Here is a 70,607-nt window from a genome sequence, read left to right as displayed (position 1 = left end):
GGTCATAAGTAGAGAACTAGTTGGTCAAATTTAAAAAGTGATAGCTCAAATTTTAAGTTAGGATATCTACTTTTTAAATACCAAAATTCCGAGCACTTTGGGACATTTGTTCGGCCTCAAGACGCCGAGAAAGGTCCGAACTTTTTCGTGGGTCACCCGGTACATCTGATTGTCTTTACATCTTAGTAACGTTTTTGTCAAAGTTCTTGAGTAACTGACTTATATACGTTCTCTTACCAGGCTAACCAATTTCCATGGTATGATTGCGTCATTCGAACAATACCCACGTGACTGGAACGTTTGGTTTACATCAGGCGAGCCCGAAATCGCTTCATTGCCGGGTGAATGGGAAAATGCTTGTAATGAGTTACAACGAATGTTGGTTGTCAGATCTTTACGTCCTGATCGCGTCAGTTTCTGTGCAAACTCCTTCATCATCAACAACTTAGGATCTAAGTAAGTAAATCAGTTTCGTATGAATGCAGATGTAGAGTTAAAGAAATCCGACGTAAAAGTATAGATCTTATCGGAGTTTTTGATTTTTCTAAAAAAGTGATGCATTGTGGGATTGTTTCGGGAGTATTACAATAGAATCGAGGAATTCCTAAGAGATTTCTATTGTAATACAATCTCACAGTGCAATCAAAAACTCCGATAAGATCTATTTAGCCACTGCGCCATAAATAATTGTACCACATTCCCAATTATTCGTTGGCGTACGAATTGGTCACACCAACAATTTTGGTCACCTTCTCCAATACCAGTTAGATGATTGTTGCATGCTTCTTGGGTGCTTCTCTAACAACATCACTACATCACAACATCTATAAATTCATTGAATATTCAAAATAACATCATTATTCATTAAAAGGTTTGTGGAGCCACCTGTACTGGATATGCGATCCGTTCTTGAAGATTCGACGACCCGTACACCGCTCATCTTCGTTTTATCTACTGGTGTTGTAAGTGATAACCAACTTTTACTACGAGAATTTTTAATTTTTTCACGCATTTAACCGTACTACTGGAGATCAAATAATACACCTGTGAGGAAACTGGGTTCAAGTCTACTAGGAAAGAATGATGTCAAAATCCCTGAAGTCGTTGCCTTTTTAACATCCTTACTACAGGCATAGAATTTTGTTTAGGAAATTCATTACCAATTCTTATAAAAGCCGACCGCGCAGTTGATATGGTTGATAGGTTTATCAGAGAAAATAAACTACAAACCTTTTACGTGCTAAATTTGTTATTGTAATTTGATATTGATATTTTTATCTTTATAGGATCCAACAAGTGCGTTATTACAACTCGCCGAATCCTGCAACATGAACAACCGTTTCCACGCCCTATCTCTCGGTCAAGGTCAAGCGCCCATTGCCACCCGTATGATTAAAGAGGGCGTACGCGAAGGAAACTGGGTCTTCTTAGCGAATTGTCATTTATCACTTTCATGGATGCCACAACTTGATAAACTCGTGGAACAACTTCAAGTTGAAAAACCTCATCCCGATTTCCGAATCTGGTTAAGTAGTAGCCCGCATCCCGATTTCCCGATTTCTATCTTACAAGCTGGAATCAAAATGACGACAGAGCCTCCTAAGGTATTAATTAATACACAGGTTTTTTTTTTAATTCTTTTGGGTTAAAATGACACACACAGTGTCCACAGGAACGGGGAAAACCTTGAGAACTAGCCATTCAACCATGAACAACTTTAACTTCTTAGGGAAAAACCTTGAACATTTCAAATTTTGTTGATAACAGTCCCTCTTTTGGAAGCCAAGATAAAACACTTTCTGTTTGTTTTTAGGGTCTGAAAGCCAACATGAAACTTTTTGTTTGATTTTTAGAGTTTGAAAACCAAAATGAAACACTTTCTGTTTTGATTTTTAGGGTTTGAAAGCCAACATGAAACACTTTCTGTTTTGTTTTAGGGTTTGAATGCCTAAATGAAGCATTTTTTTTTTAAAGGTTTAAAAGCTAACATGAAAAGTTTTCTGTTTTGTTTTTTAGGGTTTGAAAGCCGATATGAAACGTTTTCTGTTTTGTTTTTAGGGTTTGAAAGCCAACATGAAACTTTTTGTTTGATTTTTAGGGTTTGAAAGCCAAGATAAAACACTTTCTGTTTTGTTTTACGGTTTGAAAGCCTATATGAAACTTTTTGTTTGATTTTTAGGGTTTGAAAGCCAAGATGAAACACTTTCTGTTTTGTTTTAGGGTTTGAAAGCTTACATGAAGCATTTTGTTTTTTGTTTTTAGGGTTTGAAAGCCAAGATGAAGCGTTTTCTGTTTTGTTTTTAGGGTTTGAAAGCCGATATGAAACATTTTCTGTTTTTTTAGGGTTTGAAAGCCAACATGAAGCGTTTGTACCAACTGATCACTGATCAACAATTCTCAAGATGCAAAGAACAAGAGAAATACAAGAAGCTTCTCTTTTCATTATGTTTCTTCCATAGTGTTTTGTTAGAACGTAAAAAGTTTCTACAACTCGGTTGGAATATCCCATACGGTTTCAACGATTCTGATTTTGAGGTAAGTTGGCAAATTAATCACAATGTAGATTAGGATTACTCTGTACCAAAGTGTATCTCACGTTTATCGTTTCGTAGTACTCTCTGTGCGCATTGTTCGTTTAATGAAATAGTTCCCGTACGGAAAACTCTACGGTGAAGTATGATTTATAAATAGTAACATTTTTCTTGTCGTATCCCCTCTCTCACCCGCACTCCATCGGAGCGGTCGGTTTGAAAAAGAATAGACAATGACAACAGACCCTCTAAGGCAATGAATTTTGAAATTAGCCCTAGATATCGGGTCTGTGTACAGACTAAGGTTAGGGTTGGTTAGGATTTAATTTATATCATTATGGAAGAAAATTTCGAATTTCATAAGAAATTTGTCTGTTAACAGACCAGATATTTACGCAAATTTCAAAATTTGTTACCGTTTAGGACGTTACGTTTTACGTGAGGTAGAAAGTCTCCTCTTTGAAAATTCGAATGTTTTCTTGCATAATTTAATTTCTTGGTTCTCCTTATAAATTAAGTTTAAAAGATATCGAAAGAAATTTGAAAAATTATTGAGGTAGTCTTGCATTTAAAGTTGTTTGTCCTTCAAAGCAGAGTAAGATGGAAAATACTTCTATCTTCTCTCTCTCTGTCTAATGATGGATAGGTTTCAGAGAATTTGTTGAGCATTTATCTTGATGAATACGAAGACACGCCTTGGGACGCGCTCAAATATTTGGTAAGAAATGTATTTGATTGAGCATAAATTCTGGTTATGGATCTACCCCCGTATGATATGATTTTTAATCTTAGCGCGTGGTAGACGGTCTCTATTCTTTGAGATCTATTTTTCAAGCAGAAACTTACATCTAAATCTGAAAACTCTGAACTAGTGAACTAAATTGGCGGACACTGTGCAGACACTAGTTTTATTACAATTAAACAAAAACGCTCACGTATCCTTCGTAATAATTTACAATTTTTTCCATCAGATTGCCGGTGTCAATTACGGTGGTCACGTCACGGACGATTGGGATCGACGTCTATTGATGACGTACGTCAATGACGCTTTCAACGATAACGTCTTATCCGAACCGTTCTATCAACTTTCCGCAAACTCCAATTATTATGTTCCAAAGTCTGGTTCCATTGGATCCTATCGGGATTTTATCAGTATGTTACCTAATATTGATAAACCGGACGCTTTCGGACAGAACCCTAATGCAGATATTGCAAGTCAAATTCGTGAAACAAGGTATAGTAAAACTTCCAATTATCGGCACTCTAAAAGGTTGACATTTCACCTGTTTAGTGATTCGATAACATCTCCATTCCCAAACAAACATCTCTGTTTGAGATGCCCATTTTGACAGACACGTTTCCCATAGATATATACACCCCTTCCGGTCTTGGAGCCCTACTTTCATCATCAAGGTTTGCAGCTTGACCACATTGGTTTATGGTTCTTTACATTAACTGTTGAAGTCTTGGAATCACCGTAATTAAAAGAAGTTTGAATCTGATATTAGCCAAAACTGCTTTTTCTTTCACTTCATCACATGTGTGCGATGAACGAGTCACTTAAAATCTCTTTATTTTCTAGATCTTTATTCGACACACTGTTATCACTGCAACCGCAAGTGTCCTCAGCCGGTCAGGGTGAAAGACCAGAAGACAAAGTCATGGACTTGGCTGCAGACGTGTTGAGGAAAGTGCCAGACTTAATCGATTATGATCAAACAGCTAAGATCATGGCTGAAGATCCATGTCCACTTAATGTTGTTCTTCTACAAGAGGTTGGTCGTCTTTTGAACTAAAATACGTAACTTAACTTTATTTATTTCATAGAATTATATTTCACAGGTCTATCGACCTCTACGAAATAATTTAGATTTATAAAATATTGTCTAATCTTCATCTGTCGTCCAGTCGTGAGAAGATATGAACAGAGAAGACTTGGTCTTTGTCCTAGGTTTTCTAACTAGGTGAAGGTTTGTTCTAGGTCTTCCCCTTACATACCAAACAAAGTCACCATATTCTAAATTCATTTTCTTCGCCTTTTAATGAATATCTTTAATAACCTTTTTTTTTCGTTGATTGTGAAGTCGTCTGTAATGCTAAACTTGCTTATTAGATTAAGAACTTAAAAGATGATGGTAGCCATTTTTGACAAAGATAAAGATTTCGAACACGTTCGTTACGTAACGTCGATCATAGATATTCATTATTGTATTATTGTATGCGATATTATTGTAATACCTATACATTCTGGTGTCTCTCTCTAGGACAGAGAAATAAGATGACCTCTTCTCTTCGTAAGCCTAGGTGGTCTGTGTTATTCCAACCGTGACTGACCCCCTTTGTTAGGATATGTCATTTATAATATAGTAGACTCTACGATCGAGTGCATCAGTATATTAGCATATTATTTTACCTAGGGATTTATTATTACTGGAAGATATATAGAGAGAAAACGTATACATTATATTGGCGACGAAGATGGGATAAAACGCTTCAAAAGGCTCAATTTTGGTGTAAACTCGGCACAAGAGGAACTACAACACGCCCTGCGAGAAACAATAAAGGACATTAAAGGGACAATGAACTTAATTGATGACATTATCGTTTTCGGGACAACCCAGGAAGAGCACGATACTGCATTACAGAATCTGTTACAACGTTGCGAAGATAAGGGGCTTACGCTCAACCTATCGAAATGCCTCTTCAGCCAAAAAACTTTAACGTTCTTTGGTTTCGTATTCTCTGACCAAGGAATGCATCCAGACCCAGCTAAGCTTGACGAGATCAAAAACATGCCAATACCAGAGGATGTCAAAGCACTCCAAAGCTTTTTGGGACTTATGAACTACTTTAAACGCTTTATACCACAGTACAGTACGTTAACTCACCCGCTCCGACAACTATTACGTAAACATGCGTCGTGGACCTGGACTGATGAGTGCCAGGAAGCTTTCGAAACACTCAGAGACAGTCTTTCATCTGAATCGTGCGTCGGGTACTACGATCCGAAAAAAGAAACATCCGTCTACACAGATGCCAGCCCATTTGGAATTTCTGCTGTCATAATACAAAACACACCGGGCAAAGAAGATCACAAGCTAATATCGTATTCGTCACGTGCCCTGAACCCTGCAGAACAGCGCTACTCCCAAATCGAAAGAGAATGCCTCGGAATCGTATACGCATGTGAACATAATAAACTGTATTTGTACGGTACACAATATAAAATGTACTGTGACCACAAACCGATCGTTACTTTATTAAACAACCCCAACTCAATAGTACCGCTACGTATTGAGAAAATGACTTTGAGTCTACAAGGATACACATTCGACTTACAACACATCGCAGGCAAAGACAACATTGCAGACTATCCGAGCAGGCACCCTATCGGAAGTCCCATCGAAAACAACAACGAAATCGAACAGTACGTCAACTACGTGGCAGAAAACGCATGCCCGAACGCCATCTCGCTCGAAGACGTTCGCGAAGAAACAAAAAAGGACCCCGCGTTACAGATTGTCGCTGACCTCGTACGAAACAACTCCTGGTACAAACTAGAACAGTTACACAACTATCCAGAAATCAAGAAACAATTGCATAAAGTACTGCCTTACAAAAACATCAAGAATCAACTCACCGCTAACACTGAATCTGATTTGCTACTAAATTTGAACAGAATCGTCATACCGGAAACTCTAGAAAACGTTGTCATGCAGCTAGCCCACATCGGCCATTTAGGCATCACGAAAACCAAAGCACTCTTACGAACCAAAGTCTACTTCCCAAACATTGACGAAAAAATCAAACGACTTATCAAATACTGTGCAGCCTGCCAAGTCCAAGCCAAACCAACCCAGCCGGCAAAGTTATCAGTAACGCCTACGCCAACAGAAGTTTGGGAAACCACCAATCTGGATTACCTTGGGCCACTACCAAACGGAAATTACCTTATCGTTCTTATCGATCAACTGTCAAAGTTCCCAGTTGTCGAACCAATACGCTCAACATCAGCAGACCAACTAATCGACTTCCTACAACGAACTATTTCGACATTTGGAATTCCCAAAACCGTCATTTCCGACAACGGCCCACCATTCAAGTCTTATAAGATTAGACAATTCTTTAAAAGACTCCGAATCAAGCATCAACGTATCACACCTTTATGGCCACAAGCCAACGCCCAGGCAGAAAACTTCATGAAGCCGCTCATGAAGGCCGTCCGATCAGCCTACTTTGAAAGAACCAACTGGAGAAAGCAACTTCAAAACTTTTTATTCACCTACCGAAATACACCTCACTGTACTACAAAGCTTTCACCAGCACAAGTCATGTTCCAAAGAGAAACCAGTTTTACCATACCTTCAATGAAAAAACGACTCGAAGAGAGAGCAATCAACCAACAGGCACGAGATACGCAAGAACAAGCCAAACAGCAACGCAAGACATACTTCGATAACCGAACAAACGCCAAGGATCACAACATCAAAGTTGGAGATACTGTCATTCTAAAACAACGAAAGCAAAATAAACTTTCAACAGCTTATGAACCCAGACAGTACAAAGTTACAGCAACTAACCACAATATGATAACGGCTACAGATTCGTCCGGACAATACACTCGCACAAGAAACGTTTCCCATTTCCGACCAACACCGCCACTACATTTCAAACAAGAAGAGCAGGATCCAGAGGAGATCGCTGAAGAACAAACACCGGACAAAACACCAGCACAACCAGCACGGAGATATCCAATCCGAGATAGAAAGCCCGTCAAGCGATACGACGGACAATTCCCATGAACTGTAACATGGTCGACTGTAAATATTGAAAACTTTCTGAACTTGACATTTAATACCCAAGTCATTATTAAAAGACAGGGAAGATATAATATAGTAGACTCTACGATGGAGTGCATCAGTATATTAGCATATTATTTTACCTAGGGATTTATTATTACTGGAAGATATATAGAGAGAAAACGTATACATTATATCATTTTGGCAATTTTTCACAGTTTAACAAATAGCGAGTATATGTATTCGAGCTAAATCGAAGGATACGGTATAGAGTAAAGTTGACATGTCACCAAGATCATTGTCCACTTTCCTAGACGACAGTAAAAAACCCAATTACCGTCGTCTGTTTAGGTGAGCAAAGGTGATATAGAGCCGTACATCAACTATCGATTTTGTTTTGCGTCGACTTCACTTTACAGTATCCTCCGATACATATAATCGGTAATATTTTGAAAAAACCGTCCCGGTCTTTATCGAAACTTTCTTAACTCGTCTCGTAGATTACACGTTACAACGCATTACTGACGACCATCAAGACATCTCTAACAGAATTACAACGCGGTATCAAAGGTCTTGTGGTGATGTCTACTGAGTTGGAAGAAACATTTCATTGTATCTTTGATGGAAGGGTACCTCCAATATGGGAAAAGGTACACATTTTTTCTTCATGACCAAATTGCTAAGGCTTGAGCCCTTAAATTAGCCGATTTTTCGTAATGTAAAAAGTTTTTACATAATCCGACCAAGACCAACGATAGTCCTTGAACCAATAAGCATAAATATGGTATAATATCAGGGGTGGTCAAAGCATCGGGCATTTTTTTAAAAATGAGCTAGAATGTTATGCAGCCCAGCCCTGATCCGAAAAAAGTTGCTTATAATAACAAAGGCGTTCGTAACAAAAAAAACATCAAAAACTTGCAAAATTGGAACAAAGCGCCAAATTTGGACCAGACATGCCTAATACCCTATGGATTGACATTAGAAGGGCGGCCCAGAAAATTTTAAGGGCCCCCTTATTTTTGGACCCAATTATTGAAAACCTAAGCACAAGGGCCCAATTTTTATGGAAGTTTCAAGCTCATTTTAGGCCAAAACCAATTATAGAATCTGGAAGCTTTCGAAAAACTTTATAGAAGACTTTTAAGCGAGTATGGCCGATTTCTGTACTGAACGGTAGTTATTTGTTGTATAAGTGTCGTTTTATAAGCGATTTATGACCAAAATAAGTAGGAAACCACCACTTCTTCATCAAATAACTACCGTTCATACAGAAATCGACCGTACTCGCTTAACTGTCTTCTATATAGTTTTTCGAGGGTTTTCCGATTCTATAATTGGTTTTGGCCTAAAATGAGTTTGAAACTTCCATAAAAACTGGGCCCTTGGGCTTTAGCCTAGGTTTTAAATAAATGGGTCCAAAAAATAATAAGGGTGACCCTTAAAAAATGTCTGGGCCGCCCTTCTAATATCAATCCATAGGATATTAGGCATGCCTGGTCCAAATTTGGTTCTTTGTTCCAAATTTGCACGATAAATACATTCAGGCCTACTATAGTATAAGGATTTCATACCATGCTTATAAAAAGATGTGGTTGTTGCTTTTAAAGAAAAAGATCAGACCGTTTAAATTTGCCTATTCCAAACATAGTTTTTTATGTTAACGATTTTAGGAAGTCTACCAATGGTTTCCAGGTGTCCACAGGCAGCTCGATTATCAATAAACTGAACCATTAAATAAGCGAATATTTGAATCTTCCGAATCGTTACTTTTTGATGCCGATGAGTTAGTAGTCCACTCATCCAGTGGTCCTTAAGAATCTTTAAGTCACAAGTTTTTCCTACTGTTCCATGGACCTTTAACATCGTGTTTACATGTGTTTAACAAGTATTAGATCTAATTTAATCGGCATTCGTTGAATACATTTTCACAAGAGTTGGCCGGGGTGACTTTTCTCTTGTGTTAGTTGCCAATGATCATTTAGCTGCTGCGATTGGAAAAAATTCTTGTAATACTAGTACGACGGTGGTTAAATTTACCAGATTTATTTGTTCTGTCATCGGTAATTTTTTCATTCGTTCTAGGCTTATCCTTCACTCAAACCGTTGGCATCTTGGACACGTGACTTGGTTCAAAGAGTTGAACATTTTGATAAGTGGGCGACTACTGCCCATCCGCCCGTTATCTTTTGGATGAGTGCTTTCACCTTTCCAACAGGTTTTTTGACAGCCGTTCTACAAACATGTGCAAGACAGAATAATGTAAGTAGCCTCAGTTTTGTTCCCAGACCCCTTAAATCAATTATGGTCATCGTGTGATCTTGTGTCTGTTTTACGGGTCACACAATCAAGTCCAGGGTCCACGCCATGAAATTGAAAGTGGGGGGGGGGCGAATACAGAGTCTAAGGAGGCTCAACCAAAAATCTTTACTTTGCAAAAAAGTGAAGGGCGTGGTCCCCTGACCGCCTGAAGTCGTAATCACAGATCTTCGACATCTGTTTGGCTTTACCACAAGGAAAATAAGACATGCTATACCTCCTATCCCTATCGTAATATATTACGGAAACAACAAATGATTTGTTTTATCTGTTAACCTTTCAGATCTCAGTGGATAGTTTAAGTTGGGAGTTTGTTGTATCTACGGTCGATGATACTCATCTTCAAGCACCCAAGGTTTGTTATCATTTTTCATTATTTTGTGAAGCATATCAGTTCTGTATTGTTTTCATGAACCTTCCAATGGGCTTTTCCAGAAGAAAAAAAAACGTATATCCACGCTTGAGGAGGTCCATTTCCGTTCCAAGGGGGTAAGGTTTGATGTGTGGCGGAATTCTTTAGGGAGATACAAAAATCTGTCAAAAATAATTGGAGTTCCATGGGGGTGGTTTTTTAAATCCTACTTAAATTCGCAATTCCAGAGGGGTTTAAACCTGAAATCGCCTGGAATTCCAGGGGCTTACAGCATTTCCAGCCACAGGGATTTACCCACAGATCTGTAAAGCCCGAAGGGCTAGATTTGCGGCTTTTATCGAAAAGTGAAGCCTAGGTTTGGAAGGATTTCCTACCAAAGTCACGTGACTAAAATATGCAATTTCACCGGTTTGAGAGATGTGAAATAGCGTTTGCTGCCTACTTTTTTTTATCTCGCGCTCCGAAAACAATTAAAATGCTAGATCCATCGGCACGAAATTTAAAAAGTCAAATTTTTGCTTTACTTTTTTTTTGCTGGAGAAAGCTTAAAGTTGCCTATCTAGCCCTTCGGGCTTTACAGATATCTGTGGATTGACCTCCTCAGCAGGGGTATTCGGTTTTTTCTGGAAAAGCCCAATTTACGATAAGTTTCTCCTTTTTCACATTCGAATCTTTACAAACTTGGTTTTCTACGGGTTTTCAATTCGCTATTCTCTTCGCGTGCACTCTTTCAAAGAGACCGAAATTTTATCGTTTTTCATTCAACTTACTCACTGCTTATCATTACCCCCTTTACTACAGCGGTGATCTCAGTTTTCAGGGGAAAATGTTCTTTCTTGTGACAAGTTTTTTGATAGCTCTTTTAGAAAACCAATCACTGACCACTATCCTCAAAAGGGGATTAATATATTTGCACTTTTGAGGACGGCGGAGCGACTGAAGCGATTTTGAACAACCCTCAGTTTCTGACCCGTAAAATTGAGGACTGTTAAAAGCGTTGATTTACCGTCGTTCTCAGTCAATCAGGATATAGATAAATCAGAAGCCAACCGTCTCCGTGGCAGAAAAAACAGGCATATCTACTCCTACTTTGTGTCTTAGGATGGGGTGTATATTCGAGGATTATTCTTGGAAGGAGCTGGATGGGACAAAAGAAATGCTTATCTAATCGAGGCAGAACCAATGCAACTCGTCTGCCCAATCCCAACCATACATTTCAAGCCTGTAGAAAATAAGAAAAAATCTGGGAAAGGTAAGAGATTACAGAGCTTCTTCCGTTCTTGTTGAAATGGATTAATTTTAATGTTAACCAACAATACCAAAAAAATTCCGAGATCTTATGTGTCGCCATCATCAACCTCTCTTTCGTGATTAAACAGCTTTGAAATGTTGTTACGTTTTTCACTTTATAACACTCTTACTAATAATATATACCAGTTAAAAAGATACTTGAAAAAAAATGATTCAATTGTCATTCCAGGAATGTATGCTTGCCCGTGTTACTATTACTCGAATCGCACGGGAGGATCTGGCCGCCCGTCGTTTGTGGTCGCAGTTGATCTGAAATCAGGTGCAGTTACTCCAGATTACTGGGTGAAACGTGGAACAGCATTGTTGATGAGTCTCGATGACTAATCCAAGTTATTATTTCTCAGGTTTATCCCATGGTTTATTTTACTTTTTTTGAGATCTTTCAACAGTTATTTGCTTCTTCTTATTGCAACTTCAATTGCTTTAAAGGTCTGGGGCAAACTTCATCAAAATGAAACAAAAAAGAAGTTGCAATTTAATGGTCTGTGAGAAACAGTAGATGTATTTTTTGAAACATTTTTTGTTTCAGAAACCGATTTGTATATGTTCTCTTTCCGTCATTTGAGGGGTGGGGCCACTAGCAACTTTTTCATCAAAGTGAAACTTTTTGCGTGTTTCAGTTTTCAAATCTTTCTATTTTGATGAAAAATGTTTGTAGTTGCCCTGGACCTTAATTAATAGTTGGTCAAATGCAATAAACCTTTTCTAATCTTTAACATTGCTTCGTTGTATTGTCATTTGTTAACTTTTCACAGTTTTCCACATGTTTTTCCAGTTATTCTTACGTAAGATAATATTTTATTTCGTAGAAAGGTAATATATTTTTGTGTGATTTATTTTTTAATTTATGACTTTATTTTCTGTAATATATATGAAAGATTCTTAATTCGGGATAAGTTTGTACATTTTATTTCCATTTATTTTTTGGTACATATAATTAATTACTTTTGACTTGTAAATATATAAAGGAAAATTCCATCTATTCCATAGTATTGTTTTCTCTTTCATTCTAAATGTATTCTCTATTCTCTACTTTGCATGACTATGTCTTTTAATCCTGATCCCACAAAACAAGCTGTTGAAGTTTACTTTTCAGAGGCTCTTACTGGCTTTTATACGGCATAAGAACTAGTGATTATCAGAATTACCTAGGTCTTTCTTTGGATTCCAAACACTCATTCAGTCATCATTTAGACGGAAAAAAAGGAAAAATCCATGTCCATGATGAAAATGGCCAAAAAATTAAGAATAATGCTAAGAATATCACCATCATAGAATTTTTGCTACTCAAGCTAAGAATGCCATTCTTAGAGCATTTTGAATTATGAATTGTCAATTACCCCCAAGTAAGGCTCACTTTCACAAAAATGCCATTTTATGCTTGAGACGTATGTACTAAATGTTAAATCTAGTCTGAATTAGGATCTTAACCTAAAAATGCGGTAAGAATATTTTAGAATGATTTTCCCAAAAAATATATATGATATATATGAATATCCATGATGAAATGAATTTATACCATTCTTATAAAAAAAAAGCGTGAACTTACTTACAATAGACCTTATCGGAGTTTTTAATTTTTCTAAAAAAGTGATGCATTGTTGGATTGTTTCGAGTGTATTACAATAGAATTCCCTCGAGGAATTACTAAGAGATTTCTATTGTAATACACTCGAAACAATCCCACAATCCATCGCTTTTTCAGAAAAATCAAAAACTCCGATAAGGTCTATTTTTGGAACTTTTCTTAACTTATGTGTTACAGTATGTGGCCCCCAAAACGGCGATCAAATTTGAAATTTCTCTCAAATCTAGAGGAAAAGAGATTTTACAAAAATTTTTGCTGCATGAAAACCTTTAACATCTCTACTTTATTTCCTGGAAGTTCTTTTTCAAAATTTTCAATTTCAACAATATTTTTCAATCGCTTAAAGATAGGTATCTTTTTTCTAATGGCCCCCAAAACGGAGGTTTGAAATTTTAGCGATTTCTCGAGATATCTTTAAGATATGAATACAAAATTTTGACCATAGTTTTGAAATATGATTTAGAGGGTTTTGGGCATAAATTTATTTGATAAAACTTTTACAGTATACCCCTGGTTGTCAAAATGCAGGTTTGGGGCCCCCAAAACGGAGGTGTAGTTAAAATCAAATTATTAAGCCCAGTGGTAATAGGGGGAAAAACTATGAACATATTTGTGTTTTCCCTTAAATTTACGACCCGATGGATGTAAAATTTATGATTTTTATGAAATATTTCAAGATTTTCGATATTGCAAAGTCCAAACTGAAAATTTAGAAATTTTCAAAAATGACAATTTTGATTTAACAACGTCTTAATCAAGTTTTTGAAAACCAATCTCTTTTGAAAATAGTTCCATTCATGTATGGAATAAGCTGTGAAAAGTTTAGAAAAAAAGCTTAACTGAAACTGAAAATATTAAGCCTTAAAGATATTTTTCTCCTATATTTTGCAAAAAATGACAGAATTTGCCGTTTTTGCTGATTCAGCGAAAAATTTTATATATAATGTTAATTTTTTGTTGTAAACTATTAACTCAAGGTGTAGTAGGGGGAAATTTGTTCGTTTTTTTGAGGTCGCTCGATTTTTTTAGTCAAAGCACTTGTTATACATTTTTGGAAAGCTAAGGGGTAGGGAAATCAAAATAACTTGGGTGCCAATTTTCTTTCGGACACTTTGGTGTGATTTTCGGACAAATACGACGGTCTCAGGCAAAAATCATAGTCGAAAAATTAATGAAAATTTTAGCTTGAGAAAACGGAGACCTGTTGTATATTTTTGGAAAGCTCTCAAAAAATTAAGATTAGTGATATATTGCGAGTATAGGTGATTTCTTTACCTAACTCGAGATATTAATCCTTAAAAACAGTGTTTTCGGTGTTTTCAGCCAGAAACAGCAGTTTTGTCCAGTATTTGCGCTTTCGTAAGCTCAATATCTCGAGTTAGGTAAAGAAATCACCTATACTCGCAATATATCACTAATCTTAATTTTTTGAGAGCTTTCCAAAAATATACAACAGGTCTCCGTTTTCTCAAGCTAAAATATTCATTAATTTTTCACCCTATGATTTTTGCCTGAGACCGTCGTATAAGTGCTCTTTATTTTGCATGATATACGCCATTTCGGAGTTCGCGACGCCGATTTAGAGTAGTCTGAATAATTAAGAACGCATTTAAGAACATTTTAGGCTGAAAATTTCTAAAAAAATAAGCACATCCAGGCTCAGCCAAATTATAGGTGTTCTAATAAAAAAAAACGTGTACTTATCTGTCTAACAAACTGTGCGGTAAAAACAGATTAAACTGAAGAGATATTTCCTCTTTTTCTGTAAGAAAAATATTATCTGCAAGAAAATAAAAATGGCCGAGGTGACATGATAAATATGTTTTCTATGATTTCAATCAACGAGTTTAAAAGCGCTTCGTCGTGCAAACGACTTTTCTCATTTGACCGAAATTCAATCCCACGCCACAATCCTTTTCGTCTTAATTCAAAAGTCGTGAAAGTTATCACTTGTTCTTTGTAATTGAGTGTAATTTGCGTGCAAGCGTAAAAAATGCAAAGGCTGATGGGATTGAATTTCAGTCAAACTTAAAAATCAATGTCTATTTTTAGATTCGCGACGGTATACTATTTTGATTAGGTTGTCTGGAAGGTGTGGAAATAACTACAGTTCTTCCTAGGAAAATATTTTCACTTTCTAACAATTATGTTCAGTTTCTTGCAAGTTTCTTAACAAGAAAACGTTTCAATCAAACATCAATTTGTTTGTTTCTGTTATGATTGATTTTCCAATTAGAATTTAAATCCATAATTTTTCTTGCGTTGTCATCTTTTGTAGGTCAATTTACCTAATTCATGTAATAAGTTTAGCAATCTGCACATTTTTTTCAGTACTTTACTTCACTTGAACTAAACCAATTCCGTATTATTTGAAATTATTAAAAAGCTGGTTAAATATGGTTAAGGTGTTTGTGACTTTTTGGTTGTGCTTGAGTATCAATTTAATCACCAGTGAAGCTAGAAGATCTGCTCCCGTTTGCGCCAAATCAAAAGACCTACTTATAGTATTTAATACGAATACTAATATTGGCTATTATAATCCGACCTGGATTGTACAACAACTTGAAGCTTTAGTGACGTCACTATTGAAAGATAAATGCACTGAGGTATGGATCTACCATAATTTACGTAGACAAGCTATACACATCAATGAGGAAAATTGGCGCCATTTTATGTACGGATCAGAATCGGATATGTTGCTGGGTGGGCTAGCTGCTGGTGAAAGTTTAATGAAAATTCATTCCGAATGGTATAATTGCTGTAGAAAAGACAAAATGACCAAAGCTGACATACTTTATATATACTGTTCCCCCAAGTTTTTAAACATGACCGTGAAAGATTATAAATCTGATCATTTTAACCTCATATTTTATTGCTTGTGCAATCCACGTAACTGCTTCAAAGCTAAAAGTCATCTACCAAGACACCATTTTGTCTATAACACCGATCCTTATCTTAACCGATTCAGTCAACATCTTCATGGATTTTTACTTGGTTTATTAAGAAATTCAGATTTTGATTGGTATAAAACATTTGATGAATTCAATATGGGTCTTTTAAATGGTAAAAAATGTCATACCAAACCTTTAATTATTTACTTTTGGCCTGGTAAAGAAATGCGAAGATCCACTGGCATACAGCAATTGAATTTGAGTTGGATGTTTGATTTCTTTCCGACCAAATACCCGAAAACACAATTCATCAAAGTAGTCGAATACGAATCAGGATACGATTTCTTAACAAAGTACATGTTAGACAAACTAATACCCCAATTTTCGGACATTATATCGCAGCCTGAATACTTATTTCAGAAAATACTCATAGAAAGATTAAATACATCAGCCGTTAATATCATACATATCGATATAAAAAGAATGAGATCAATGGAAAATGCCCCAGAACCGTTTCAGTTTGGACATACTATTAAGATAAAGGTTGGCGATGTTCACCGCGGTGTTTTTAAATCCTTCTTGACAACCAAAGATGGTAGCCTCAACCTTTGGGATGAAGACTTGAACAGCCCTGCTTTGTTTAGAATTCTTATTCGCAAAATTAATGATTTTTTATGTCATTTATAAACACTTACTAGAGTTCATTCGGTTAACTCTTCGAGCATCTTCCTACTTTGGGAAGCATGGGTTCGGTCCCCCTTAAAAGCTTTTCGACCAGTTGTAGATATGGATAATATAGATAAATGGAGTTTTGGCCACCTACCTTATTGGTATTATGTAGAGCAGAATGTAAATTTGGTTACCATAAAAGCATTGACCGATTGACTCGTTCGATCAGATTAAAAAATTGTTTCTACTAGGCCATTTTGCCAAACAGAAGAGATTAGTAATGAAAAATGGTACTTGGTATTTGGTACTTTGCAGACCGGTCTATAAAATAAACGTCGACCCCCTGCGGGAACTCATTGGAACTTGACTTTCAACAGTGGTAGATATTGACCATCTAAGACAGTGTAAAAATTTTCAGTTTGGTCACGCGTGTATGGTTGGTATTTTACAGACTGGTCCTAATATTCTCTAATAAAAAAATAAAACTAGCCATAGCTTTCACTAACTGCCACCCGCTAGTACAAATGCTTCTAAAAACTAATTAATGCTAATTAAGGCTTTTCAATGCTTTATAGCAAAAGTTTGGAAATGATTTGGAATAGTTAGAATGAGTCTTCTCAACAGCATTTTCTTTGAGATATCAATGAATAAGCTAACATAAATGAAACATAATCAATAGACCTTTTCGCCTTTCCGTCCGCCATCTTGAATTGTATGCAAAAATACAGGAACGAAAATGCCGTGGTTGGATTTAGTTGGAATGTATGCAAAACATATGCAAGTTTACACAAAGATTAAAAAGACAACAAAGCATCTTATAAATAAATATTATAATCATTAGAACAATAAAAGATGGAATTTCTTGATCCAAAAGGAAATATTTACAGAACAACAAAAGCCTTTTAGGAATATGTTCTTAAAGACATTGCATATTCTGTTTTCATGCCATTAAAAAATTCCACGAAGACGGAGTACACACGTCAAACTTTCAAAACACGCAAACAGAAAGCAGTAATTATGACGTCACACTTTCTCAATGTTTTGATTTGATCATTTGGCGGCTCTATTCCCAGGAGAATAATTTGCCGTCAGCCGAATAAGGATTTTTTTTACCTTCGCGGGTGATTTTTCAGTTTGAGTTTTAGTCTAATGTTATGGTCTTTTAAAGTGCTTGTTCTAAGAGACGAGTGAATATAATTGTTTTTAGTTTTCAAGAGAAGCAAATTTAATCTTTCTTCTACAAGATTACACTTTAATATAATGCCAATTATGCATGTAAGTTTTTATTTAATACTTTCTTTTTGCATATGTTTTGCATACTTTCTAAGGGAATTTTACCACGGCAATTCGGCCACCATAATTTTTGCATACAATTCAATATGGCGGATGGAAAGGCGAAAAGGTCTATTACAGATACTAAACCAGTCAAAAGACATGCAATTATATTTATTTCAACCAATTTGAAATATAAATGAAACATAGTAGAACCAAACAGCATAAGAAATGCTATGAGCCAGAAACATAACGAGCAGGAACCAAAAATAGACAGGTAACAACGTACTTAGGAGTTTTTCCAACGGTTTAACAAAGGATATCGTGATCCAAAATTGTTTACATTAAATGGATTTACCAGTAATCTAGAAGCTGTAACAGCGTCGTGTAAAGGATGGAAGATGATGTAACGTGGTAATAGTATCAGTAACGAGGCAATATTGATGAGCAGGAAGCAGGTATTAACAGGAAATAGCGTACATTCAGGACTTTTTCCAACGGCATGATAAGGGATCTCATGGACAAAATTGTCTACATTAAAAAGATATGCCAGTTATCTTGCAGTTGTAACACAACAATATTGTGTAGAAGGATGGAAAATCATGACGTAACCTGGTAATAGTAGCAGTAACGAGGTAATATTGCGTTGTCAAGGTAAACAAATCCACATTCATAAAATAAGCTTAAATGGAAAATAAGAAACATGAAATTAGATTCTATGAAATGAGTGTACTGAAATTTCCTCAAAATAGTAAAAATGTTCTTTCAATTTCCGATAATAATTTCCCAAATAGTGCCTGGTAAGTGTCAACAAGAACAAACGCTAAACATAAAACTGCATAATAGATCTATAAAAGCACACTTAATGAAAAAAAAATGTACTTACTGTCAAAGTACTATAATACAGGATCTTTATGTATTCATGTCGGGAGTAGAGTATGCTGAATGATGATTGTTGAATTATTTAGTTACAGCGAAATTTTGTTGCCAATTCAATTTCCAACAATAATCACTTTTGTCCCATATTCATTCATTGTTCTACTACTATCATTTTAATCATTGTTCATTATTGTTCTGTGGTGTAAAAATTAAACATCAATTCGTTCACATTATTGTAATCACTTAGAACTTGGAAGTAATAAATGTAAATTCAAATCAATAAAATAAAATTTGTACAAAATCATAAAGTATCTCAAAGTCACAAATAATGCGTCTTGACTGCAGGAGAGACTACTTGTTTTTAAATTCTTCCAGAAATTTCCACGCATCTTCTTCCTTTAACTTCTTCCTTTTCCTGAATGTTAACCAATCGGACAAATTTTATCTAAATAGCACTGTAAAATTGCCGCGGCGCTTGACGTGAAAAATAAAAGCCGTCCTGGAAAAAAACAAACAATACCGAACATTCACGGAAAAGACTAACTACGGATAGGCTTGCGCGACAACAACAACAAAACAAAAATCCGAGATTCCAGTCCAACAATCCTTGCGCCTGAAGCTATGAGTGCCTCCTCACTCGCTGACGCTCGTTGCGGGGGCAATAATAATAAAGCTAATATTCTCACTTTCTGCAAAACCATTTTTCTGATTTTGCTGAAATTTTGGCTGCGAGCTTGTATTGTCAATACTTAAAACCGAAATTAAACATTAGTCAAGAGAATACTACGTATAAAATTTATCAAAAAGTTCTGCGCCATCTTAAATTGGGTGAAATAGACCAATCCTAGTTAAGGCCCGGGCTCCTCTTGTGTACGCTGTGATTGCACTTCTCAAGCAAAATCTTCTATGTTGTTGGTCAAAAGAAAAATAAAGGAACGCCATTGAGATTTGGGGATCATGTAAAAGATTTCTTTTGAAAGAAACTCATTTCAATTACACTTGGAGGTTTCTGGGGAATTCATAAAAAGTAAACTGCATACTGATACAGTCTGCTAGACATTAATATGGTAATATATACTCTGAAGACCAATAATAGAAATTTTATCGCGCATGTGTCAATCTAATCACTGTAGAGGTTGAAATATTCTCAACCTCTGATACTCAGGGTAGTAAAAATCATTTTCGTACCTTTTTATCCCAAGCAGCAAATTTCTTTTCGTTTTTTTTTCTTCACATTTTTGCACAAATTTTGACAAACTAAGTAAGTCGTTGAAAATATAAGCGAATTTAATTATCTTTCCAACGATATCGAACTTTTAATTTATACGGCTACTGGTTAGAAAGTTATGCCCAAAAATTGGCAATAAAATTGGCCTTGCTTTGACACAGACTTTATAAGCCGTTTAGTGTCTGAAGCCTTTCTCTGCAGTGTTTAATTTTCGCTAGCGATTTTGACCTGTCGTAAATTTTTTTCAGGGGGTTATGTTTTATTTTGTTTTAACAGCTTTCTATCAGTTTCACGAAAATTTCTAAACCAGCTCACCCTGTAGGAATAGCTTAGAAAAGAACAATAAGAAGATTGAAATCAATATCATTCCTCTCAGCGCAGCGTTTGAGTGATTCTTACATTTTCACAAATATGAATCATTTAATTTTTGCTGGGTTAAAACAAATTTTCGCAGAATTATTCCATGCTCACTCATCCCATTAATATTTGATCGGTAGCGAGGTCACTTTCGTTTACACCGTCCACATTCCTCCCTTGCGACACGAAAATACTGCGATCGATTAGGGTCACCCTAGGTGACACCTCGCCGTTTGTATTTACAGGCTAAATGAGATGGAGGGGATGGAAAACAAAGGAAAATAAACGAGGAGAACAAACTGGAAAATAGAGGGCTTATTGAATTTTTGAGATGGTAATATGTTTTAATTCAATGTAAAATGTATGTTTATAAAAATGGCCAAGATATTTTTAAATATATAAATAATTACCATAAATTAGCAAAATTATCATATTACAATTAAATTACATGACTGGGAGAACGTTGTATGGTCTGCAGTTTGGTTGGCGTGGGTTGCTTCTTGGTGTCTGGAATAGAAAGTGACAAAATATTAATTATTCTATGAATTTATTAGAAACTTTCAACTAAAATATTTTTCTCAAAAAATTATTTATCTCATCACAACGCTTTGAAAGCTTACATACCTCATCGGCCATTTTAATCGCTCAAAATATAATGCCGATAAGGGCTAGTGTAGATGTAACGTGTATAATGTATCGTGTATTTTAGTACACGTTTTTTATAAGAACATCCAAAGTTTTTGAAGCCTTTGGATGTTCTTAACTTTTCGAGTTTTAAGCCTAAAAATATTCTTAACATGTTCTTATTTTCGCCATTTTTTGAGTATTTTTATCCATTTTTTTAAGAAATCACGTTTTTTAGAGCCCACGAAGCCTAAAAATGTGTTCTTTAACATCTTCTTAACATTTTGGCCATCGAAGACTTATAGTATATAGTTTGTTCTGATAAAAAAGTGTACTAATTGTATGTTTTTGAATAGCGCTTCGTCGTGCAAACGTCACGATTATTACTTCTCTGCTCTCATTTGACCGAAATTCAATCCCACAATCCTTTTTTGTTTTAATTCAAAAGTCGTGAAAGTTATTACTTTTTCTTTGTAATTGAGTGTAATTTGCGCAAAGGTTGACGGGATTGAATTTCGGTCAAACAGAAAAATCAATGTCTATTTTTAGATTCCGATTACGATATGCTATTGATTTCGTCTCACATCTTTTCTATAAACCTTCTTTCGTTTCTAGAAGAAAGAATATTTGAAATCAAACTAATGCTCACCAAGATTCGAGCCATGTTTGGGAATTCACGTTCACAAAGCCCACGGTCAACTGATTGACCACACGTAACACGGGGGTCACATTCCACGTTAACGGGGACGTCCGACATGTTATCATCAACGGTGCCAATTGAGCCATCAAGACCATAACAAAAATCTCCACGTTTTGTTCCTATTAAAACAAATGAAGCAATTGAATTAATTATTAGGACCTTAAAATTGATTTTGTGACCAGAATTCTCATTACATAAGCAATATGTTTCATTTTTTTGTCATTTGAGGTAGTTTGACGTTTTGGATTTTACCCGAAATTCCATTCATTGAATCCCTGGATATCAAGATATCAAATATTAATATTTGAGATTAACCCTTTTGAACTTTCGCTGTAAATTTCAGAAACCTTATTTTCTTCTAAACTAAATCCCGTTTTTTTTCGGGTAAAAATTGGAGGTAATTTTCTTTTCCTGTCAATATTAGATAACTTAAAAGCGCATCACGTTTGTGTTGTTTTCAATAAACTCTTGCTATAATGTTGAATACAGTGGATTCTCTTTAACCCGAACCTCTATAACTCGAATGTTTCTTTAACTCGAACAAATTCTATTGTCCTTTCAGTTAACAATGCCTTATAAACCTTACTCCATATTTCGACAAAAATTCGTGTAACCCATGGGTGTATAAGTTTAAGAGACTCCGCTGTATCTTAGGTTTTTTTCTGTCCTTAAAAATGTTTTTTCTCACCATCAGAGACTCTTGATCTTGCTGGGCCACCAGCTCTTAAACAAGTATTTGTTACAGGCACTTTGCTAGATTTGCATCTGAAGCTTGGGTTTCCACCTTTGATTCTTAACTTGCCACAACTGTTGTATGGTTGGACTGCATTGCCGACCAACAATGAGACTTGAAGTGAATAATCTCCTTCTGGTAAGTTGGTTGGAATTCCAATAGTGGTGTCGTATCGTTCAACATCTCCAGTTTCTTATAGTGAAAAGAGATCAATATAGTTTTGTATTGTGTTCATGGTTGTCTGATTATACCATTGATATCTTATATAAAACACTAGACAGAGCTACTTTGTATTTGGTGAAAGAAACTACCGGCACCGAACTATGGTCTATTTATCAAAGATAGCGGATAATTTTGATTCAAATAGGGACGGAGTAGCTCAATCTAGTGTTTTATTAAGATATCTGTGGGTTATACAACAACAAGCGCCTTTTACTGGTGAGAAGCTTATAAGCAACACCGGTTGCATTTATTGATGGCCCCGAGGCTAAGTTTCCAAATATCTTAGAATATCTTCAAGGTACATTAAATTCAGTTGTACCCGTTGCAAGAAGTGCTCAGAAGTGTCACCCAAAGTAGGTAAGTATGCGACCGCAGTCGGAGGCGACCCGGAGGCTCTTCTTTCGATAGCTATCTCCCCGAAGGTAGAGGAAGGCACCACTCTTTCTCCCTGGATTGCTCCATTTACCCTTGATCTTTCTCTTAATCGCTGAGCATCAAACAGAGAGATATCGAGTACCATTTTGGGAATCTTTGGTATGACCCGGCTGGGGGTTGAACCCACAACCCTGCGTATCGTAGGTGGATGCTTTACCATTGCACTACGGTCGCAGTAGTTACCTGAAGTTGGTGAAATTTTATACAGTACGTTAGTTTTTAAATCCTAAAAAAATAAAAGATATCGTTTTCTTGACCGCTCCTTGATATAATCAAATTTACATTCTTACTTGCTTGGTATTCACAACCTGGTCTTCCATTACATGGATGTTTGCAATCACCATATTGATATTTGCCTGGTCTTTCGTCATGTCCATAACAAGCAAATTTCATTACGTTATCTTTGTAGGCTTGTGCATTTCCTTTCTGACCCCATTGTACTAAAGAGATTCTTGCGTAACCACCACCGTGGTTGTTGGATACCCATCCGACTTTCAAACGATCACCAGCTTCAACTTCTGTCACCGGAGCTGTTAAGAAGGAGAGAATGTAAGTAAAATTATGCTTATAGAGGTTTATTTTGGTTACTTCGTTCGCTATTACTCCTTCTTTTGGGTATGGGGACCCTCAGGGGAAAGGTTGTAGAAAGTCTAGCTGTGTTAGATATAGATAAAGGGACACCCCGTCATAAATTTTGAATCCTCACTTGAACTCGCCACTTATTCGGCAAAAAACTGTTAAAAAATAGCGAGTTTATGTATCGGATGATATCACGGGCGACGGTAAGTGACATCGACGCAAAACACTCTCTCTATATCGCCTTTGCTCACCTAAACAGACGAAGGAATTTTGGTGTTTTTACCGTCGTCGATTAGAGTAAACGGCGATTTTGGTGACATGTCAACTTTGCTTTATACCGTGTGCTTCGATTTAGTCTGAATCGCAGACATCTATAGATATACTTTTTTTGCTAGAGGATGAGCAGAAGCCTAGCTTCGATTTATCTCGAATACACGAACTCGCTAATTAGAGAGAAGCGGAGGGTATCTAATGGTGTAAGTCTTTTCTAATAGTTACTTACTGCTTCCCCAGCCTTCACATTGCGCTCCTTGGATACCTCCACGACCTGTTGCAGGGTTGATGGACCTACAAAACGAAATTTAAATTATTATACTGATATAGAAGGCATGGACTCAGAAAACGAATTCAAACTTCATACAGAAGACCATTGTGATAACTCGGAAAAAGTAGACTTCAGCGGGCTCAATATATCATACTTCTCTCATATCTTTTGCCCGATTTTAAGCCTTTGGGTGTTCTGAGCTGAGATTTAAGTTAAAAATGTTCTTATTTTCACCCTCAGTATTTTTGTGCAGTTTCCTAAAAAATTGGTAAGTGTTAGAGTTTTTGAAGCCTTAAAAATGTTCCTAACTTGTTCTTAATATATTTGTCATTAAAGCCTTATGTTCTTATATATGTTATTCTTATATAAGTGTTAAACTTCTAGTCTATGGGTCTATAAAATAATGAGGGTTTATGAAAAAATGAGGATCTATAAAAGTGAACTATATCTTACGGTGGACAAGTCATCCAAGAATGAGCCAAGATTGTTGGTAAAAGTGCTAACACCACAACCAAGGATACCATCTTGAAAATTACAAATATAATTCTTCTTTAAATTTTCAAATATCAATTGAAATATCAAGACCAGTAGAGATTATAGCTGAAGCACCAGTAGATTTGCTAAGTGAGGATTGTAAAGCACGCTTTTAGATCCAAGTTTACAAGAATTTGTAAACTGCGATTCTGAAGATTTCATCAATTTCATGAGCCTTTTATACAAATTTTTTTTCCGGTAGGTCCTCCAGAAAGGTGGTCTCATCAACCTCTACAACAGAGGGCCATTGGAGTATTGTGGTTGACAAATTAGGATTCTATTGGTTCTCCACCGTAGCGGTATCTATTCTTCTTGGGACTATCGGATAAACGTGCCAGAACTTTCTTATATGTCGACAAAAACAAGACACACGCTTTTGATGACGTTATTTGGAAATGAAGACAATAGAATACCATCATCATGTGGTTAATACTTCAATAGTCTGTTTTGATTAATTACTCTCCCTGTGTCATTAATGATGTAGGTAGGTTTTATACAGGATGCATATTGGCTCTGATTTCTTTTTGCAATTATCAGAACCTCTTTATAACGTACAAACAACGTCCATTTCGATCTCTTTCCCTATGTTTTATCGGCTGTTTGATGCTTACTGATAGTGCCAGATAGTATTCTCTAGCGTCCATTAGTAATGTAAATTAAGCATGTGCCATGGGGCGATGTTGCATCCTTTTGTCGTCCATGATAAATTACTTCTTTTCGCACATGACTCCTGCTTCTCTATCGAGCAAGATTTAAGATAGAAAGTTGTCTTATTAGTACCGTAGTTGAACTCAAACTGAATGTAGTAAACAGATTTTTTAACTTTTAATCTGGATATTATTTTTAAGAATAGGTAGTTTATGACTGCAGTCAAGGTTGACCCAAAGGCTTTTTTTCCCTATAACTGCTCACCTGAAGGCAGGGAGAGTGCTAATTTCTATTAATTCCTCAATTCTTCACATCACAGTTCATCTTTTTAGTGATGCCTAGCACGTTAAAGGGTTAAGGTACCATTTTCTTGGTCTCGATAACACCCGTTGAATCAACCAGTCTTTCTTACTACAGATTAATCATAACCAAGAGATTTGCTTGTTCATTCAGCAAAGTACACACGCCCTATTGTATTTCTAACTGTAATTCTCACCCTTCAAGAGGGTGGGCATAAGGCTTGTTTCCTAGATATCTTGGTAGACCGTCAGAGTATCTTTATGAAAAGTAGACCTTGGTAGACCAAAGTCTATCGTCTCGTCTCGTCTCCGCAAGTCTTGTCGTCGGCAATTTATTTAATCCAAAAATATAGCGCATTATTTTACTTTAGCTTCAAGCGTTTTTTTATTTTATTTATAAACATCTCTTTCATCACCGTATAAAGATGGTATAAATAAAATGACATATAAATGTTTTGTCTATCCTATATACATTTAAAAATATTTTCTTTTTAAAAAAATAAAAATTTACTGTTTTAAAATGGAAAAAAATATTTTTATATTCCGGCCGTGACAAAAGGTTGGACTCGAAGACTGCAAGAAACCGCAATACGGTAATACCTCGATCAGCCTCGATAGGGAATCACCATCAAAGGGAGTAGGGGCTAGGCGAGATTAGAGGCTGGGGTTTCCTGTCATGAAATCCACTGGACTTAAAAATAGAAAATGAAAATTATAGAAAATAGCTTTATTTAAGATAACTTTACTTGGGATATATGGTGCATTTAAGCCCATTCTTTTCTGGGAAACAATAGAATGATTAAACTTTTTCTATCGAAGACATATGCGGAACGAGAACGAGATTACTTCTTCAAGCGCCAATGCTTAATTGTTTGATGATGTTCCGACTTTCCGGCTTCGGTCAAACACTTAGCAAAAGGATTAACGTAATTTCTTGTAACAAAATCAGACAAATTTATTATCATCATCATTTTCATTTAAGGAAACGGTTTTTCTTGAAACTGTGATGATACTGACTGACTAGACTGACTCATCTAGCACAAATCCAGAGGTCTTCATTCAAATATTCCAAGATTCGAGATATAGAAACAGGGCTATTGAACTAAACTTTTTATTTTTGATTTGAAATATATTTATTTCAACCAATCAAATGATTTGTTATAAATAAAATTATAATTTATTCTTTAATATATACTGTAGGATATACTGTTAAATTTCACAATGGTTTTGGAAAATTTTTTAAATATATTTGATGAAAATCACCTAACAAAATTCGTTATATCTTATATATTCAATAAATTCAAATAGAACATAAATGTTCACAGTCGCTTGAACTTTTGGAGAGTGAAGGAAGGTTATCTTTGCTCCATGGAGTTCGACTGCCCCGGAGGCACAAGAGAACTGAACTCAAAAGAGCAAAGACCACCTTTCTTCTAACCCAAGTTGTTGTGACTGACAAAGGTTCATCTCGTTTTTCGGATAAAAGTTCACTGAGTCTTTTATAGAAGCACTTAGTCTCTCTTCCCATGCCGCCCATAGCGGTAAAAACAATAGGAGTGAATGAGCCGTGCTCAATTTGTAAAATTCTCGAATTGTATACGCGCTTCTTTTCTTTCTCGTTCGAGTCACATGCTTTGGAAATAGTGGAATTCGAGAACCGTTTGGCAATTGGGTTGAAAAACTTTTTATTTCCGTTTAAAAAGAGTATCATTTGAAACCGATGCTTCATTTTGGTCATATAAATCAATTTTAAGGTGTTTACCTACTTTTGAATGCAATCTCCCTGGGATCTCTCCCAAAAATATACAAATCTTATAAAATGGACATCACATGAAAAATTGGAGCAAAAATATAAATATAATGGAGAAACTCCTCGGGCAAAATTATCTTTAGACGTCACAGCAAGGTAATTTAAACGACATTGAAGTATTCTAGCAACCTAGACGACTAATTCAGACATAGTAGAAATAAAGCAAAAGGTAATGGAGGGAACAAATTTTAGTATACAAAAACTAAATCCCATAACAATAATCGTATTATCATATAACGCCTATACTACTGTATTACACGCATTATAAACGACTTCAGTCGACATAAGAAGTGTGAAATTCTTTAACCATATTCTTACTTAGCAACCACATATAAAAAGTTTAGTTTTTACATCTTCTAATTTCATTTCTGTTCAAAACTTATTTGTTGCTCAAACTGCAGATTTTTTAAACATTTTACATTACCGAGGCCCCTAAGCGGTTTTCGTGATGGCGTGAAAGGGACTTTTTTCTAGCGTGATTACGTGATTTGGAATCTTTTTTTCGTGATTGCGTGTTCAGAGGTCAAAATGTGATCATGATTTGAAAGATTTTTGAGCCGTGAAGCGTGATTTGGACTTTTTCAAAGGGATGTGTGATTATCCAAGTTTTTTGCTAATTTTCGTGATCGTGATTGAATACAAAAAATTGCGTGATATCGTGATAAGAATTACCACTGGATGAGGGGGGGGGCTTAACAGTGTGACGACTTCATGATTTGTCGGTGAAATACACCTTTAGTCTTAGCACTATATAGAAAACTGGGTTCGAGTTTACGAGGAAAAAAACGACTTCAAACTTTTCATATCTTTCAGCCATTATAAACTCGATTCAATATCCGTTTTGGTACAAGAAGCAGTGGCGGATCTCAGGGTGTGCAAAATTTATAACAGAAATCTCAGGTAAGTTATGGCATGTCTCAAAAACTGAAAATTACCATAATTTTTAGATCGCATTAGTCGACAGAAAATGACCAAACAAATGACTTAACTCGAAAGGTACTATGATGTAGTTTCTAACCTGATGTGTAACCTAATTGTTTTTTCGCTGATTTTCGCGATAAACCGCAAAAACTGATTATTACGTCATAATCGATGACGTCACTAAAACTAAAAATTGAATTTCTCAAGAATGGTTTATCCAATTGTCTTCAAACTTTCACCACAAAGATGTATTTTACTAAAGTCGATCATTTGAAAAAAAAATTCTTTCGAAATTTTGATGACGTCAGCAGAAATTAGTAAAAAACGAAAAATCCTATTTTCTGCTGACGTCATCAAAATTTTGAAAAATTATATTGTTCAAATAATCGACGTTAGTAAGATACATCTTTGCTAAAAGTTTGAAGACAATTGGATAAACCATTCTTGAGAAATTCAATTTTTAGTTTTAGTGACGTCATCGATTATTACGTAATAATCAGTTTTTGCGGTTTTTCGCGAAAATCAGCGAAAGAACAATTAGGTTACACATTAGGTTAGAAACTACATCATAGTACCCTTCATTTTCAGTCATTTGTTTGGTCATTTTCTGTCGACTAATGCGATCTAAAAATTATGGTAATTTTAAGACATGCCATAACTTTTCATTTTCTTATACCATAGTCGTTTTATGTAATAGTTATCGGACAGTTGCGAGTACAATATGAGAAATATTTTACGAGTTCCAAGATTTTTCCGTAAAATATTTTCTGAACCTTTAGGCGAGGAAAATATACGGAAAATCCGAAACAAGTGAAATATTTACATATTGTACGTAGACTGGAGTCGTTTATAATGCGTGTAATACAGAGGTATAAGCGTTATATAATAACACGATTATTGTTACGGGATTTAGACTAGATTTGTCCCTCCATTACTTTTTGCTTTACTTCTACTATAAATGTCTTGCTAGACTATATTGTACGAGAAAATGTCTGATAACTGGTTTATCGGTGACCCATTAAAATGCACTTTTTGTGTTCAAAAGAAGCGCAGGACACTTTTGTAACAAATTGACGTTAGATTGCTTCTACCGCTACAATGCAACAACATCTTTTCGTAAAAACATGTAAAATACAAGTTATATTGTACTCTTTTTAACCAATCAGATTGCTGATATTTTTTGAATCGCCGATAAGACTATCCCTAAACGGAGTATGGATAAAAGAAACGCTCTCCGTGTTATATATTTTTTAAGTCCTTCAGATCCGCCACTGAGAAGGGTTGATTAGGTTTGGACAAAAAAAATACAGTCTTATTTCTTATTTTTCCCAAGTTATCTCATTTTGTTTTCAGAATGACGAGTTGATCAAGATGTCAAGATATTTCCTCGTTATCGCATTGTTGGTTTGTTGTTGTTTTGTCAAGTTTCATTGTAAACCATTGGAAAGCGTAGATGAAGGTAAGATTTTCTGAAGTGTATAAAAATATTCTAAAGTCTTCTTAAAGATGGCCATTTTAAAGAGTGAGTACATCTCATTGAGTTTGAAGCCCTGAATGGGCTAGAGATGAAACTGGATGGGAAATGAAGCCACTTATTTCCTAGTCTACACAATAGACAGATCCAGGCTTTTAGGCCTTACTCTTGGTCTATAGGCACTGCTATAGGCGGCCGCTAGTGACCCCCACCGGGAATTGCTTATTAATATGTTTAAACATAATAGACAACATTCACAAAAGATGTTTATCAATAGAGATTTTAAATAAAAGAATGTTTAAAACACAGCTGATTGGCTTAGGTTTCCAAACTCTCTATTGTTTCATTAAAACCTCAGTGCGCATGCGATTTATCTGGAGAATTTCAATATTCAAAACAAGAGGAGTGCTCATAGCCCGAAGAGTAGGAGTTTTACGCTCGAAACGAAGGAAGATATGACGTAGCCTACTTATTTCCCATCTAAAACGCGTGATCTGCGTAATTTTCACACAATCGCCATATACAAAGTAAAATTCATCGAAAGATTTCAAGATTCAATTTGTCATTCTAAAAGCGGCGGAAATCTTAAGGCTTCACTTTTTCTTTCTCTGGGAAGTTTGAGTACTCTCTAATCTTTCTGTCTTTAAACTCAATGGAAGACCACAAGTTTAAAATGTGTTTTCTGACTAATGTAACCAACAAAACTATGGCATGTTATACATTTTCTGTTAGACGAACTATTCCTGAATCTGAAAATTCAAAAATTGTATTGAAAAAAAATTGATGAAGAAGAAAATGAAGACTTTTGCGAGGAAGAGTATTTCAACTTTGAAGAGCTTAGTTTCGGCGAAGAAAAAACATTTTGAAAATTTTTTCGCATTAGATGGTCTATCTTTTACCGAACAATAAAAAATTTTGCGGAAAATTTTTGTAAATGCTTCTTTGTCTCGAAATCTTCAAAATAGTGGTTTTTCATCAATTTTTCATCTGCATTTTGCTTAAAAAAACAGTCATAACTTTTGACACATCTTTTTAGAAAAATTTTCCGCAAAATTTAAAATAGTTCTATTCTTTGCGGACAGTATAAAGAAACTGTGAAAAAAAAAATTAATTACCCATTAAAACTAAGCACTTTTTGTAAAAGAGGGTGATGGATGCAACATATTATTAACATCTTTTTAAAGTTCATAAGGTCATTTTTGCAATTAAATTCTTAATTACTCTTAAGGGATTCGATTAAAAAGCAATTTATAAAGGCAATTCTTTGTTAAAAGTCTTAAGGAACCTGAAATATAACTTTTATGTTCAAATACCAAAATCAATTTTTGGACTATGGTATGGTTTTAGCCGAAATTTCACAGATAGAACTTTCGCGAATTCATATAAGATTTAACTTTTTTGGTAACAAAAACTCATAATACACGCAAAAATATAGCAAACAGTGCAAAACTGAGTAGGAAAGTTTATTTTTCGCGAAAAAAAACTTTTGCGTTTTTCAGGTAGAAAAGTTTCTTCGGGATTCTGAAAGTTTTGCCATCCTCGTTCCTGTCCGGGGGACCGGAAATTAGCGGGTGCTAGGCATAGGTGCCATTAAGTCCAGAGGGCTGAGAGTTTTATACTGAAACACTCAGAATATCCTTGGTGTTTGCCACTAGTTTTATTGCTTAGATTCAAAATTAATGGCAAACACCCGGTTTTGTTTGCCGTTTTTAGGCCCTTCCATATAAATCATTACGACATGAAGATCACGACAGGCCCGGCGGAACAACCGTAAAAGTGAGAGGCTGAAGGCTCTAAATGAGATAAAATTCGCTAGGAATTCGAGAAAAAAAATTTCCTTTGCTCAAAAGTGGAGAGGCTCAAGTCTCACCAGTCTCCCCTGCTTTTGCCGGGTCTGACGAATTCTCATATTTTCTCTAAAAACACATTATAGTGAACGATGCAGAGGAAAATTCTATCGATGACGGAATGCATGATTTCAATGCAATGACAAAAAAGATGGATCAGTTGAGAAAGAGGAGAGAAGCAGAAGCAACGTTTTGGGAGAATGAAATCAAACAAATGAATCGTTGGTACCAGATGTGATTCTTGGAATTTCAAAAAAATATATTTTTAATTTTAACCGAAAATTTAACCAAGTTTGTGCCAAGTGATACAACCCCTTCTCACAGACCCACTGGGAACCCTTTCCACTGGAAAAATTAGCCAAAATATCGTCCCCGGCGGAAAACTTTACTCTAGTTTTTGTCTCCGCTGAAAATAATCAGATAAAACAATCCTCACTGTAAAATATTAGTTTGTCCATCCAAAACAATAGAATTCAAATCCGCAGTCATGAGCAAAATATCAATCCCCATCGAGTTTTGGTCCGCTATTTTTACCCCCACTGGCTGAAAAAATCTCACCAAGTCTGTAAGAAAGGGGTGTAGTGACCGTATGTTTGATTATTTCCAAAAAAAGCCGGTGGAGAGATATGTGTTCTTATCTTCTAGGTGACCACGTGTTACGACCTTCAATTTTTTTATACAAAATGATGTGTTCTGATTTCTAGGAAACCTTTATCGCACTATTTGTCTACCTAAACTTATTACTACTTTACGGTTGGATGTGTTTTAAAATCTAGGAAAAACATTTTGCCAAGATATACTTGTAAATATGCTTGTAAGATATTTGAAAAACATGAAACATATGCTCTGAAAATTTCTAGGGTTACCTAGACAACAAGAACACGCTAGATGATCATGATTATACCCCTTTCTCGTCAGAACACAGAACACATCGTTATTTTTAGCTAATTAATTTTCGAAGCTCTGATCAGAACAGATCAAAATTTCTAGCTGAAACATACTACTAAGGACACGTCGAAAAAAAGGTCACCTTGTCGGTAGACTAGTAAACTAGTTGGTTATTACTTATAACCTTATGATAAAACTGTCAATCAAATAATGTAAACACTAATTAAATATTCAGCGCGCGTGAGAGAAAAGGAAAATAACCGACTAGAAGCCACTTCCAACGTAGACGATGCTATCGTCCGTATAATATGTTATTATGATATAACATAGTTTGTATATTATAAAACGTAATATGTTTCGCGGCGGATAGAGTCTGTGTTTACGGACGATATCAATTTGGCGCTTTTCTTGATTTTATCTTTGCCCTTACCGACCTTGGAGAAGGGTCGGTGATTTTTGCGGAAAATCCCTGCAGATTTAAAGACGAACTTGGTAGAGAAAACCAAAACAACACGGGAAGGATGCAAGTAAGGAGTGAACTTTATCCAAAAAATGGTTGTTTTCTTTTAGCAAGATGGTTCTGGGTCTGGTGATAAAGAATGTTCTTGTATGATAATTTGGAGGCTGAAGACCTTACATAAACGCATTTGCTGTTTCTTTAGCTTTTTTGACAATATTAGTTAGAAGGGATTGTTATTTCCTCAAGGCCCGCAAACAAATTCTAACTTTTATTTTTTGGAAATTTTATTCAACTTGATGCCTGACACCTGAAGCTTGAAGATGCTTGAAGTAGCATCTAAAGGTAAGGTTTACATTCACTGGATTTTGTAGTTTCTTTTATGGTAGCAGGTATCAGTGTCAGTTGAGACTGAAATATTGACTTTTTCCAGTTCTGTCAAGTAATGATTTTGTGTACGTCAAAAATCTCTGTAAAGTTTCTTCTAGAAAGCCTAAATTTTAACAGATTTTACTTCCTGTTTATTTTTTTGTTGGGCTTGATTGAGTTTGATGTTTAGCTATCTTTTTATATTTTTTGATAGTCAATTTTTCAGATTGGCACTTGAGTGAAAGTAGTCCCCTCTTCACGTTTGTTCCTTTTTTAGATGAAACTCGTCTTAGACTATAGCATAGTCTACTTCCAACGCCTTTTTTTCTTCACCTAAAATTGTAAGGAGAGACATACAGATTTCTGTATGTCTGACCCGTGCGGGATTGCATTTATTTTTCTTTCTGTTTATTGCGTTTTTAGAAATGCTCATTTATTTATATGTTCCCATGTTATGTTACTATGAAATATCATTTGGTCAAAAAAGTTGGATGGATTCTCAAAAAACGTATTTTTCCTAAAGTGAAGATTAGAATATCAGAAGCCTTCTACACTTACTCTTGTGTGCTTAATTGTAGGGTAGGGGTGGAATAAGCAGGGTTGGGTACTCCAGATAAAAGTCAACAAAATTACGGGTTATCATTAAGTGTTACGGGTTATAATTAAGTGTTATTGACCTGGTTTTGCTAAAAATTCCTAGGAAAATGAAGGTTTTTTGCCAATTTTGGCACTTCGTAGCATAAAAGGTCATGAAATAGGGGGGGGGTCATTATAAAGTGATATGGGGTGATTTTTTTCCAAAAATTGCTAAATGAACCCGTAAAATTCCTTTGGATATTTCCTTGGAAAAGATTCTAGGAGATTAACTACTAAAGTCTCAAAAGTATGCGGACACATTTTTTTTGACAATTTCTTAGCTATCACTTAACGACCTTAACATAAACGACCAAGATGACCAAAAAACAACGAATATGACCTACTTTTTATAGTAGAGTCCTGGAGCAGAGTATTACATCAAAATGTGCTTTGCTCTGCTCTGCTCTGCTCTTCCAGATACATGTTAAAAACGAATTTTATTTTTCTATTTTCTCCTATAAATATTATATTATATTACCTAAATTATGATTCCTAAAGTCTATTCACTATAAGTGTGCACAAGAGGTCAGACGAACAGACTTTAATTATAAATTACCCTATAAAATAAATAATACTAAAAATCCTTAAAAGATACAATGTACAAAATATCACAAGTCGCTTTCTCATCAACCAAATAACCGGCATTGTCTGATACGAACTTTGCCATCCGCAATAAAATCTTCGTAAAAGTATCGTAAATTATTGAAGAATTGTCGTAATCTTGCAAATTCGTTAAAACATTCTGAATATTCCTTTTCATTTTTCATTTCAATGAATTGTAGTTTGATTTTCAGTTTAAAAGCTTGTTGTTCAGTCAATGCAATATCAAGCCCATTAATTTTGGCAGCATCCTTGAATAACTAAAAAAATGAAGGAAATAACGATTTTTAGGACCATAAATATACAATTTCTAAAGTATAACTTTCCAAATACTCGGTTGTTTATCCTTTACACCCCTACCCCTGTGTCTCAGACCCGTTGGGAACCCCAATCCACTGGAAAATTTAACAAAAATTTCTTCCCTGGTGGGAAAATACTCTTGAATTTTAGTCCCACTGGACTGTTTAAAAATTGCACTCCAAATCCATCCCCCATTGGATTTTTTAACCTTGAAACAATAGAATTTCTATCCCCATTGGGATTTCAATAGGAGTTTTTATCCACAATGAGGTAAAAAATTCCACTGGGGCTGTGAGACAGGGGTGTTCCTTTGTAATTAATGGCTTGGAATAGGCTGGCTGTCCTTTGAGACTTAGTTACACGGTTTAGGCTAAAAAGGATGCATTTTAATGATATGTGCTCAAAATCAAATTGAGGAAAAAACCATTTTTTAGAATGAGTAATAAAGTACCAACCTCAAGTTGTTTCTCAATATTGCTGGTCTGGTTTTTCAATCTCTTCTGGATTTCATTTTGAATTTCTCTCAGCTTTTCTATTTTTCCATCTTCCGTGGGTAGAGTATTCAAGAGTGGAAATCCGTTCTGTAATTCTTTATTGAAAACTTCCAGTACTATCTTATTGAAGTTTAATCGTAGGTAATGTTTCTAAAAGAAAAATAATTATTAGTTCATGCTTGTCTCATACACCCCTGTGTCACAGATCCACTGGGACCCCAGTAAAAATTTCGTACCCGATAGGAAAATACCCTGGAATTTTAGCCCCACTGGGAAATTGACTTATATTTTATCCCCACTTGGAATTAAATGTTTAAAAATCCGAAACCATTCCAACTGGATTTTTTAACTTTTAAACAATAGAATTTTTATCCCCATCGGGATTTCAATAGGGATTCTTATCCCCCATTGAGGAAAAATGTTCCGAATCAGAAAAAAGCTTAAAACCGAAATGCCAAAAAGGATAGCAGGATGTTTGGCAGTTATTACGATCACCGATTTCCTGTGTTTAACGAAAGTAACAAACTCAGCATATTATTTTTTTCAGTTTTTTTTCTCCCTCAGTGAAGAAAAAGCAAGGGAAAGCTCCCTCCGGAAATTGTTTTTATACTGCACGCTACACGAGAGCGGAAATTGGGTGATTATCATTTTGCTGATAGGAAAGATATCCATCAATATTGCTGTTAAAGTATTTTTATATCCACGTGGCCTAGATAATATTCCTTATTATAAACTATGTTTTCATTTTTTTTGACTAGCCCGGGGTCCAATTAAAGCTTTTTGATAGACTGAATGGCGGTGAACTCAGCCTCATCAAAAATCACCAAAAAGCAAAGTTCAGCCAGCAGTAGTCTATCGTCTGACTGGATACACCATTTTTTAACAGATTTCTTATATGAATTTGGCAATCATTTTCGTATTCTTGAAAAAGATTATTCCGATGTAATTTAAAACACCCTTTTGGAAGAGCAAATATCTTCTAAAGGAGTGTACTTTAATTTACAATCTACTTTTCGGCTATACTTTATTAATTCAGTCTAAACTTTTGTAAGATTGTCAAAGTAACGATACAACGACGCTAGTTAACGGCACTAAAAAGCCTGTTTACGAGGATAAAAACTTACCCCGATCAATTTAGCGGGTGGTTTTTCGGTGAAAATGTCTTCTTCAGTTGGTATTTCGATCGTCTTTAAACATGCCATTCGTTTATCGATCTTCTTGCCATCACCAAGAATTGCCTGTAGAGAAAAAAGCGACGAGCTGGAGTTTTTATAAGATACTTCACTAATTGGTCATTTGAAGTAATATAGATGACGCGTTCTTTAGAAAATGTAATAAAATTGTATTTATTACATCTTAACGACCAACCAAATCACATAAGAGCTTGTAAAAACTCCACAATCAGGGACAAAATATTTGGCACAAAAGGGAAATTCACCGGGGTGTTTTGAAACCACAATCGATTTGTAAGTGCTCTAAAGTAGGTTCGAAGGGTAGATTTTTAACTCTGAGTCCGAAAGGATTTTACCAACATTTATTAGAAAAACCAAAAAGTAGAGCAAGTGGCTCTGGGTACAAGATTGATTGATAGCTCCAACACAGAGGGACCACTTTAAAAAAAAAAAAAGGTTTATAGTTTGATGGGTAATATGCTAGAATTGCTTATTTATGTGAAAGTGTATGTAGTATGTAGAAGCTTGTTGGATTATGAGAATCTTGCACTGAGTTAAAAGAAGAAAAGCTATAAAGCATAAAAAATAACTCTCTCTGCCTTGTCTCCAACGGTAAAAGATATAAATAGAAAAAGTTTAGAAAGAGAGAAGGAGCCATGTTTCTAGACTAATTAGATAGATATATATTACTTATGATGCCGCATGATTACATCAAATTAGTTATAATGGGTCAATCTAAGATGGTCCTAAATTGTACAGCGTGGAACTTTTGAAACAAGTAATTAGTTTTTAGTATTTTAACCATGTTATAATTTAAACCAAGCCTCTTTTTTAGAGAAGCTAACATCAGGAATCGCTTACAGCAGTAAAAGCATGCGCTACCCTTGCCGACTAACAGGACAAACCCCTCACAATGGTTTTTGGAGTCTAAATCACAGACCTCTAGATTTACTTCCTATATAAGAAATCTTTTCACTAGAGGATGAGCAGAAGTCTATGGTTTTTTAGAAGTCACAAATCTAGATGAGGGTAAGAATCGAAAAAAAAGACCCTGTTAGATATGAAATTCTATCAAAAAGGGATGGACCCCTGTCATATAGTTTTCAACAAATGCTCCCTGATGAAAAGTAGTAAAAGGTACCGAAAAGTCAGTCCTTCAGATATACTTTTGAAAGCTGAGTGAATTTGCGACCTTTTAGAGATTTTTCCAAATATTTAAAAAGGTCAATGGCAAGTCAACGGACTCCATTTACCCGAACCCACCATGCTTCGGTATCAATTCACTTATTTGAAGTTTATTCTTTTTTACGATATAACAAGGGGCTCGCCTTTATGCTGATGAAGCAGAATTGACAAAGCAATTTGTGTTCGCTTGGCACGGGAGGAAGAGTTCTTCTTTTTTTAAAACACCGTGTAAGCAAATTGTAGGTATGATGCGTTAAATGATTTCCTTTAAGTGAATCGATTGATTTTGTAGAAAATCTAACAAGAAGTTACCACGGCATTTGAAGACTACTAAATGGTATTTCACTTACCACTTCTAAAGCTTTGCTTGATAAAATATCTCTTGTTCTTTGGTACTCGGTATTCAATTTACGTAATACCTTTACTAACTTGAAACGACTTTCGCATGTATTGACCATAACTGAAGAAAGAAAATAAACGAAAATATCATAGTGCTTGTCTTAGTATACGAGGGGGGCCATGCGACTTTATCATTTGTCCAGCCTTTTGGTAATACGGAAAAAGGCACGGAAAAGATGGCAGCAGAGGGCGTTGAATCATACAAAAAAAAGTGAGAAAGCCTTCGAGGGTAGATAGCTATCGAAAGAGGAGCCTTCGGGTTATTGGGTCGCACAATATACCAACCCAATTTTAAAATATCTTAAGTCTGAATCGCAGACCTCTACAAAACCCCAGGTAGTATAGGTCTGCTAAATAAATATATGTCAGATTGACGATACATGAGGGAAGGGTGCATCCGTCATTTTGGTAAGGCGGAGTTGACTTTGTTAGGCTACACAAGACCGAAGTAACATTACATTGCTACCCTCTCGTCAAAAACATCAAATGTCTTCTCCTGTCACAAAGAATACACGACCTATTATTCCTACTTCAGAGAAACAATTCAAAACCAAACTCACCAGCCAAAACCAAAATACATTCTATCAACTTCATCACGACTTCTCTATCCTCGCTCGACCAGTTCAAATTTCGACTAATTTCTCTATGTTTAAAATCAGCAATTCTTGGGTGCTATTTATACTAGTCTGGCGAAACTACTTCTCTTTCCTCGTGGTATCGACCTCTCTACTAGTATGTTACGTATGTCCTTTCTAGGAAATCTATTATATCTCAGCTATTAGCTATCAAAGCTATCAGCAAAGTCAGAGAAAAAAATCAGAAACATTCCAATCAAATTAAACTACCTTGTCGTAATTATTAGAAAAAATGTTAGCAATCTTTTAATGTTCTTATAATAGCTTGCATAGATTGCTTTGGATTGCTTTACTTCCTACTTGTATATCTCAGCGGTATACGGAGCTGTTTTGGATCAATTTTAAAAGGACTGAGCGTTGAGCTCTGATATCATTTCAAGATTACATCATACTTTAAAGTCTAGCTGAAAACGATTTTTTTTCCATTTCAATAACTGGGGACTGTCACTAGGACTTTTCGAGAGAAAATCCACTCAGGAAGATGCAATAAACAAGTGTTCTTTGTACTGACTAAAAGTTATCGGGATAAAACTCAGATGTTAATTGGCCCCAATTCACATCAACTAAACCTTTTGTTACTGCTTACAGAATTCTCAACTATCATTGAATAGTTGAAACAGGGTGTATCTTTTCTGAGCCAGAAAGAAGAATTTTGATTTAAAGCCCGAGAATATTGTAACCTTAAATTCCGACGGGGACGTGTCACTGCAGTTTAAAAAGACGACCCTGTCGGATATAAATGTTTGGTAAATACAAGGTCCTGTATATTAGAACAAAAAATCGAAAAGAATTTCCCTGAAAATTGTAAAAACATTCAAAAGTTGACCTTGTTAGATACATCTTGAAAGTTAGTAAATTTGGGACCCTTAGAGCCTAAACAAGGGACCGTGACCAGCGGTACGAAACTGTACCCAATTTTGCCTAAGTGCCCCCCCCCCCGGGACATTCAGTGCATGTTCAACTATCAGCTATTTTTCAGAAAACGAAACGAAAGTTTATTCCCATTTGTAAGTTTATAAGGTTTTAGTATTTCAGAATCAGGGCTAACAATGCAAAAAATCAAAAATCATTCATAAATCTTAGAAAAAGTGCTAAATGCTTTTAGAACCTCTGATTTTATGAGGGTTTAATCTCGTTAATTTCAAAACTTCACGAATTTTATCACTGAAAAATCAGTTTTTGATGTAGAAATGGAGATATTCAATGGAGATGTTCTTGCCTGCACCCAACTATCAATTCTTGTTCTCTACAAGAGTTAAAATCAGTAAAGGAGATTTGACTGTCACAGGCTAAATCATTATTCAATGTTTCACCGCAAGCTTACAAAAGCTTTTAAATATTATTTCTCGGTATCTTTAAGTCGACAATTACCGCATAATATGCCTATGTAGCATTTACGTAGAGAAAAAAGAAATCAAAACCAATTATTTGGGTTCTATCATAGCATTGAAAAATTCCTTAGTAGTATGCCATTGATGACGCCAACCAAGTAATTTATTTTCGTCAAATACCAAGAAAAACTTTTGATTACGCATAGAAACGCAACAGTCGTTCAGTATGTTACAGATGTCTCTCTGTAAAATGCTTCGTTATGACAATTTACACTGTATTTAACAAAGATTAAATCGCTTATAAAAAAGACAATTGTGATAGGCAGGCACAGAGGCCTCAATAAAAAAAACCTTTTTTTTCTTCGAAGGTAATGTTTTAAAATGTGCCTACTGTCAGTCTACTGCTAATTCTAATATATTTTTAATGCTAAATTCATAAGAAGGAGCCCCACCATTGGAAAAAAATATGAAAGTGTCCTGAATCATACATAGTTTTCCAGGAAGGGCTTGATGACCGACGTTCGCGTGCTGCTTAAGCTAGAACACTAGAACCTGCTAAAAAGCTTTAGCAAAAAATAGGACCATGTACAGTAATACGAAGTTACAATCTGACAGATAAAATTTGGACCCTGCCAGGTGGTCTCAACATTGATTTCAAAACTCCGAAAGAGCTAGTTCCGAAACTCCTGGATGGGAAATGAAGCCACTTATTTCCCAACCAGAATACGTGACTCGTGTGTTTTCAAACCAATTTTTTAAATGCAGGACAAACTTAAGGCTTCTTTTTTTTCCTTGCTTGAAAATGGCTGAAGATTTCCCTTCCCACACAACGTTATTTCAACGTTCACCTAACGTTATATGGACGTTGTGAACGTTATATAAACGTCGAAAAAACGTTGTGTGCCAGCTGGGCTAGCCCTTTTCAGAGCTTCAAACTTAACGGGTCTTCACTTCCTAGCCTTAAAAATGAATCATGACTCGAGACGAGTTAACTATGAGATCTGTCTAGTCCTGGAGCAGAGGTGAGTAACTTTTGAGTGCGGATACTTTACTTTGTTGACAATTTCTCAGCTATCACTTAACGACCTTAACATAAACAACCAAGATGACCAAAAAACAACGAATATGACCTACTTTTTACAGTAGAGTCCTGGAGCAGAGAAGAGATGAGAGATTGGTTGCTATACTATACACTTACACGTTTTTTATAAGTGTTCTTAACTTTTTTGAGTTTTATGTCTAAAAATGTTCTTAACATGTTCTTATTTTCCCCATTTTTGTGTATTTTTGTCCACGATTTCCTAAGAAATCGTGTGTTTTAGAGTTCACAAAGGCTTAAAATGTTCTTTACTTGTTCTTAACATTTTGGCCATCGAAGCCTTGTGTTCTTATATAGTTTGTTCTTATAAAAAAAATGTGTATGAGGCCTGTCTAGTCCTGGAGCAGATGAGTAACTCTCATAAAAATGATTGATCTTGGTTACTGGGTGGTTACTATACTATGCTATTAATTAATACAGCTCTGGTATAGATAGCTTCCTATTTCAATCCAAAACTGACTTAAATAGGATTAATCTAAAAACACAGATATTACACACAACATCCCACTTTTTATAAACAAAACTCATAAAATCATTTTAGTATACGAAGGAATTTTAATGAGGCATGGACAGGTCTGATAAAAAAAATTTGTAAAAAAAGGAGGAAATCAACGAACTCTAGGGAGAAGAAATACATAACAAATTTGCTTAAATAGTCAAAAATTCTTGATGCAATAGTAATTGAGGGGACATCAAGTTCGTGTATTTTGATTTGTTGATTGCCTACGCTACGGTAAATTCAATAAATTTGACGGCCCTAAAATAGTTTGAAGGATTTTCTAAACCAGTCGTTGCTGAGCTATTAAAATCTAATTTGGTCTCATTTATTGATGAAATTTCTAGGGACAACTTTCTGAGAAATCAATGCGATGATACTTCCTAGTTTAGGATGATAAGACATCCCAGAGCACTGTTTAACCGCAGGTTTATAAAGCCCAAAGGACTAGTTGACGTGCTTTGGTTTAAAAGGGTACCGTGGTTTGAAAGAAAGTCCTACCTAGGTCACGTGACATCACAATAGAATTTCAGCGCTTGACCAATTAGAAGTTTCGCGGATTATCGAAAACAATATCAACAATATTTTTTGCGATATTCACTTTTTTTTGCTCGGAAAGGTTAAAGCACTCTATTTAGCCCTTCGGGGGCTTTACAGAAGTATGTCTGTTTGAAAGAATTGCGAGTATAAGATTTCTAAAATTGCTTTTATTCTTTGGCAGTAAAAAAATACTGAAATACATAGCAGCATCTTACGGTAGTAGGAGACAAGAATGTAAGCCTTGTGACCAAAATTAGAGGAGAAGTCTCCAATCCATCACTGTCTACCAGAAGGTCCCTACAGGCGGCACATTTTCTCCCTTGATTGCCCAACTGGCCTTGATCTTTCTCTTTAGACACCCCTGTGTCACAGACCCGCTGGGACCTCAGCCCCACTAGAAAATCTGGCAAAAATTTCATCCCCGGTAGGAGAATACCCTGGAATTTAAGCCGCACTGGGAAATTGACTTATATTTCATCCACACTCGAAATTAAATGTTTAAAAATTGCACTCCAAAACCATCCCACTGGATTTTTTATCCTTTGAACAATAAATTTTCTATTCCCATTGAAATTTCAATAGGAATTTTTATCCCCCGCTGAGGAAAAAAGTTCCACCGGTGCTGTGAGACAGGGGTGTCTTTAGTTGCTGAGCATTAAGCAGAGAGATATCGAGTACCATTTTGGTAATCTTTGGTAAGACCCAGCCATATATTGAATCAACGACGTTACCTACCGTAGCCAAATGCTCTCTACCTTTAAACTACGACCACTGAAGATTATTCTTCATACCCCAAACATCTCTGGGAGCAAAGCTGAGAAAATAAGATGATAAAACTAGACAAAAAGTACAAGTATAAAAATATGTATTATATATTACAATTTTACAATACTATTTACAATTATAAATATGACAACGATTTAATTCGAATCGAACCCCAAGTATAAAAATATGTATTATGTATTACGATTTTTACAATACTATTTACAATTATAAATATGACAACGATTTAATTCGAATCGAACCCAAGTATAAAAATATGTATTATATATTACAATTTTACAATACTATTTACAATTATAAATATGACAACGATTTAATTCGAATCGAACCCCAAGTATAAAAATATGTATTAAATATTACATTTTTACAATACTATTTACAATTATAAATATGACAACGATTTAATTCGAATCGAACCCCGAGTATAAAAATATGTATTAAATATTACATTTTTACAATACTATTTACAATTATAAATATGACAACGATTTAATTCGAATCGAACCCCAAGTATAAAAATATGTATTAAATATTACATTTTTACAATACTATTTACAATTATAAATATGACAACGATTTAATTCAAATAAGCTTTCTCCAGCAAAAAAAAGTGAATCAAAAATTTGACTTTTTAAATTTAGGGCCGATGGATAGGATGTAGCATTTTAATTAGATTCGGCGGCAAACGCTATTTCGCATTTCTCAAACCAGTGAAATTGCTTGTTGTCACGTGATTTCTTTGGTAGAAAATCCTACCAAAACTTGCTCCACTTTTCGATAAAGGCCGTGGATCTAGCCCTTCGGGCTTTACAGATCTGTGATTAAACTGTCAGCGTCTCAAACCAAGGATTGGCCGTTCCAATAATCCGTTCAGTTCATAGATAGCTGATCATGGACCCCATGCACTCAATTGAAAGATTGTCTTGAAGCCCAAGAGTACTTGATTTTCCTCGTATAGTAACATTAATTCCAAAATTTACTCAACCAAATCTTTTGAGACGTTTGATTCCTTTCTTGTTATGTGAAATAAAGACATTGAAAAACGTGACCAACTCTTGCAGTAAAATACGATACCTCGTTTCGTCGCTTGTACCAACGTTTAGATACTTTTGAAGCAAGTCTTTTTTGAATGAAATTTTAAAGTCATTCAGATTCCTATTCATGCTCTTTTCAAACTTTTTGGAGAACGATAGAGTGCGTTTCCGCCGATAGACCTGCAAAAAATAATGGTATTAAAACTTGAAGATATAACTTATTTTTATTCTCTAAATACTCGTTGTAAATACATATTTACAGTTTTACATTATAGATAAGAAATGCCTCGTTGAAAAAAGGTAATTATGAGTGGACAGTTCTAAAGCTTCTTTTGAAAAGATCAAGAATGATATGAAAATGAATATTTTTATTTTTTATTGGGCCAAAAATATTCATGCGTTAACTTTCAGCTTCGTTGATTTATCGCTTAATTACAAACCATTATATCTATTTTACACTTGAAATTACAAGTCCTTGAATTGGGCTTAATTTACCCGTTCTGGTTTTGGTTATTTTAGACATAGCTATTGACGGCGGATTTTAAATTATCATATTTACTTCCGATAAAAAAGCCATCCAAAAGAGGAAGTCCTACGTTGCTTTCAAAATCCTTTTTATCATGCATCATTTTTTTGCGAAAAAACTCAACTCGTTGTTTTAATCATTTGGCTCATAAAAATGAACATAAAAAGGTGTTGTGGGAGTTAACATACCTCTGCCATCTTTGTGACGTTGCCGATTTGATTTCGAAGCATCACATAGAACAACCCCCGTGTTTCGTTTCGAAAGGAGGGATTGAAGCCACCTGCTAGCTTGCTTTGAAAGATTTCCAAAGCTTTCTTGACAAATTTCATCCAAAAATAATGCTGATGAGTTACTTTCCACGCACTGAAGTCTTTCGGGAAATATTTTTGCTTAATTTCCACGTCCGTCTCCTATAGAAAGAAGATGAAAATAAATATTTTTAGAAAGTTCTCAGACTAGTACACTCAACCATTAATCAAATTTATCAGTGGTTACTGTAGGGTACTACCATTGATTTGTAAAGCCCGAAGGGCTAGATGTCGTGCTCTAAGCCATTGCAGGCAAAAAAAAGTGAATATCGGAAAAAATATTGTTTTCAAAAACCCGAGAAAAGTACGCAGTTCAGCAAAAGCACGTCATGTAGCCCTTCGGGCTTTATAAATATATGGTACTACAGTTTGGGCAGCCTCCAATACATAATCTTATCTCGTATATATGAGGGGCAATATATCACTGTCATCTCCTGCGTTTCATCACCACCGCCATCTCCTTTTTTACGGGTTTCAATATCCAAAGATTTGAAGATGTAGAGCACTTCATATTAAGATTAAGCATTTTTCGCACTTATAGACAATAAAAAAAGGTGTAAAAGAGGATTGGATCGAGCTCAGGGGGATAATTAGATTATAAAGTGGCACGCACCTGGCCGCGCGACTACGGTCAAGAAGGTGCATTCAAAAATTGATTGATTGTGATTAATGCACTTACCAGCTTTTCCAGTGCTTCATAAGCCAATGTTTTGCCTGATTGATATTCAAGCGCCAAAGTGCGTAGTTTCTTTGCTAGACCACCGTTGCATGTTCGTGCTAAAAGAGAAAAGAAAATTGCTGAAGTCTTTTGGAGGAATTGTGGCTATGAATGACTATCTTGTCATCTTGTTTTAAATTCGAAATAAAGCAAAATAGTTCCCTTAAGTTGAAAGTTTTACAGACTTGAATTGTGACTAATAACCGAAGATCGAACTAGAGAGTGAGCTAGAGTAATCAGCCATAACAAAACGTATCAAAATAATGCTTGGCTAAAGTGTGGTTCGAATATTCAGTGGAATTCACTATGTTTATTTCAACAAAAAGTAACCTACTATGTACTGCGAATAAAGTTAAGGAGACCAATAAGAATAACTTCATCTTGTTCTTGTTCATGTCTGAATATATCTTCCCTAAATGACTTTTGAGTCGCCATTTTTCCTTTGTGGCTTAAATACACTTCTAGAATCAAAGGGAATTTTACACTTCTACCTTGACGGTTGACACTGGTTGATAGTTGGGCACTTTTAGAAAAACATGAAATTTTTTCCTTATTACAATAGAGCTTGCAATCTTTCAACTATCAGGCTTCTATCAGATTGATAGTGTACAGTAATGACATGGTTAATCAGTTCTAATTGTTCATTACAATAATTTAACAAAGGATAATGGTCGATTTCGGTATGCGATTCAATAGGGGAAGTTTAAAGTGTACGAGGCATTTTACATTACAGTAAAGCTTCACAATGTTTTGTACAGTAAGATCATTATCATACGGTCATTTTAATGAGATTAAAATGACGTCACTGCTTGATGATATTGCTAGAAGCATATTTCTTTCTCGAAATCAATATAAAAGGGACGCTTTGAATAGACACTGCGAAAAGCTTTGCAATGACATTCAAGGAACGGTTGATTTCCCATTGAACAGGAGAGTTCTCCAAAAACAAAAATTTCTTATAAAGCATTTTTACAAAAGTGATACGTCATTTTTGAGAAGTCGAAAGTAATTTTGTGAAACATTCTCAAAATATAACGTTTAAAGGTAAAGGCACCTCACATAACGAACTACTTAAAGTCTATCTCACAAGTATGTAGACACAGTAGCGTGGTGGATCAGCCAAAACTGAGGAGGCGATTATCAAAAACTGGGATTTTGACGCCCCTTATTAAAAGTAAAGTATGTTCATAAGAATTACACGAGCGGAGCAAGCACAAAAGTTTGGCTGAAAACTTCCAATTGAAAGATGTAATTTCCCAGCATAAATATGACTTAATCCGCAGTCCTTTTATCCAACAAAGACACAGATTTGATATCAGTAAGGTTCAAATATTCCAAAAAGTCTGATGTCATAATTTTTGAAACAACATAAATTTTGATTTTCATCGTCATTTTTCTTTTTCATTTTTCAAGAAAGAATTTTTTTTAATTTATTAGATTATTCTGGTGTGGTGTGGTAGCTAAAGATTTAAAGAAAACTTTTCAAAAATTGATAAGCGGGGGGACGTTTATTCGGGACCTTGGAGTAGTGATCCACGGTATCTGATAACTATAATTTTTAAACTTTGAAACATTTCTAAAATTTAAAAGTACTTTATCAAACTGGTACATGTCATAATTTCTAAATTTCTATCCTGATGTTTCAAGTTTTCGAAATTTATTATTGTTCTCAAAAATATCTTTCCAACAGCATAAAGCGCATATGTGTGTCGATGAAATGTAGGATGTGAGAAAAAATTTAGACATAAAGAATTTGATTTTCAAATATTTTTTTATGACTAGGAAAATATAATAAAAGCAAAATTAATGTCCTTTATACAACTCTTTTCACATTGGTACATGGACTATATCATACTCGTCAAGATCTTCATCAACTATATCATCCATGATATCGGTATCCAATTCCTCTAGCTCCTCCTTTGTAAAAGTACGTTTCAACTGGCTCCGTAGCGGCACCATTAGCACAATGAAGAACGGGAAGGTAGGGGCCAATAGACTGCTTTTGACAACAAGAACAATAATCAAACACACGATTTGTATAAGTGTGAAGAAGTGAATTTTTCTTGTTTTGACTTTACGAATGTATCTACGGTCCGGGTGGTTACTGGATGCCACGAAAAGAAGTTTTACGCGTTCTACAAATCGTAGATGGGAAAGTGCGGTTATTCCAAGGTATAGAAAAACACCGTATAACACGGCGATTGGGATCAAACGTAGGATAGGAGCAAGAAGTACGGAAAAACCAATTAAAATATGGATAAGAATGTTAGTGACACGTTGCTCTATGACGCTCTCGACTTGCGGTCGCGTACCGGGCGGTGTATGTGGGTTCCATATTGTCAATGAATTAAGATGAGATATCGAGTGTACTGGACATGCACACATCCAAGGAAGACCAAATAAAGAGCAGAATGTGGCTAATAAACCGACAATCAACAAGTCTAGATTATAACCTGAACCTTTCTTCAGTTTGTATTCTTTTCGATCAACTATAGTGCCTGTTAGTTCAGTTTCCATGAAAAGAATGATTGTGACCAGCAGAGCAGGCACGCTTGCACCTACGATTTGCAACGGTGATAACATCTTGTCTTTATCCATAAACTCGATCATCCAGTTCCGTTGTGAAGGTGATGTAGGTGTTAATCCGTCTGGGATATCGAGTTTAGGTGTAAATTGATCATCCAATAACCAATCAGCGGCGACGAATGTCAGCACAGCCAGCGCAATACCGAAATCTGAGACAAGACGTCTTAGTTTAGCTGGGAAGAATATACTATGACGTAATCTTCTGATGTAATAACAGAGCAAGAAGGTGCCCATCATGAGTATAGTGATCAGGAATGGCATGGCAACCTCAAATCGTTTATCGATACCATTTTGGATAATTGTATTGTTCCCTACCACGATATTTGATGAGTTGCCATGAGTTGTGTTGTACAAAGTCCCATTCTCTATTGTTGTGTTCAAAAATGTTTGATTGATAATAGAAGTAGGTGTCAAGGTTAGATTAGGGAAGTAGTATGTGGAAAAGTTTAACCAGATATAGCGAACAGATTCGTAGATAAAGACAGTAGAGATAAGCGCTGTTACAACTTCTTCGGTAAAGAGAGTAAATTTACGGACCAGATATGAAAGATCGAGTGCCACTATTAACGTACAGAAAATAGTGATCCAAAATCCAATCCAAACACGATATGGTAGAAATTCAATCTGAAGGCTTTGACACAGATTGTAGATTTTCTCTTCCATCACTAGAAGAGGTCCGGTAGCACCAAGAATGATAAGCGGTTGACCGGAGAAAAGACCGAAGATAACACCACTGACTGATGTTGCGGCGATCATTTCTGAAACACCCAATAATCCGTTAGTTTCTTTAGACATTAACGCTGCAAATGTGATAGCAGGTGCCATGAAAGAGAAATAGATCAATACGACTGTTATAAGACATCTCGCATTGAACGCGTCCGTGAAATCACTTCTAACATGCGGTAGTTTCCGTTTCACATCTTGCACCAAACAACCGAATATTCGCCCAGTACGGACTAACGGATCGGAATCGCGAACCGGTTTCCCGATTTCGGTGTCAGCGACTGTTGCACACATAGTTGTCGTACGGCGTCGTAATACGGCTTTTGTGTCTCGGTTTTTGTTTGCTTCAACCCATTTGTTAACGGATTGGTTGATGACTTGTGGTGTCCATTCTCCGTGATGTAGTAAACTACTGTTTAAGAGGAACGCCTCTATACCTGATATAATGTCACTTGGTAACTATAAATATATTGAAAATATAAACTGCGTGTAACTTCTAAAATATATACTCTAACTTCTAACTATATAATAAGAAATCTTCTTCCAGTAATCAGCCTACTGGATCTTATTATTACATGTCTCTACAGTTGCAGACAAAACTGCTAGTTAGCTTCGATTGTTATTCTTAAAAATAACTTTAAAACTACTGTTTAGTTTCGATTGGATCTTCAGGAAATAACTCTACTTTTACTTACATATAGGAGATGTTAGAAAATCAGATTTTTCTCGTCTGAAAAGGGCTACAGAATAGCATTCGGTCTGATTCGTTAAATCAAAGTAAAAGGAAAAGGAAAATAAATCATTTAAAAAACCACTCACCTGGCACTCATTGACCAGACTCCAAAAACTTTCATCCGACAGTAAAATACCAATAGTACGTCCAACTTGGAATGCTTCTTCTCGACTTTCCTCAGGTGCTAACAAAAGAAAGAGCGCTTGTACTGGCAGTGAAATTTCATTCAAATTACCAAGTTTACGAGCTTCCTCTAAGCGAACGAAAATCAAAAGTGGCTGTTCAATGTATGGGACGTTAGCAACTAAAATTGTTGATGCTGTTGCGTTAGGACTCATGTAACGTTGCACAGAATCCGCTGATTCTCTACGGCTGTGTGTCAAATCATCCAAAGAGTCTTCTAAAAAACTAACCATTCCAACATGTCTATAGAAAAATAAAATAAAAAGGATCACCGTTAACTATGAAAACTTGGATCACGAGGGACAGGATGTAGTAATCCAATGGAAAGGGTGGTGCCATACGCTTCCTTGAGGAAGATCGAAAGGGAAGAAAAGAACTGATTTACCCTATCTTTCGCAAAAATCATTAACTTTTTTGACAATTTCTCAACACGTATTAATGTTATATTATAAATAAGCTATACACCGTTGGAAAGGAGACGTGAAATATAAAAGCAGCAAATATAGAAAACAGAAAAATGAAGTGACTGCTTTAGTTGAAATTTTCGTCACCGACGAATTTCCGTCATTTTCTTCATCGTTGGAAAGATACTTCTAAGAAGAATGGTCTAAAAGATGCTCGCATACTTTTGAGACAGAATTTAATTTATATAGGATGGCTTCAGAGTGTCAATTTATACACTGATAAAAATCATGGTAAAAAATAAGTTTTTGGCGATTTTAGCTCTTTCACCTAAATTAGAAGAGAGAAGAGGAGAGGAAGAATTGATTCCCTTGAGGTAAATAGTGTTTTTACTCACTTATCATCGACAAGGACATTGACTATATTGTGATTAGCAGTGAAGGATCTGATAATTCGTGGCATTCTTTCTTGGTGACAATGCAAATGATTTTCTTGTTGTTTTTGCTGGTGAGATCTGGAGTGAAAGAAAAGTGGAAAAGGTTAGATAAGGAAGAAGTCTTGGTAGTGAACTATTTTTGGATACTCTTAGGTTCCAAATAAACGCCCCCCCCCCCCCGCTTGTTAATTTTTCGAAAATTTTCCAACCCCCCGGACCTTATTAGGACCCCCCCCGTTTATTAATCTCTAAGAATATTTTCAGCTGTCAAAGAGAAGGCCCCTTATTTTGCTATAAATAGCCTGATTTTAGCCTATTTTTACCTTATTTTTGGGTTTCAGAAGTACAATTTCCGACTCCCCCCGGCAATTAGGCCCCCCCCCCGTTTATTAAAATCTAGAAAATTTTCCAACCCCCCCCCCCCCCCCCCCGTTTTATTTGGAACCTAAAAGTACGTTGTGATCCTCTAGACCAGTGGTCAAAACTAGGTTTTTCGAGACGGAAAGTGGATTTTACACAGCAAATCAGTACATTCTTGAAATGTTGGTTAATGATGACTTAGGAGACGTAAAAGCCTCTTCATTTACTTATCGGCCAAAACTTAGTTGGCCCTAAGTAACTAAATTTTGGCTTGGTGACTAAAATTAGGGCCGACTAAAAATTTGGGCCAAATTAAAAGTTTATAATTAAGCGTTCCTTAACCAACCTTTTTAAATACCACATCATTACGTCCCCTACAATTCATTATTTCGTCCGCTACTATTCATTATATATTAGTCGGCCTTTAGTGACTAAATTTTGACGAGGTGACTAAAATTAGGGCCGACTAATAATTAAGACCGACTAAAATTAAGGCCGACTAAGTTTTGGCCGATAAGGTACTTCGATGAGACGGAAATCTGACTGAACCGGAAAAATTTTTAACACTGTGCTAGACATACCGTAGTCAGTCCGTATAAAAAACTCCGGTATGGAAGCTTTTTGTTTCTTTCTATTATTTCGAGCTTGAACTTGCGTTGAGAAATTCGTTTGTTTTTCTCACTTTTTGATCATGTGAAACTTTTGAACCAATCCCAAGAGAAATATTTGGTAGCGTGATGAAAAACTGAGCAAATCGATTTTTATAATCGTTATTAACAAAGAGAAAAGTTAACAAGTTACAACAATATAGACTTCCAGACCAGGTTTTTTTATACGGATTATAGACATACCTGTTTTTATGATGATGTCTTGCCAATAAAGTGGCTTTCAAGACAGCGGAAAACTCTGTACCAATCATCTTATTGGTGACAAGATTTTGACAGATCAGAGTAGCAATATCATCAAGATTTTTTACATTAATATCAAGTATGAAATGTGTATTATTAGTGAGGAGTTCTTTGAATCGATGTATGTGATGGTAGGCGGTGGAAGGGAGGTAGGGCTTGCTCCAACGCCCTGAACCCACCTCGATATCCTCCTCTAACTTGATCCATCTGTTGAAAAAGACAAAGAAAAGGAAGGATTAGAACGTAGTTGAAAGAGACCCTTGGCAATGCCATTCATGATATACATGACGTAATGTTTTAAACGGAAACACCCAGGGCAAGCGTTTGCCACTAATTTTATTGTTTAAATTCAAAATTAGTAACAAACACTAGATCTTTATGGGTGCTTCCGTATAAAATATTACGTCATGAATATCATGGATTCTTAGTTCCAACCAAAGCGGACGCTAAAGTTTTTTTCATCCCTCTTTCGTAATCTGTGAAATTTATTCAAACATCACACGCTTTTTTGTAAGAATTTACTTTATAAGGATATTCATGATGAAATTGGCCAAAAAATTTAAAATAAGCTACAAATATCACCATCATGGAATTTGAACACTGAACCTTAAAATGAAACATTTTTAAAGCATTTGATCTGTAAATTGACAATTTTCCCCAGCAATGCTAGAAAGTTTCACCAAAATGATAACTTCTTGATTGCATGCTACTTCGATTTTAACCTAAGAATATCGTAAGAATATTTCAGGAAGATCCATGATGAAATGAAAAAATACAATTCTTATAAAAAAGCGTGAAAATCAAAGGAAAAAGAAAATTGCCAAAAAGTTTGAACCCTCGAAAATAAATTAAATTTTAGATATTGCAGGTTTTTTTAAGAAAACAAACTATATAAGAACGTAAATTTAGCTTCGGTGACCAAAATGGCTTGAAAATTTTTGGATGTTCTTATAAAAAACGCGCACCTGGCTTGCTCTTTCCACTCATACCCTTCTTCAGTTAATTTTAAACATTCCAATTCCACAAAATGAGTGACCTCATGGGTGGTTGTAGAATCACTCATAATAAACTTGCTTTGTTTTGGCTGTTGTGTTAGGTCACCATGTCGTTTCTTCGTTGTTGATATCCAAAAAATATTCTCAAGAAAGATGTAGATTTATATTGAAGTTAGTCTAAAAAAATTATGATTAGTGAAAATATTATCTAACGTCAAATATATTTTTTTACGTCAAAATGTTTCGCTGCGTCAAAAAAGGAACTTTCCTTAAGACTTATACCCTTTCCGGACGCACGGGCCACTGGGTGGCCCATGAATCGTGTTCCTATATGACGCACGGGCCACCGGGTGGCCCATAGCTTTGTAAAATATTTTAACAGTTTTCGCGCCAAAATACAATAACATGGTTTTGAATAATGATTTTGAGATAAATTTCCCGTAACCTGCAAAAAACCGCTTTTCGATATCTTGTTTACAACTAGAATTATGAATTTTTAATGTTTGTTGTAAATTTACTCAGGCTAAATCTGTAAGGGAAAAATTGCTGAAAAATTTGGACAAAAAATCACTTTACTCAGATTCTTGGAAAGCTTATGACATGAAATTTTTTTTACCCGGTCAGTAATTCAATTCCCTAATTCATATTTAAAGTTCAAGGCGTAAAACAAATGCCTTTTACTCTATTTCTTTATTCAAAGTCAAAAATTTTACCTTCCCGAAAAAAAATCTTCCGATTTTTCGGTCACGTGACAAGGTGTCAGCCATATTTCAAATTTTTCTTTTGGTATTTCGAAACCCCTATTACATGTGAAAAAAATGAGGTATTACTTATCGTGATATCTTTTATCAATCACTTTCTATTGCAATCTTAGTGAAGCCAGTCAAAAATCAAATTTTTGTTTGCGTCATATAGCCGTGAAATCATGCGTCCGGAAAGGGTTAAGACTTATATACGATCACTTGGTTTTTTTCTACGAACAAAAAATTACTTATATTGAAAAAGACTCAGATGTAAGTGACAATTTTATGAAGGAGAAAAACTACAGTTGACGCTCTATTATTCAACGCCCTACTATTCTCAACACCCTACTATTCCAAACGCTTCATTATTACATAATATTGAAAGTCACTGTCATGCATTGATACACGAAAGTAAAAATAGTTTTCAGTGGTAAAAGATACTTCTATAATAATTTTGAAATACATTTTATGTTGATTGTATATTATCTAAATAATATAATACGTTCAAAATATTGTTTGAAAAAAAGCTAGCGAAAAATTAGCTTGTACGAAAGAAGGTTGCGCCTGAAATTACGGTGAAGAAGGGAGCAGTCTCTTTTACAGTATACCTTAAAGGGAAGAAATTTTCGCGGAATTTAATTTCGCGGTTCACAGCTCAAAATTTGGACGTTTCGCAGAATTCAATTTCGCGGTTGATAGGATTTTTTGTTTAAAATATGGCCTATTTTGCCCCAAAAAGACCAATTTTATAGGTGATTTTTAAAATCATTAGAATTTTCGTGTTTCGCGAAATCAAATACCACGAAAATTTGTTCCCTCAAGGTACACTCAAAATATGCTAAAATCATTTCTCAATCGTAGATACAAAGGTCCTATTGTACAAGCAAACTTTTTGATACCGTATTAGACAGAATATATACATAATGGAAAAACTATAATACATGTAAAAACCTTGCTTTTGAACTTTTAGCCTTTTTATTTCTAGTTTTGTAGAAAATGGCACCTTCAACACTTCAAAATATTTAAACAAATGAGAAAATGAATTATGGAAGGCTTAGAGTGGGACCATAGATTTATAAAGCTAGATGTCGTGCTTTAAAGCCATCGCAGACAAAAAAAAGTGAATATCAGAAAAAATATTGTTGCTATTGTTTTCGAAAACCCGCGAAGCTTCTGATTGGTCAAGCGCTGAAATTCTATTGTAATGTCACGTGACCTAGGTAGGATTTCCTACCTAACCACGGCACACTTATTAGCAAAAGTACACCATCTAGCCATTCGGCCTTATAAATCTATGAGTGGGACATGACATAAAATAATGATAAGAACACGAAAATAAAATCTCACAAAGTCAATTTTCAATTCTTAAATATCCATACGATCATTATTATCACCTCCTATTACCATGTTTCTAAAATAATTCATATTCTTTGTGGCCTCGTTTTGGTGTCCACTCGAGACTGGTAATTTATCTGTTTGTTTAGCCGTCTTTTTATTTGTAGACGAGGTTTTTTTCGTTGTCTTTCGTTTCACTCCAGACGATGCTGGATCGTTGCTTGTCGTCGGTGGCGAAGCGTATTGACTCTGCTGAGGTATGTAAGGCCATGGGCTGGTGTTGCCGTGGCTTGGCACTTGCTGGCCGGGATGCGGCGCTGGAGAGCCGTATGGATTCGAAGATGTATTAGGAGGCCCACCGTAAAAATGACGTGAGTTAAAGCCAGGAAAATTTCCAGGCCCATGTCCCTGGCCATAATTTACGGCGTGTGGTTTAGGGTTATGGACCGTCGGTCGCTGTGCTTGTTGATGTTGTGAATAATATTGAGGGTGATACATAGGATAGGGTTGGCGTGGTTGCTGTAAGTGTGGCGCTGAATGGCCGTGTTGGTTGTTAGGGGCGCCAGGACCGTGATGTTGGTTCATCCATGATTGTAAATGTTGATTGACGAATTTTTGGTCGTTGTTTGAAGCTTGCGATAAAGCAGTGTTTGCCTTTTGTTGATCAGACTCGTATGGTCGGAAACCCGTGGTTGATGATGTCGGATTTGGTTGATTTGAAGAGCTGTTTAGCTTCTGTTGATGCTGCATTCCGTGCGGGTTTGGGTTTTGAGGGTATTGAGGAGCTCCAACCGTATGGGCGTTAGGGCGGGGAGAATTTGTTCCTTTGGAGGATCCGTTAGAACGCTCGTCCATTAGATAGGGGTTCGCCATTTGATGTTGTTTCATAAAGGCTGACTGCTGTTGAGTTTGGTGAGACGGGCTTCCAAGCTGTTGATTTGGGTGCATGGCTCTAGGAGAGTTCATGGGAGATGGGCTTCCAAGCTGTGGCTGCATGGCTCTAGGAGAGTTCATGGGAGATTGGTTACCGAGCTGTTGTTGCATTCTCGGGGAGCTGACAGGTGACTGGCTTCCCAGCTGTTGGTTTAGAGCTTGCATTGTATTTGGAGAATTGATTGGAGATTGGTTTCCTAGCTGTTGATTCATAGCATGTACAGGGTGGACAGCTCTTGGAGAGTTCATAGGAGACTGGTTTCCAAGTTGTTGGTTAATCAAAGTCAAAGGATGGGGTGATCTTTGATAGTTCATTATATTATTCATGGTATGTCCTGTAGGAGAGGAAGGCACACCATTCGTTGGCACAGAGGTTCTAACGGCTTGTGTAGGATGTCTTATCATAGGATTCAGGATTCCCTGAGTGTTAAACTTCTGTTGCGTAGGGATAACAGGTGATAAGGGATTCGAATGTGTCTGTTGTTGTTCTTTAAATAAATCTAATTTACTCTCAATAACCGGCGAGGGCTGTTCATCCGATGCTGCTTTTAATTCAGTGTCTGTTTTGTCTTGATTTGTCCTTAAGAATTCTAATGTTGGATTGATGTTTGAGTTGTTAATATCATTCGCTTTCAGTTCGATATTGTTGGGAAGCTTATTAATAGCACTTTCTGCTTCTTTCTTGTCAGAAGGGGCGTCCGTCGATACACCGTTTGAATCTGTTTTGTCATTATTAGTATCAACATCATTTATGGCATCTTCAGGATTCGTTTGTTTGTTTTTGTTCATATTTATTTCGGAAGTTTCAATCTTTTCGCCATCATTATCAGATTTTTCGGATTCGTTTTCGGATTTATCGAAATTCTTCGATTCATCTTCGTCATCCGACTCGATGACATTTTTCTTTCGTTTTCTTAAGTTCAAATTTGACATTTCTTCATTTCCACTGTTACTAGCATCAGAATCCGACTTTTCTTTATCGTCGTCGCCTGAATCTTCCGCGCCGTCACTATTCTTATACTCGTCGTCATCTTCCGCCATTCGTTTACCGCCGACTTCTTTGTCTCCGTCCGCATCAGAGCCGTAAATATCGTCATCTAACGTGTCTTTATATGTTACTTGAGGCCCCTTACGTAATATACGTGTCGAACGTCGTGGCGCGTCATCTTCCGAATCACCACGGTCGCTAAAATCGTCATCACCGTCATCATCGGTATCGTCGTCATCGTAACGTCCACGACGACGTCTCTTACGACGTCGACTGCGACTAGCAGATGAATATTTACCGGCGTCGCGCTTGGAACGACGTAAATATTTATTCCGATGACGTTCCTCTTCTTCGTCGAAATCGTCAGGAACGAGAAAATCGTCGACGTCGGAACGTCCGGAATCGGCACCCGAATAATCCGGATCTTGATCGTCGGATCCTCCATAATCTTCAGCTTCGATATTGAAACGTTTACGACGAACGCGCCCCGATGATGATGTGGTTGTCGTAGTCCTGCGAAATGAAATGCGGATGCACATTTTAAATTCGTGAAATAATATTTATTTTCTTATTTTATTGTTTTAAACGTGTAGTCTCTTGACAATTAACACTAAATACAATTAATTACTTGATAATTACTTGCTGCTTTATCTACTTTTGATTCCCATGGGAATTGGAAAAATCTAAACATTTGGCAACTATAAAGGTTTTAAGTTTTTAATGAGTTTGGCAGAACAACAATCTTTTTGTAAAAAGATTTCTTGAACTTTCTTGCAAAAAATTATTGGAAAAGAAAATATTTTATCTGCTAAATATTTAAAATTTTCTTTTCTCAAGTAATAAAATTTTCTAATAAAATCTCTTTAAACTACAAAATTTATTATCGTATCAAACGGCAATACAAAAATTGAGGAATAAACTTTTTTTGGTAAGAGCAATGTAAGTAAACTGAACTACGAGTTACGCATGCGTAATTTGTGATGATCTAACTTCATCTCATTCTAAAAAGAAAGCAATAACGTTTACAATTTACAGAAAGGTTAGAGGCAAGGCAAAGGTAATTCGCGAGAGAAAAAATTTTATCTTGATAAAATTGATCGCCGAGGCTTTAGAACTAAAAAGACACACTGTAAAACAAAACATACCAACTTAAGTCTGTCTCAATATAATCTGAAGCGGAGAAAAAATGGCTATAACTTTAGTCCAGTCTATCAAAAAAACTATAACTGACCCCAGATTTTTGTCTCTGCTGCAGATCATAGAGCCTAACGAACTAATCTTTTTAGCAGATACACTTTTCATTCAACAACTGGCAAATAGTAATTCGAATCTTTTCCTTTACGCGAAATTAACTACACTCGTCCGGTAACGACTTAAAATAATTAAAAAACTTAAATCTAAAACAAACAAAAAATGAAGGCTATACCTTGAAAGACCATTTGAGCGTCTTGACGGCCGGTCGTTTTCTTCTTCAGAACTCCTCAATGCATCCTCAACAGTTCGATCGTATTCCGAAAATCTGTAGTCCACCTTCGTGCGGCCCGCCCGCCGCCCTGTCTGTGGCTCATTTGAATTCTAAAAGTGCAAGGTCCGAAATAAATTTTTCCTGTATTTTCTTCAAATTTGTGAATTTCGACGCTGTTTTTAGTTAACTTTTTCAGTCCCAGGATCCCTACAGGTCCAATCTTTGACTGGCTATAAATTGGAAATTAAAAGGCTCTTGTTGGAAACCATGATAGAGACAGAAAAAGCATATAATATGCTTTTACATTTACATTTCAGATTAAAAAGTGTCCCGAGGATAAAAAACTACTCACCGATTCAATAATATTTGATTGTCTGATACCATAAAATTGCATTCTAAAAGAAATCGAAGAAAAGTTACTCCCTTACTTTCATTTTCTAAGCAGGGTCTTTCAGAGTCAGTTAGTGTTACCCCAAAACTAGAATCAAAATTTTCCATCCCGAGCCTGGCTCCAGAGTCCCCCAGGTTGTATAAAAAGGCCATTCAACATAAAGAATCGGTTCCTGTCTCATGATGATGTAGATAATCATTTTCCTCTCTCTTATTCCCAATGACTCCAAAAAAATTTCCACCAACAAATTGGTCTTTGCTCCAAAATCTATCCCTCTTAATCTAGGTGGAGGGCAAAGACTTGAGTCGCTTATAGGGCATGTGACAGGGTGTTATAATTGTTTTACGTGACGATTACTTTTTGCTTTATTTCACGCTAGAATTTGGAGAACTATATCAGGCAACATGACTCTTTGAAATAAACCAGTTTAAAAAAATAGAAAAGCTTCGCCTTAGGCTATGAAACATGACGTGAAGAAAATCAGTAGTGATAGTAGAGGGCATTTTATAAAATCGCTCGATTGTTTTGTTAGAAGCACTTGTTATACATTTTTTGAAAGCTAAGGGGTAGGGGAATCGAAATTACGATGTTTCCAATTTTTTTTCTCGGACACTTTGGTGTGATTTTCGGACAAATATGACGGTCTCAGGCAAAAATCATAGGGTTAAAAATTAATGAAAATTTTAGCTTGAGAAAACGGAGACCTGTTGTATATTTTTGGAAAGCTCTCAAAAAATTAGGATTAGAGATATATTGCAAGTATAGGTGATTTATGTACCTAACTCGAGATATTAACCCTTGAAAACCGTGTTTTTCAGCCAGAAACAGCTGTTTTGTCCAGTTTTTGCGCTTTTTGAAGCTCAATATCTCGAGTTAGGTACTGAAATCACCTATACTTGCAATATATCTCAAATCTTAATTTTTTGAGAGCTTTCCAAAAATATACAATAGGTCTCCGTTTTCTCAAGCTAAAATTTTCATTAATTTTTAACCCTATGATTTTTGCCTGAGACCGTCATATTTGTCCGAAAATCACACCAAAGTGTCCGAAAAAAAAATTGGAAACATCGTAATTTCGATTCCCCTACCCCTTAGCTTTCCAAAAATGTATAACAAATGCTTCTAACAAAACAATCGAGCGATTTCAAAAAATCGAACAAAATTCCCCCTACTATGATAACTAGTAAAATATGTGCAACACTCTCTAATTCGATTTTAAAGAATTTTCTAACAATTGGAGAAAGATTTGAATTACAGAGAGTACTTTGCACGACTTTCCAGCTGGGGGAACTAATATTATTAGTTCGAATTGTAGAAAAATTTGAAAATTAGAGATTCGAATTAGACAGTTGGCCATAGTTCTATGTAAGGCTAGGCTTGGCCTGGTTACCTTCTTGACTTTCTTTCTTTGGCTTGGACCTTTTTGCGTATAGCAGCCATTCGTTCGGCCAATTTCTGAGCTAACGTCACATGCATACAATGAGGCCCATACCAGTCTCCTTCCGGAATAGTGGTAACGGGCGGCACTAAACACGTGGCGTGGTATCCAGCATCGCACGTATCGCAGAGTAAAACCTGTTGAAAAAACAAACATGGAAATGACGCACATACGTAAGTGTGAATTCAGGGAGATTTTAACACAGAAGGGAAGATTGTCACTAACTTATAACCCTTTAGATTATCTCTCATGGAGAGTAATTGCAAATCGTAAAGAGCTAAGTATATAGAAAATTGTGGGTTACGGTAATTTCCTTATTTAGTACAAAAATATTATAGCCACATCAAAATTTTTTTAAGGTTTGACGAATCTTCGACCTGGTCATCTTGCTTATTACCAAGGGATTTGAGGAACCCACCCCGAAGGAGTGCAAAAGTTAGACGCATAAGGAAATCCAAATAAGTACTAGTTATCGCATGACTTCGAGTGCAATACGAGAAATATTTTACGAGTTCCGAGATTTTTCCGTAATATTTTTCCGAGCCTTTAGGCGAGGAAAAATATCGGTAAAATCTCGGAACGAGTAAAATATCGAGTATTGCACGAGAAGTCATGTGATAACTAATTTATTGTCGACTCAAAAAAATTGTCCTGATATAAATTTCTTTTTGTTTTTGTTTTAAAACTTACTTCCGCCTTGATTCTTTCTTCTGTGTAGTTTCGAATGTTTTTATTCGAAAATCTAATTCGAACGTTGGATTCGAACAATAAAACATTCGATATGTTCCCGCCGCCAATATTCACACAAAAACAAAACAGAGGAGCATTTTCGATCATTTTACGATCGAGAAGTTTTGTTTTGAAGAGTTGCAGATTTTTCAGAGATGTATTTGAAAGTTTCTAGATTGATAATTCAAAATGCAGATGGTGTACAGTATTGTTTCGATAGAGAAGAAACCCTTCATCATTGGATAAATCAGATCGATAACATTCAGTCTTTTTCTATGTTTTTGTTTCGATGCATGGAAAAGAATAGCAGAGGAAAGGAGTTCCATGATGCAGCATGATGGAAATGTATGCTTGTAATAATGGTTAAAGAACGACATTTTTTTCAAGAGCAAAACAATTTGGATACTTTTTTGATTATCGTCAAGCTTTATTGTTTCGAATTTTAGAAGGAAGATGTATAAATGATTGTTGAGTTTACAATTCAAGGACGTACCTCGTCGAGAAGGAGAATTAGGAGAGAACTTTTTCAAATATCACCACTTCCCTTGCTATGTTATGAGAAATCTTATTGGCAAACATTCAAGAATCTCAAGTTTTTTGTATGCATTGATAAAAAACTGTTTGGTTACATACGGACGAATTTTATGCCAAAAGCTGAAAATATTTGGGTCGTGTCAAGTAGTTTTACAATTTCTTAGTTTATCAGATTTGATTTTAGTGTCTTTTATGAAAGAACTGCAAAGTAAAAGTTAATCTGAACATATTTTTGTTGCGTTTTTCCCTTTGATTCCCAAGCCAGTTTCTCCGAAAGTCAGTTCTTTTCGGCTTTTTTGTTTTGATTTTTCTCCCGCCGCTTACCCAGTCCCCCAAAAGTCAACGCGGTCATATTTCCAGACTAAAGAAATATGAAATATCGCAAATATCTCGATGCTCTCGACCAATCAAAACGCTGATATTTTTTTGGGTCGGCAATAAGGGCATAAACAAACCTGGTCATCTTGTTTATTGCGAAGACATTTGACACAACCATCGTCTTCCTCTTCTTCACTTTCACTGGAAGAAATTTCCACTGGTGCAACTTCTATGGAAGATCAGATACACAATCGATGAATTAAAGGTTTCGTTTTTAAATAAGAGCGATATCGTTTGTTTATTCATCAATTTTAATTTACAAGCTTTTTCACATTGAATTGACACGTATGTGGAGCAAGATTGGTCAGAGAGAGAGGAAAACGGCTCTAGGGCTGACTAGGGAGACACGAAATGTAAAATTAAAACCTTTAACGATGAAACTTTCGAATCTCAATCAAGCCTCTGTAATTTATAGTCTGGCAGGTTTTATATCATCTTGATAAAGGTAAAAAATCTTCCAGTCAAAAAGTTTTATGCTAATAAGTAATCATTATCATTAACATTAAACCTTTAAGTGCCAATGCCGGGTATATCGGACATGGGCTATATAGGAGGGCGAAGCAAAACTTAGAAAAAAGGACCGTGGCACTTAAAGGGTTAAAGCTACTGACCTTTTGCACGTCGGCCACGCCCTTTGCCTTTCTTCTTTTTGGCAGCTAGCTCAGCAGCCGCTTTCCTTTTCTCCTCTCTTTCTTGGCGTCTTTTCTCTTTCTCCTTTTCCTTCTCTTCTCGAACGACTTTTGAACGTTCCTCAACTGTATCCTTTGGATTGACTTCTGTCCTACTCTTCAGATCAGCAATGTAAACCTCAAGTTCTTCGAAAGTCCTGTAAAAAGTTCAAAATAAATTAAATGTAGAAGGACTTTGGACACAGTTTTTCAATCCCTGCCAAGCAAAATTTTTGATCGGAGTATTTTTGAAAGGAACTTTTTAAAAGTGGCACACTAATGGTAGCACTACTCAATGTTGGTGAAGAAAATTTAGGCGGAAAACTTCATTGAATTACAAATTGACCCACATCGAGTAGTGCTACAATTAGGATACCACTTTCCAGTCAAACATGGTGGATATGGCGGGTTTTGCTTTGTTTTTGATAGGCTGGCGAATGATGAATTAACTCTAGCAAATCATAGATTCTAGGGTAGTGAATTCTTAGCAAGCTTCATGTATTGATTGGTGTGAATAAGTACTTGAGGCGAAGAACCAAATAATTAGAATTTATATTTCGCTATTCGTTGTTACTAAATAAGACCACCAATAAGGAGTATATTCCAAACCTTGCACGGACGTCCCACTCTTCAATATTTTCGTTGGTCGCACCCGACGCATAAACAATGAAATTACAATCTTGATCCTAAAATTACGTGAAAAAGAAAGAATGTTTTGATGAAAATAGCTCCAGGTTCATTGAAAATATTCCGTACTAGCTCAGAACGTTGTAATTTTATTACCACAACTGATTCTCCCTAATTCGATCTTCAAGGGATTAAAAATTTTCTTCGAATTAGAAGAAGATTTGAATTATAGAAAGTATTTTATATACTAATTTCTGACTGAGAGGGCCAATATTTTAGTTCGAATTATAAACAGATTCGAATAGTAGAGGTTCGAATTAGAGAGACTTGACTATAGTACAAATAATAAATAATAAAAATAACAATTCTAATGTGAAAAGCAGTCCTGAATCTCGCTATATGTACAAAGTTAAATGTTCCCAACTGATATCAACTTTTAAAGGTTTGCGAAACAAACTAATCGTTGGTACCTCTTGAAACCAGATATGGTAACCTTCTTGCTCCACACCGAAGGGTTCCAAACGTAATGCACTTGCATTATCTCCTTTAAATGTCTCTTGAAGTGTTGAGCGGAATTTTGAGTTCTCTTCGAACTGGATCTCGCATAAACTCTATTGAACAAATTATAATTAAAACGTTTTATTGGAAATTTCAATATCTTACTGTACACATTTTCATTATAAACAACCGGGTTGCTAAGGCTGGAGCCCTGAAATTAGCCAATTATTTTTTTACTATTACTCGTAAAGTATAAGCTTTTTAAATATTATAAACTAAGCATGGCAAACGATAGCCCTTGACCCAATAATATGGTATAATATCAAAGGTGGTGAAACTGAAAGCAAGTTTTTCAGAAAATGATCTAGAATGCTTAGCAACCTCAGCCCTGACCTGAAAACTGGAGGAGTTGATAGAAAAAACGTGTACAAGCTTTGTTACATTGTTAGTCTCTTTGTTGTTGATGCAACTCGTTTGATGCGAAAAAGTATTAAAGATTGAGTATTTATACCATCTCAAAACTTTGTTATGAATAGCACAAAAAGTTTCGAAGTAATTCACAAACCTTGAAAAGCTTCAGTCTTTGCTCAGTCGAGAGACTTTCATAACCTTGAAACTGTACTTGTTCAGCTTGCTCAAACCGCACCAAGTACACATACTAAAAACAACATATTCCATATTTTAAATATGGCGAATAGGTTCAACAAAAATAATATTCCATTAAACTCAAAAACGTGATAATCGTTAGTGGATAGGGACTGTAATTTTAGTGGGGCTCGATTTAAAAATTTTGTGTTAGTTTTAGTGTTAGTGTTACGACCGCAGTCAAGGGTGAACCAAAGGCTTTATTTTCCTTTGCTGACTACACTACTTGAAGGTAGCGGAGGACGTCTTGATTTTTCCACTTAAACATTATCGTTGGTTACGGAGAATAAAGCAGAGAGACATCAAGTGCCATTTTAAGATCTTTAGTATGACCCAGCCGACGGAGGTCGAACCCACAACCTTTACACACTTTATATTAGGTTATGGTTGTTAAAAATATGTTTTTATGAAACAGAGAACTACTTACGCGGACGATAGTTTTGAAAAGTCGATCAGACGTCACGTTTGCAACTGGTGAATAACGATAAGACTGTTTCAACTTCCGAAACAGTTTCATGTACAACACTTCCAATATACCAATGTTATCTAAAAAAAAAGGTTTGCAATACCATAAAACCTTTTCAGTCTCGTGAGAACTAGACTAGACGATGCAACATTTCAAATGATTAGCCCTATTGGATATCCTGAATATTGATGCTTAGCAGAGCCAAAACAGATAAATACAAGCAGCTATTATATTAAAGGATTTCGTTTAAGGTGCCTCCTACAATTTGCTTACACAGCATTTTTAAACAAAAGAAAGAACTTTCTTCCATTATCATAAAAAATATCTTAAAAGACTTCAGATACTCAATTTGACTCACAAAGGACCTCTTCAAATGTTATTTAAAAGACAATGATCATTATCATTATAACTAGGGTATGAGACATTAAAAATAATTTTTCTAACCTTTTTCAAAAGAAAGTCTATGGTTCGTCGAGAAAATCTGCTCAAGGTCAATCAACGAAACATTTGGCAAATCAAGCTCAACTCCAAACATTGTCAAAAACGAATGAATAGCTGCAAAGTCAGCATAGTCTGATGGTTTACTAGTAATTTGTGGTGGTTCTGCCAGTGGTTGTTCAATGATATCTGATTCTATACGCTCTTTCATCGAATCATTTTGTGTTTTTGGTTGAATATCGACTTCATCTTTAACTAAAGTACCTTTGTCATTACTCAGATCTGTGTGTCCATTCAAATGTGTTTCGCTGTCTAAAGTATTTTTAGCATCTTCGTCAGATTGACTTTCTTCTTCTTCTGAATCATCGACTTCTTCTTTTGACTGTTTCTTCAGAGTTTCTTCAGTCTTGATTTGACCTACTTTAGATTCTTCTGTCATTGAATCTTCCATATTAGTTTTTTAATTCATGGAAAATATTTTTTCATTTTATAATTTCTAAGAAGCAAAATTTGATAAAATCTTAATCAGTACACCCCATTCGCAGAGAGCCGGTAAGATTCTTTCAGTCTATACTTTCTAGCTTTGCATTATGTTTATATTTTACCAAATATGAGCCTAAAGTATGCTTATTACACGTTATGCTTAAAAAAAAAGTCACAAAAGAGTGAAGTCACACTAGGAAATCAACCTCTCAGAAAAAACAGCATCAGTCATCTACTGTAAAGGATGTATTTTCAACACGACGAGAGTTACCTGAATCAAGTTCAAGATCCCAAAACAAAATTAAAACTTGAAAACTTGAAATGAAACAAAATGATTGATTGCTAAACGTACAGCAGCCAGAACCAACTGATCAACCCACCAAATTTTGTCATTCAATTCCCAAAAATATTGAAAAACAGTTTTTACTTTTGAAAAGAAGAAACTTTTGGCTTTCGAAAACATCCATTTGTTTAGTTATAACCTTTATTAAAGTTTCAAAGAAAATCTGAAAACAAAACTAAAATGTCTCTTTTGTCCCGAATTCAGAGGAAAACCTGGAAAAAAACTGGATGTTTTCGAAAGCCAAAAGTTTCTTCTTTTCAAATGTGAAAACTGTTTTTCAATATCTTTTTCACATCATTCGTAGTAAATAAAAGTTCGAAGCTGGTGTTGACTGATTTTCAAGGCCGTGCAAGGTAAAGCCCCAGTTTTCGAGCATGCATGCATGTTACCTTGCCAAGATTTGGTTTAGCAAAATTGAAACTGAGTGCCAAAAAATCGTGGAATTTAGCTGGGGAGTCTTGTTACCGAAGGAGCTGTAAAATTGGACCTTCAAATTGATATATCTCAAGAACTAAAACTTTTTGCCATGTAAATGACCCCTCATTTTTTCTCCTATGATAAGGGCTTTCAATTGATCTATGCTTATAAATAGTGATTCTTATAGATAAAGATTCGTTTTTCCGGCAAAAAAAATAATAAGTGTTTCTAGAAAATTCAAACTATTGCCCTCCACAGTGACTTTTCATCTTAAAAAAAAGAAGTAATAAAAATAAGAATATGACTACAAGAACATTGATCTATGCTTATAAATAGCAATTCTTATGGATAAAGATTCGTTTTTTGAACCGAAAAATTTTCTTTTGTGAAAATTTTTACCAATGATGTTACCCTACTTTTATGCAAAAAATCAGAAAAAATTAATGATCCAATTTTTCACAAAGTCTTAAAAAATCCTTTTTTTAGCCGTTTTTTGGGAGAAATTTGCCCAAAATAATTTTTTTTTGAAAATCGGGCTCCGTCACATTTTGGCCACCACCATTTTGCACACTTTGAACCAAAAATCAAAAGATTCCTATGCTTCAATCCTGAGAAAAGTTGGTAACAGACGAACGAACGGACGGACAAACACAGGTTAATTTATAGGACCTCCACCCCACGGTGTAGGCAACTTTCAAAATTTAAACTGAGCAAGCCATAGCGAAATTAAAGATGGCTGATGAAACAACGATAAAAGTGAAAGCAAAAATAAAGAGTTTCATAGATTTTTGATAATTTTTAAACTTTGACGTGTTAAGAGGTGGGGGTGGGGGGTTTTCAAATTAGCGTCAATTTGGCGTTAGTTGTGGGAAGAATCGAAATGTAAGTGACCCCTCATGAGTTTTTGATCATCCTGATCAATTCATACGATCTAACCTGTGCAAGTAGAGCACTGATTTTATCTTTTTTATAGCGATCGGTCGCAGACTGGTGATACGTCGGTCTGGAACTGGGCATGCACTAGCTTACAGTGTAGCTGGAACCTCGATATTCCAGGATTAGAAAAAGCTATACCTGTTTTCTTTTTTCTTTAAAGAATCAACAAGCAATCGACATCGATAAATTACACACATTTCCTCAGAAACTTTTGAAATTATCTGCCATTATGACTTTCTTGAAGCCGTTCCGAAATTAACCAATCGGGTATGAATAGCTAAGTTGGCAAAAAAACTTTTCCCGGGGGTTTGAGGAAAAAACAAAACTGATATCATTTGTTTTTTTATTTAAACCATATGTGACTTCCCAAGCGATTTAAAGTAGCTGAAAATCAGACTGGTCTTGGTCCGGTATTACGAGCAGTCTAGTAGCGGTCAAATTTTTGTTTTAGATCGGCCTCCAGACTTTCTAGAAATGTAATCTCTAACGGTGGTGGCCGCTTCTAGAGGCTTGTGGTCGATCGTTAGACCGGTCGTGGCCGCTCACTAGACTGGTCCTGACCGCTCGTTGGACCGGTCCGGGCCGTTCGTTGGACAGGTTGCTGCCTCATCTTTATTCGCCAGCGCGAGAATGCGAGCTAATCATTTTTTCTCGCGAGCTCAAGGGGAAAAGGAAAGTGATCGATATTCTTTGAAGGAAAAACCTCAGAAACAAACCCAAAGAACAAAAGATGTATTTTGTTGTTGACAATCGATCCTGTGAAGATGAAAAAATTTCTGCTATAAGCGTTTTTTTCGGAACGCTGAAAAACTCTAATTTCGATCTTCCCCTAAGGTAAAGAGGTTGCGAGATTTGGGTTAGCGAGGCAAAAATCGCTAAAAAGCTGGTAAATGTAATCCTCAAAAATCGAAGTTCCTTCAGAAGCCATTTGAAATTTCTGAAAGTTGAGTGAACATCAAAATTTATAATTTGTAATTATGGAGCGAAGAAACTTTTCGCATGCTAATACTTAGAGAAGTTGCTTTTCATATGATAATGAAGTGTCTTGTTATTATTTTTAAGCGAGGGGTCCCTTTAGTTAAATTAAAAGTTGTCTAAGGGACCATTCAAAAATTAAGTACACTCGGAGGGTGTACAAGCGTACAAGGGGAGAGGGGGCCATTGAGGAGAAGTAAGTACGCTCGTAATTTTTCCTAAACTGTCTTTTTTGAGAGAAAAACGGGATATTTTTAAATCAAAAAATTGTTTTTGCGATTGTCATTTTTCATTTTTCCTTTGATATTTTTGTTCATCTTATAGATTCTTTTAATTTCTTGAGATTTTGTTATAAATGTGATTGCGGATGATACCTACATGTTCTACTGTTACAAGAGTTTCAAGTTTCGACTTTGGTTAGGGGGGGTGTAATAAAAAGCGTACGTACGCTGAAGGGGGGTACACATAAAGCGTACGAAAGCGTACAAGGGGGAGGGGGAGTCAAAAAATTGCCATTTTCGAGCGTACATACTTTTTTGAATGGTCCCGCTCTAACCGTTGGTCAGTCTCAGGATTAACCACCTAAAGAAGCGGTTGGCGAAGAAAGAAAATGTTCCTAGCTTAGAATAAAAAATATGCCTAGATAAGTACCTATATCCTAGATAAGAAAATTTGTGAAATCGAAAAAATTTGTTCCTATTTTTTTAGGCGGTTATAAATAAAATTCTGACTGTTGGGCGGCAACCTAAAATATGTTCCGTTCGCGTCATAAAACATCTTCAAATCCAGTCGGTCGGTAGGTCGGTAGTAAATTTTGTCGGGTTTTTTAAATCTAGTAAATCCCGAACAATCAAGTCGGCAATCAACAAAATCTTTTGCCGCCATCTTTGATTTGCATAATTAAATGTGCGCACGCATATTGTGTGAACCTTAAAAGCGGACCTTATTTTCAGCTCTCGAGGGTATTGGCCCTACCGCGTCACGGAATTTCGACTTGAAAATTTCAATAAGGGTACATGAAAAAACTCAAACGGGACTCAATGTGGGTTAGAGTACCCTGCCCAGTTAGCTACCGAAATTTTTTGATTCAAAATTTTCACTTACTTTTTACTTTTTTGAAAATCTTTTTCGACCAACGGTTAGACAACTTTTAACATGCTCTTCGTGTTTGTTTTGATTTTTTATTTGAGGCGATCTTCTTAGAATAAAAGACTTTCAAAGCGAGCGGTACTAGTGCCCAGTTCCCGACCGAAGTACCAGTCTGCAACCGATTGCAAGAAAGAGAAAATCAGTGCTCTACTTGCAGGTAAGGTCATATTAATTGATCAGGATGATAAAAAAACTCATAAGCTTTCCCATATTAAATTTATTTACACTCATTCTTTTGTTTTAAAATAGCTCACTTACATTTCCCTTTTCGGCATGCATTTTCAGAATCTTTCTTCAAGTCGCCATTTTTTTCTAAAACGTTTGTTTTTGTTTTGTTTTGACACAAGTGTTTCAACCGGTATTCCAACGAAGCCATATTTTGGTTTGTACAGAAATTTTGCCCGCTCAAATCTAAACAACAAAATGGTCAAACTCACTAAAGAAAAACATTGCCGCCACGGCATTTCCCTGGATAAAAATTCTGGTCACGTGACCATCCATGATTTTAGACCAATGAAAACGCTTCATTTCCCCGGATTAAAGTTGTGTCTACACTAACACGCGGGAACTAGCTAGAAAAAGAGAGAAAAAACCGGGGGTCAAATTAAATTTTTCTCCCTTCTTGCGGCAAACATAAAAGACTTTAAGAGCCCATTTATTTAAGAAAGGGGTGTTATATCATAAATAAATTATGTAAGTAAGTGATATTTTATTTATGTTTTTATAAACAAAACCCCCCTGTTAGATGATAATTTCATTTTCTTAACTTATGGACCCATTTGGAAGTATTTGTAATACAGATCATTTGGCAGTGTAGTTACAGCCTATACAAGAATTGGAATCTAAAGTCTGAAGTCGTAACTCCTTGCCAGTGACCCCGCAGAGAAATTTTTATTCGGCAGGCACTGACTTTAGGTTGGTTTGGAAATCGTTTTATTTTGAAATGTTATCTTCACCTTAGATGAATACTTTTATTTATTTGGATTCATGAAAGGTTCAGGGTTTGTTTACTTTTTATTTCAAATTATTTCATTGATTTATTGAGCTGCAATAGCTGATTGAAAAACGAAGATTTTTGATAGTTATCAGCGTGGGCTTAACCTGATAGCAGCTGTGGAGTTTTCTACGCGACACGCTGAAGCTTT

The 70,607-nt window shown here is 35.7% G+C and overlaps 6 protein-coding genes and 1 long non-coding RNA gene across 8 annotated transcripts in view; 2 read left to right on the top strand and 5 right to left on the bottom strand.

The window, feature by feature from the left end:
• Positions 1-12,247, top strand: part of LOC136820840 (dynein axonemal heavy chain 2-like) — an 82,867-nt gene extending 70,620 nt beyond the window's left edge. Inside the window, exons 65-76 of the mRNA XM_067077076.1 lie at positions 241-456; positions 872-962; positions 1,287-1,604; positions 2,344-2,535; positions 3,178-3,249; positions 3,503-3,765; positions 4,114-4,306; positions 7,831-7,980; positions 9,416-9,592; positions 9,933-10,004; positions 11,124-11,274; positions 11,503-12,247. Of these exons, the coding sequence (XP_066933177.1) occupies positions 241-456; positions 872-962; positions 1,287-1,604; positions 2,344-2,535; positions 3,178-3,249; positions 3,503-3,765; positions 4,114-4,306; positions 7,831-7,980; positions 9,416-9,592; positions 9,933-10,004; positions 11,124-11,274; positions 11,503-11,657 (2,050 nt within the window). The 3' untranslated portion in view covers positions 11,658-12,247. The remainder of the gene's footprint in view (positions 1-240; positions 457-871; positions 963-1,286; positions 1,605-2,343; positions 2,536-3,177; positions 3,250-3,502; positions 3,766-4,113; positions 4,307-7,830; positions 7,981-9,415; positions 9,593-9,932; positions 10,005-11,123; positions 11,275-11,502) is intronic.
• Positions 12,248-20,534: 8,287 nt separating this feature from the next.
• On the bottom strand, positions 20,535-24,739 carry LOC136820921 (uncharacterized). Its single transcript, XM_067077157.1, has 6 exons — positions 24,508-24,739; positions 24,013-24,077; positions 23,222-23,461; positions 22,230-22,466; positions 21,491-21,660; positions 20,535-20,724 (listed from the first exon to the last, which is right to left on the bottom strand). Exons 1-6 carry the CDS (start codon positions 24,576-24,578, stop codon positions 20,662-20,664), a joined length of 846 nt encoding a protein of 281 aa, XP_066933258.1. The 5' UTR covers positions 24,579-24,739; the 3' UTR covers positions 20,535-20,661.
• A 3,391-nt stretch (positions 24,740-28,130) lies between these two features.
• On the top strand, positions 28,131-32,467 carry LOC136820903 (uncharacterized). 2 transcript variants are annotated; one of them, XR_010848653.1, is made up of 3 exons: positions 28,131-28,216; positions 29,620-29,725; positions 31,674-32,467. It is a non-coding gene; the product is annotated as an uncharacterized lncRNA (long non-coding RNA). The 2 variants fall into 2 exon arrangements; XR_010848652.1 differs by having other exon boundaries at positions 28,135-28,245.
• A 1,888-nt stretch (positions 32,468-34,355) lies between these two features.
• Positions 34,356-38,805, bottom strand: LOC136820911 (uncharacterized). The gene is made up of 5 exons (XM_067077146.1): positions 38,648-38,805; positions 38,039-38,148; positions 36,456-36,569; positions 35,293-35,481; positions 34,356-34,797 (listed from the first exon to the last, which is right to left on the bottom strand). Exons 1-5 carry the CDS (start codon positions 38,679-38,681, stop codon positions 34,564-34,566), a joined length of 681 nt encoding a protein of 226 aa, XP_066933247.1. The 5' UTR covers positions 38,682-38,805; the 3' UTR covers positions 34,356-34,563.
• Positions 38,806-43,268: 4,463 nt separating this feature from the next.
• Positions 43,269-46,076, bottom strand: LOC136820910 (uncharacterized). Its single transcript, XM_067077145.1, has 4 exons — positions 45,892-46,076; positions 45,519-45,616; positions 44,720-44,941; positions 43,269-44,185 (listed from the first exon to the last, which is right to left on the bottom strand). Exons 1-4 carry the CDS (start codon positions 45,950-45,952, stop codon positions 43,952-43,954), a joined length of 615 nt encoding a protein of 204 aa, XP_066933246.1. The 5' UTR covers positions 45,953-46,076; the 3' UTR covers positions 43,269-43,951.
• Positions 46,077-47,374: 1,298 nt separating this feature from the next.
• Positions 47,375-53,033, bottom strand: LOC136820909 (anion exchange protein 3-like). Its single transcript, XM_067077144.1, has 5 exons — positions 52,854-53,033; positions 51,832-52,095; positions 50,582-50,698; positions 49,686-50,025; positions 47,375-49,325 (listed from the first exon to the last, which is right to left on the bottom strand). Exons 1-5 carry the CDS (start codon positions 52,949-52,951, stop codon positions 47,385-47,387), a joined length of 2,760 nt encoding a protein of 919 aa, XP_066933245.1. The 5' UTR covers positions 52,952-53,033; the 3' UTR covers positions 47,375-47,384.
• Positions 53,034-54,893: 1,860 nt separating this feature from the next.
• Positions 54,894-65,657, bottom strand: LOC136820977 (myb-like protein X). Its single transcript, XM_067077210.1, has 11 exons — positions 65,166-65,657; positions 64,683-64,801; positions 64,176-64,268; positions 63,583-63,723; positions 63,095-63,171; positions 62,429-62,643; positions 61,895-61,986; positions 60,129-60,313; positions 58,700-58,742; positions 58,309-58,457; positions 54,894-57,395 (listed from the first exon to the last, which is right to left on the bottom strand). The coding sequence occupies exons 1-11, from the start codon at positions 65,608-65,610 to the stop codon at positions 54,992-54,994; spliced, it is 3,963 nt and encodes a 1,320-aa protein (XP_066933311.1). The 5' UTR covers positions 65,611-65,657; the 3' UTR covers positions 54,894-54,991.
• Positions 65,658-70,607: the final 4,950 nt, after the last annotated feature.

The sequence above is a fragment of the Clytia hemisphaerica genome, unplaced genomic scaffold (assembly GCF_902728285.1).
Source record: "Clytia hemisphaerica strain Z4C2 unplaced genomic scaffold, Clytia hemisphaerica genome assembly, whole genome shotgun sequence".
NCBI classification, from domain to species: domain Eukaryota; kingdom Metazoa; phylum Cnidaria; class Hydrozoa; order Leptothecata; family Clytiidae; genus Clytia; species Clytia hemisphaerica.
This window is presented reverse-complemented; position numbering and strand designations above follow the sequence as displayed.

Coding starts and splice junctions, on each gene's coding strand:
- LOC136820911 (XM_067077146.1), bottom strand. CDS start 38,681: ATGAAGTTGATAGAATGTATTTTGGTTTTGGCTG. Junction 36,570..38,038: donor CAAGCAAAGCTTTAGAAGTG/GTAAGTGAAATA, acceptor TTTTCTCTACAG/GCAATTCTTGGTGATGGCAA. Junction 34,798..35,292: donor ATATTGAGAAACAACTTGAG/GTTGGTACTTTA, acceptor TCATTTTTTTAG/TTATTCAAGGATGCTGCCAA.
- LOC136820909 (XM_067077144.1), bottom strand. CDS start 52,951: ATGAGTGATTCTACAACCACCCATGAGGTCACTCATTTTGTGGAATTG. Junction 52,096..52,853: donor GAGTGGAAAGAGCAAGCCAG/GTGCGCGTTTTT, acceptor CTTTTTCAACAG/ATGGATCAAGTTAGAGGAGG. Junction 50,699..51,831: donor AGACATCATCATAAAAACAG/GTATGTCTATAA, acceptor CTTTCACTCCAG/ATCTCACCAGCAAAAACAAC.
- LOC136820910 (XM_067077145.1), bottom strand. CDS start 45,952: ATGAACAAGAACAAGATGAAGTTATTCTTATTGGTCTCCTTAACTTTA. Junction 45,617..45,891: donor AACTTTATTCGCAGTACATA/GTAGGTTACTTT, acceptor TTTCTCTTTTAG/CACGAACATGCAACGGTGGT. Junction 44,942..45,518: donor ATGAAGCACTGGAAAAGCTG/GTAAGTGCATTA, acceptor TTCTTTCTATAG/GAGACGGACGTGGAAATTAA.
- LOC136820977 (XM_067077210.1), bottom strand. CDS start 65,610: ATGGAAGATTCAATGACAGAAGAATCTAAAGTAGGTCAAATCAAGACT. Junction 62,644..63,094: donor GAGTGGGACGTCCGTGCAAG/GTTTGGAATATA, acceptor AACTTTTTACAG/GACTTTCGAAGAACTTGAGG. Junction 57,396..58,308: donor CGCTCAAATGGTCTTTCAAG/GTATAGCCTTCA, acceptor TTCATTTCGCAG/GACTACGACAACCACATCAT.
- LOC136820921 (XM_067077157.1), bottom strand. CDS start 24,578: ATGGTATCCTTGGTTGTGGTGTTAGCACTTTTACCAACAATCTTGGCT. Junction 22,467..23,221: donor AGGTTGTGAATACCAAGCAA/GTAAGAATGTAA, acceptor TTTCACTATAAG/AAACTGGAGATGTTGAACGA. Junction 20,725..21,490: donor CAAACATGGCTCGAATCTTG/GTGAGCATTAGT, acceptor TTTCTATTCCAG/ACACCAAGAAGCAACCCACG.